This window comes from Temnothorax americanus, unplaced genomic scaffold (genome assembly GCF_048541705.1).
Source record: "Temnothorax americanus isolate GAGA-0224 unplaced genomic scaffold, ASM4854170v1 Scaffold12, whole genome shotgun sequence".
NCBI lineage: Eukaryota > Metazoa > Arthropoda > Insecta > Hymenoptera > Formicidae > Temnothorax > Temnothorax americanus.
Genome location: NW_027509253.1, coordinates 752,521 through 813,468, shown reverse-complemented (window position 1 = coordinate 813,468; position 60,948 = coordinate 752,521). Strand labels below are relative to the sequence as shown.

At 36.0% G+C, this 60,948-nt stretch overlaps 4 protein-coding genes, 3 long non-coding RNA genes and 1 pseudogene across 21 annotated transcripts in view; 4 read left to right on the top strand and 4 right to left on the bottom strand.

Annotated features, from left to right (window-relative positions):
* The first annotated feature begins 8,180 nt into the window (after positions 1-8,180).
* Positions 8,181-12,106, top strand: LOC143908918 (uncharacterized). Of its 4 annotated transcripts, none has more exons than XR_013260306.1 (4): positions 8,181-8,809; positions 11,157-11,272; positions 11,357-11,429; positions 11,825-12,106. It is a non-coding gene; the product is annotated as an uncharacterized LOC143908918 (long non-coding RNA). The 4 variants fall into 4 exon arrangements; XR_013260304.1 differs by lacking the exon at positions 8,181-8,809 and adding an exon at positions 10,345-10,838; XR_013260305.1 differs by lacking the exon at positions 8,181-8,809 and adding an exon at positions 10,849-11,069.
* Positions 12,107-12,228: 122 nt separating this feature from the next.
* LOC143908917 (uncharacterized) lies at positions 12,229-15,452 on the bottom strand. Of its 8 annotated transcripts, none has more exons than XR_013260302.1 (7): positions 14,584-15,452; positions 13,875-13,995; positions 13,680-13,792; positions 13,233-13,599; positions 13,010-13,140; positions 12,789-12,907; positions 12,229-12,440 (listed from the first exon to the last, which is right to left on the bottom strand). It is a non-coding gene; the product is annotated as an uncharacterized LOC143908917 (long non-coding RNA). The 8 variants fall into 8 exon arrangements; XR_013260296.1 differs by having other exon boundaries at positions 13,010-13,232; positions 13,293-13,599; positions 14,584-15,449; XR_013260301.1 differs by having other exon boundaries at positions 13,010-13,183; positions 13,293-13,599; positions 14,584-15,449.
* A 285-nt stretch (positions 15,453-15,737) lies between these two features.
* LOC143908914 (fatty acid synthase-like) lies at positions 15,738-28,493 on the top strand. Of its 3 annotated transcripts, XM_077426766.1 has the most exons (10): positions 15,738-16,187; positions 16,356-16,649; positions 17,001-17,208; positions 18,496-20,672; positions 20,873-20,962; positions 25,561-25,700; positions 26,305-26,623; positions 27,026-27,613; positions 27,716-27,834; positions 28,182-28,493. In XM_077426766.1, the coding sequence occupies exons 1-4, from the start codon at positions 15,825-15,827 to the stop codon at positions 18,660-18,662; spliced, it is 1,032 nt and encodes a 343-aa protein (XP_077282892.1). In that variant the 5' UTR covers positions 15,738-15,824; the 3' UTR covers positions 18,663-20,672; positions 20,873-20,962; positions 25,561-25,700; positions 26,305-26,623; positions 27,026-27,613; positions 27,716-27,834; positions 28,182-28,493. The 3 variants fall into 3 exon arrangements, with proteins under 3 accessions (XP_077282892.1, XP_077282895.1, XP_077282893.1); XM_077426769.1 differs by lacking the exon at positions 27,716-27,834 and having other exon boundaries at positions 27,026-27,332; XM_077426767.1 differs by lacking the exon at positions 27,716-27,834.
* Positions 20,810-23,741, bottom strand: LOC143908916 (fatty acid synthase-like). Of its 2 annotated transcripts, none has more exons than XM_077426770.1 (4): positions 23,638-23,741; positions 23,341-23,537; positions 21,306-21,550; positions 20,810-21,100 (listed from the first exon to the last, which is right to left on the bottom strand). In XM_077426770.1, exons 2-4 carry the CDS (start codon positions 23,498-23,500, stop codon positions 20,825-20,827), a joined length of 681 nt encoding a protein of 226 aa, XP_077282896.1. In that variant the 5' UTR covers positions 23,501-23,537; positions 23,638-23,741; the 3' UTR covers positions 20,810-20,824. The 2 variants fall into 2 exon arrangements, with proteins under 2 accessions (XP_077282896.1, XP_077282897.1); XM_077426771.1 differs by having other exon boundaries at positions 23,341-23,531; positions 23,638-23,721.
* A 131-nt stretch (positions 28,494-28,624) lies between the features above and the next one.
* LOC143908919 (uncharacterized) lies at positions 28,625-29,532 on the bottom strand. Its single transcript, XR_013260307.1, has 3 exons — positions 29,332-29,532; positions 29,175-29,247; positions 28,625-28,807 (listed from the first exon to the last, which is right to left on the bottom strand). It is a non-coding gene; the product is annotated as an uncharacterized LOC143908919 (long non-coding RNA).
* Positions 29,533-41,754: 12,222 nt separating this feature from the next.
* LOC143908915 (cytochrome P450 3A19-like) lies at positions 41,755-49,529 on the top strand (annotated as a pseudogene). The gene is made up of 7 exons (XR_013260294.1): positions 41,755-41,888; positions 42,024-42,211; positions 46,392-46,486; positions 46,554-46,622; positions 48,432-48,615; positions 48,946-49,122; positions 49,196-49,529. The product of XR_013260294.1 is annotated as a cytochrome P450 3A19-like (transcript).
* On the bottom strand, positions 42,249-44,843 carry LOC143908913 (leukotriene A-4 hydrolase-like). Its single transcript, XM_077426765.1, has 7 exons — positions 44,724-44,843; positions 44,208-44,320; positions 43,985-44,130; positions 43,780-43,891; positions 43,630-43,698; positions 43,076-43,376; positions 42,249-42,933 (listed from the first exon to the last, which is right to left on the bottom strand). The coding sequence occupies exons 1-7, from the start codon at positions 44,770-44,772 to the stop codon at positions 42,620-42,622; spliced, it is 1,104 nt and encodes a 367-aa protein (XP_077282891.1). The 5' UTR covers positions 44,773-44,843; the 3' UTR covers positions 42,249-42,619.
* Positions 49,530-51,400: 1,871 nt separating the features above from the next.
* LOC143893342 (uncharacterized) overlaps positions 51,401-60,948 on the top strand; it is an 11,570-nt gene continuing 2,022 nt past the window's right edge. Inside the window, exons 1-3 of the mRNA XM_077398602.1 lie at positions 51,401-51,942; positions 52,062-52,264; positions 53,187-60,948. The exon at positions 53,187-60,948 is cut by the window's right edge and continues 2,022 nt beyond it. Of these exons, the coding sequence (XP_077254728.1) occupies positions 57,790-60,948 (3,159 nt within the window). The 5' untranslated portion in view covers positions 51,401-51,942; positions 52,062-52,264; positions 53,187-57,789. The remainder of the gene's footprint in view (positions 51,943-52,061; positions 52,265-53,186) is intronic.

Sequence of the window (60,948 nt, the reverse complement as noted above, 5' to 3'; positions counted from 1 at the left end):
CAGCGCGCGTGGGATATTGTGTTAGATTTATGTTAGTTTACGCGTCGACGTACTTACTTGAACGCGATTTTCCGCGGTGGAAAACACCGCGATCGATGCGGTGGACGCCCGGCCGATGGACGAAAAGTAACGTCCGCGTGTGTAAACATCGTGTATCGTGCAAATTTATCGCGCCGATATTTTCATAATTCATCATTACCCCGCGGCAGACCATAATTTTATGGTAATGGTGCCGCATTAAATTTTCCCCGTGCAGAATCGACCGTGCGGCGTCGCGACCGCACGCAGTAGTGCAGCGGTGTGAGTTATTTCACGGTTGCCTGCTCCACATTGCGTTGCGTAACACACATATTCTTGTAATTATACACTTGTTTGAAGAAGAAAAACATTCTGGAAATAACAGGAATGTGAAAGATTGAGTCATCAATTTGAGAAATGTAACACGATACCAACGAATTTTAGTCTCCGTTTTCGCTCATCGAATTTTCCGCGAATTTTAGATAAATTCGAAACTTCTTTAGCGCAGTGGCTTGATTTTTTAATATCGCGGCATATCACAGCTCTAATACCGAATAAATAAATCAGTGCTATATTGCGCGAGACCGGAGGCTGGTCGCGACGTATTACGTGATTGATGTGAGTCTAACACACAGAGTGTAACATACAGGGTGTGTATGAGGCAAATATTTCTTTAGTCATACGTACTTCGACGCCCTTCAAAGTCGATTATCTCTTAAGAAAAATTGGAATGAGATTTTACCGCTCTGCAATTTCCAGCATTTCAATATCTCGATATATAATTAAGCGCGACATTATAAAATTCTATAATAAAAATTGCATCTCTGAAATGAAATAAAGAATAGAGAACATCGCGTGACTTACTACTAAAGAACGACTTGATTTGTCGATCTTTTAATATCAGAACGCTAGTTGGTAACAAATTGAACGTCGACAAAGAATCTACGGACACCCCGTATAGGTACACAATGTATCGCGGCAACTCGAAATTCGGGGATTATCCTGTTACGTCACGTGCATTAGCGTGGAGCCGATAATGGCCGTAGCAAAAGCCCACCCCCGCGAATTTGTAAAACTTTCCGCGCATCCGTCGCAGCCGCACGCGCCGCTATGAAAATTTCAGCCTCGCGTGTGAGCGTATCCGCGCGCGAGTACGCGCGCACGCATATTGCAAATTGCACGCGTGCGATCGTTGGGATGACTCCGACCGATGGACGCGGTGCGATTCGCCGCCGATCGGCTGTAAATATAAATAACGCGTTCGCGTTCGCTTCTCTCTCGCTCGCCAGCGAGTGGGCTTTGTTTGCCGCTCGTGTACGGACGGCATTTGCCGGAAAATAGCGGCACGCCTATCGCGAAAACGCGCACCGCGTTTCATAATGCGAATGTCACTGGAAAATATTTGATAACAGTTCCTACATGCTGAGTGGCCGGCTCGAACCGAAAACCTGAATTCATTGAAATTTTCACAAATTGAAAATACGTGACAATTCTGCCATAAGGCCGTTTTGATTTTATTTTGCGAACTTGCTCGATCCATTGAGATTACAGCGATTTAAATCGACTTGATGGATGGAAAAAAAATCTCGAAAATGAGAAGTTAATCTTTGAAAAAAATTGAAGTTGCTTCATGTTCTGAACATTTTTGGTTTGTTCTCTTAATAAAAGCCTTTTTTATCTTTTGACGAAAGAAGAGTAGACTATCAAAATAAATATTTTAAAAAATAATAGAGATTATAAATTACAAACATTACAATCTAGCTTACCGCACAATTTTTTCACACTTATTTCAAGTGGTACACTTTTTTTAATATTGTTCCAGATAATTTTTTCTAAATAAGTCTTCAAACAATTTCTGTTTTTACCATAAACGAGCTATCGATATCCGAATATCATCGAGGCACAACGATAATGTTCTCAAATAAATCCACATTTTTCCGATTGCCTGTCGCCGCGAAGTATATACTCGCGGGCCGTTCAAGGGCACTTCGTTCGGGCACGGGTACTTGAGGGTGTAACCGAGCGCGTGATCGAATGCGGTCGCGTCCGTGCCCTCGAGGACACGCTGCGGCCTGGCTGGAGAACACTCCTGCGGCGGCGGGCTCGAATACAAATCGGAAACAAATTCGGAGTCGAGTGGCCGCCGCCGCAGTGGTACGCGTAATGACATTCGGCCGTGCGTAAAGCATCGTCGGATTCAAAGTGTCTCCCCCTCTCCCCTCCTCTCTCTCTCTCTCTCTCTCTCTCTCTTTCTCCGGGAGAGTCCGTCTCGAGAGGGCGAGTCTCCAAGCCTCGGGCGTGCAGCCTGAATGTCGAATTTCCGCAAACACCCCAGTGTATTAAGACGTTTACGTGCCCGTGCCATCGCGCTTGGACCTCCGAAGGTGAACGATGGTAGATGATGACATGGTAAAACGATTTGACAAGAAATACGAGTGATTCGAATTTTTAAAGGAAAAATTTCAATCGATATTTAAACTTTAAATTTGCAGCTTCACCTGAAAAGTACTCGCTAATATAATGATAGGATAAAATTGTCTGAATTATCTGTTAGTTATATCTGAAATAGATATACTGAGACTGACTTAGAGATAGTCATAATCTAATAGAGATAATCATATTTTGCTCACAATGAGGTGTTAATTTCTGAAAATTCAGTTTCGCAATTTTTGCGAGACTGAACTTCTCGCGACTACCCTCGAAAACGGGTTCCCGGATGGCTTTCTCGGAAGTAATTAAAAAGAATTTGTGACGCGCGCGACGCAACGTGATGCGACGCTACGCTGGTAATCAACCGGCGCGGCGTGCCGTCCTCTTCTCTCCTCGAGACGTTTCGAAAAGCGAGCAAAAGGGACCAGCGAACGCTACTTATACAATATGTACGGCCGCGGCCTCTGTGTACGCCTCTACCTCGGCCGTTGTTTGCCGTGCGGCTCCCGGTAGCCGCGCGATCGAGGTGTCTTCGACGGTATTTCTTTACACACGCAACCGCGCACACGCTCTCCTCCTACCGGCGTGTACTTTTCCACGCGCGCGAGCGTAACCGCGTGCCCGGCTAATGGACGCGCACTCGAGACCACTTTGGCCGCGGCAAACATCGACGACGTTTCTGAAAACCCATCCGCGCGACCATCCGTCCGGCTACCTTGCACCGAAAACATTTTACGCTCCCCGAGAGATCCCGCGCGGCTCGCTGTTACGAGATGAGCAATGTAGAGTAGACGCGCTCAGGTATAGAGCACTCACCTGAATAATTTCCTGCGAACTCCTGTCATTTTCGAAGAGGAAGTAGACTGTAGAGAATTGGTTTGTGTGTGTGATTTAAAGTACATTTTAATTAAATAATAAATTGTTACATAGATATAATGTGCAATATTAGAGAAAAGGCAGATAATAATTAAATTCTACTTCTCAAATATAATAAACTACTCGTTTATTATATTCAACGCTATTCTGGCTTCTTAACTTTTGCAATTAAATATGTGTGGTTTAATGTTCGTTTATTTTGTATCGAGAGTAAACTAAACATTATATGATATTATTCATTTATAATAATTATTATTATTTAATAATTTAGTCACAAATTAAAGTGCTGACGATCATCGATGCTTCGGTCGTTTTTCTTATTATTAGCTCTAAATAGCGTCAGTCTTGGCGTTTCTTAGTGTTTCCCTCGTGCATGGCGAAACCGCCCGCGATCGCGAAAAAACCCGTCGGTTGTTCATTGGCCGGAGGTTACGAGATTAGTAATGGGAGCTTGAGGGGTATGTTATAGTTGTTGCCACAGACTCGGCTACAACGAAACTCGATCGCTCGACTCGGGATCGAGGTGCCGGCCGCGTCCCCCGGGAAGATGGTCGCCGAGCTCCCGGCAAAATTCTACCCTCCGCGCACCCTCGGGGCACCCCCCGTGGCAACGAGCGTTTAGCCTACTAATACGTGCATTACCTCGCGATTCATGCCACTCCGTTGTTAGACTTTCGTCCGGCTTCTTACGTCACGCGATGCATCGCGATTGCACTTGTCTTGTAATTATTAAGTTTCTCTGTTTATATGTCATATTTTTTTAACAACAATATTTATAACAACTAACGTATAAATATTTTACTAATGTTTATAGAGATTTATATAATATATTGTGTGTCAATTGCAATTTATAATTTGCGAGAAAAGAAATGAAGAGAATTCATTTATCTTCTCTCCCTCACTTTGAGCAATCGTGTATTTTATAATTATCTAAGTTTATATACTTATGTAAATTGACGTGACATACTCATTTTGATTAGCCCCATTGATTAATAATCGTCAGTTTTGTACAGTGCGACAAATAGGTGTCGTTTTTGATGACTGTTGTTTTTCATTTTTTTTCCCTTTCTCTTTTCTCAAGGGCGAAAGATGATTAACACAGTTTTAACGTCTTTACTGAATTTGTCAGCGTCACTACGGGTCGAAGCTCGCTGCACCTGCCGCAGATGCGACGAACTTTTTCTTTTTTTTTTTTTTTACGAACGGTTACACTCGTCGCAGCCTCGTCGTCAATTTTTTCCTCACGCGCGCGTTGACGATAATTAATACAAACGTATTCGGGGTGTATCCGCGCGACTCGTACCCTCTCGTCGCATCGCGCCGTTTCCGTCTGGGCACATGCGAAACGAGAAAAATCTAATGACTTTATTCAACGTCACTGGGCCTGTAATTACCCGCAGGCTGGTACGCGGGAGGAAACGGCAACCCCCTGGCGATTAGCAGCCCCTCGGTGATTACCAAGTTAGCCTAAATAGGGTATAGTGTTTAGGGAGAGCCTACGTGGATCCAATGCTAATCGACGGTACTTACATATGGACGTAATCGACGGCACGTGGAGCGGTATATCTTGAGGAAAATTTTTGCGAAAAGAAATTTAAGACACACGCGTAAGAGTTATGATAACTCGCTAGTTAAAGCATAGAGTTTCTCAAACCTTTTTTTATATTTTTGGGGATGTCTTTTGTTGCGATTTAAAATAATATAAAATTAGACAGTAATAAAAAAACTTCTTTTAAATCCGCATGTCGCAGAGATATATAACATATTTCATTTTAAGTAACCAAGAAAAGAAATAACCAGATATGTTCAATGCAACTTGAAAAATATCGAATTGAAAGTTACGATACTTCAATCGTTTTCAACGCTTAATTTAGTGTTAAAAGAATTGTATTTTTTTTATTAGAATTTTAAACATAAATTTGGAATAATTTTTTTACAATTTCCAAGTCACCTGGCCATTTAAGTAAGTCGGATTTCCACAAATTTCAGCTCATCAAAATCCGAACGCCAGTTATCAAACAATTTGTCAACGCGCCGAGATGCGCCGAGACGCGCCGAGGTTAACGTAGCGGGAATCGAGAAAGAGGAGACGTGGAAGCTGGGCGAGCTGGCAGGGGAGAGACAGAGAGCGTTCTCTCTGGCCGTTTGATATCCGTTCAGAAATTCCGCTCACGTGCAAGATGGCGGCTGCAGTTTGCCCTCGACATCTCCCGTTTCACTCTTTTACCCTGTCTCCGTCGCACCACCTCGGCCCAGCCACCTTCTCGCTTTCGTCTCGCCCTTGCCCTTTAACGGTGGGATAACTGCGACGACGGCGACGACGGCGACGTCGCCCGAGGGTTGCGTCGGCGACGGTCGGCGTCGGTTAGGCGTCCCAACAGTTTGACGACATGCCCATTACATCGCTGCACCCCGCTGCCACCCAGTTCGGCACGACGACGACGTCGGAAGAGCGCCCTGACAAAGTGGCGCGCACGTGAGGGCACGAGGCCTCTTTCCTCTCTGTCACCCTCCTCGCCATGCGCTCTTCCCTCAGAATCCTTCTCCTCCCCGAACGACGGGGGGGGGGGTGGAACGACGGCGGAGCTCTATTTGCCCGTCTTTGTAAAATAAACGCTCGCGGATACGCCCCTGAATACTAATTTCGCGCCGCAGACGCTGCAACCCTCATCCTTCAACGACCATCCCCCCGACCCCGCTGCTCTTCGGCCGATCACCGCTGAGTTACCGCGAACACTCGATTTTCACGGAGGAAACTTCTACCCGCCCGACCGCGGCGCTCTCCTTCTACCGACAGAGGGAAACAAAAGGGATCGAAGAGATAGAGATCAAGAACGGCGAATCAGCAGGTGTATGTTGAAGTTTGAGACGTTGGTGATTTGAAGAGTGATTTAGTTTCTTTATACTTATATATATCTTTCTCCACAAGTTGTGTAGATTGTTTCGAATCTGCTTGCAATATTAATCAAGAGACACGGTAGTGTCTCGCGCCAAGTACGCGCGAAGCGAGACGCACCGTGACTCTTTTACGCGAACGCATGAGTTGCGAGTATCCGAGATTTTGAGATCTCAATAACGAGTGAACGGATCAACTTCTAAGTAGGTTCGATCGATAGCTTGGGGTTTGATTTATAAATAAGAGTCTTTTTTTTTCGTTACGTGCCCTACGAGCGAAGATATTGCAATGCAAAGACCAAATGTGGAAAATTTTTTTTTAAGAAACGTCCACGTCGGACAAAAATGGCGGCTGGTGTGTCACTTTCCCATTTTTGACACGAGAGTGCACCCGTGCACTGTCGCAGTGCGTGACAGTTTTTTACAACCTAAGAAAAGGATAAGTGTAAGTGTGTGATAGTCGTGACCGTTGCCGCGTCGTGACAGATAGTGAAATATATATAAGTATTGACCGTAAAGAGCTGATGCCGAGAGATCTTTAAGAAGGAAGGTGTATCTACAAAATCGTACAAACACGTACGTATATGCTGCCTTGTAAAAGTTGTCAAACTGTATGTTTACGCGAGCGTTACTTCTGTAGTAACTTACGATAATTTATGCCGGGATTACGATGAATTTAACGTAACGGGACGCGACGGACGCGAAGTAACGTAACGTGAACTTAAGAAATTACGATCGCCGTAATTTAAAGATAACCTTAATCTTAACCTTCTATTCATACCAAGCCGTCAAATCACTTCTGAAATGCACGCTGCTTCACGTTACGGCGATCGTAATTTCTTAAGTTTACGTTACGTTACTTCGCGTCCGTCGCGTCCCGTTACGTTAAATTCATCGTAATCCCGGCATTACTCGTTTACGCGGGATGAATTATCATAAGTTGCTACAGAATCTCCATTTACGTGGAGGAATTATCGTATAAGTTACTACGGAAGTAAAACGCTCGCGTAAACATAGTATACGTGACAGATAGTGTGTGTGTGTGTGTGTGTGTGTGTGTGTGTGTGTGTGTGTGTACTACGTTTACGCGAGTGTTACTTCTGTAGTAACTTACGATAATTCACTCGTTTACGCGGAGTAAATTATCGTAAGTTACTACAAAATCCCGTTTACGCGAAGGAATTATCGTAAGTTACTACAGAAGTAACGTTCGCGTAAACGTAGTGTGTGTGTGTGTGTGTGTGTGTGTGTGTGTGTGTGTGTGTGTGTGTGTGTGTAATTAAAATTATTTATATTTATATTATACATGTATAATAATTTATTTAGTATTTATAGGATGATCTCTCTCGGCAGCAGGACGAGAAAAGCGGAAAAGCGACAACAATATTTCGACAGATTCGATAGATCGTATAGATGACATGCCATTTTTAGAAGAGGATGCGTAACACTACAAAACGCATGATATCAGTACAAAATTACCTTTTTCAAAAAAGGTAAAAAAAGGGCGCCAAGTACACGCGTGGTTGTAACCTCGAAAAAAAACCCAAGTGGTAGTATCATTAATTTTATTCAAAAATAAATAAAATCTATTCTAACCTAGGTGGTAGTAGCTTTATTAATTTTTAAACAAAATTATTAAATTATAAAATAAAAATATTTAATTAAAATAAAATAAATAAATTTTTCCTGTAAAAAACTTGGCGCTGCTTTTTTAAGGTTCTAAAAAAGCAGCGCCAAGTTTTTTACAAGAAAAATTTATTTATTTTATTTTAATTAAATATTTTTATTTTATAATTTAATAATTTTGTTTAAAAATTAATAAAGCTATTACCACCTAGGTTAGAATAGATTTTATTTATTTTTGAATAAAATTAATAATACTACCACTTGGGTTTTTTTTCGAGGTAACAACCACGCGTGTACTTGGCGCCCTTTTTTTACCTTTTTTGAAAAAGTACTCTTAACATAAAATTGTAAATCAAGAAATAATAAATCATCCATAAATCATTATTTTTGGACGATATTCAAGACTTACTCTAAAGAGACAGAGACTTAAAAAAATTACTCCGATTGTTATTAAACAAAACAACATTGCCTCAAATTTAGATACAATTAGTTCGGATAATCTTCAAACACAAATAAATGTTAAATATTATACGCGTTTTATATTCACATATACATATCTACATAAATACATATATTACACAAATACCAATCTCATTGCTTGCCGATGAATATCTACGGCATCAGTTATCCCTTTAAGTATCAAATCCTCGTTCTTTGAAGTAATATTTTGTAGTATATTGATCTTCATTGCACGTTCACGAGAGGAAACGAGCGAAAACAAGCGACTGCTCACGATTGCTTGGCTAGCGGAGTATCGGCTGAACGCACCCATTCAGATTTAAAGTTATTAATACACCTAGACACCAAAAACTATGAAGCGCACTATGTGGACCTCGTCATCGGCAACCTGGAACACGTAGACATTGAATTCGAGGTATTATTACACCTAGACACCGAAAACTACGGAGCGCGCTATCTGGACGTCGTCATCGGCAATCTGGGACACGTAGACATCGAATTCAAGGTATTAATACACTTAGACACCGAAAACTACGAAGCGCATTATCTGGACGTCGTAATCGGCGACCTGGGACACGTAGACATCGAATTCAAGCTGTGAGAACTGTTGACGCTACTTACACAATGCTGCCAATATTGTGGGATGAAAATCACCAGCTCCGGTATTAAAATTATGTCGCGACATCATAAAAATTGAGACATCATAAAAATTGAGACATAAAAATTCAGACATCATAAAAGTTCAGACATCATACAAATTTGGACATCATAAAAATTGAGACATCATAAAAATTGAATGAATTAAAATTATGTCGAGATGTCATAAAAATTGAAACATCATAAAAATTGAATAAATTAAAATTATGTCGAGACATCATAAAAATTGTATGAATTAAAATTATGTCGAGACATCATAAAAATTGAGACATCATAAAAATTGAGACATCATAAAAATTGAGACATAAAAATTCAGACATCATAAAAGTTCAGACATAATAAAAATTCGGACATCATAAAAATTGAATGAATTAAAATTATGTCGAGACATCATAAAAATTGAATGAATTAAAATTATGTCGAGATGTCATAAAAATTGAAAAACATCATAAAAATTGAATAAATTAAAATTATGTCAAGACATAAAAATTGTATGAATAAAAATTATGTCGACACATAAAAATTCGGAATTATTTTTACGTAGCGACATAATTTTAATTTATTCAATTTTTATGATGTTGACATAATTTTAATTCATACAATTTTTATGATGTCTCGACATAATTTTAATTCATACAATTTTTATTATGTCTCGACATAATTTTAATTCATTCAATTTTTATGATGTCGACATCATTTTAATTCATACAATTTTTATGATGTCTCGACATAATTTTAATTCATCTAATTTTTATGATGTCCAAACATAATTTTAATTCGTGAAATTAAAATTATGTTGGGACATAAAAATAATTCCGAATTTTTATTATGTCCCGACATAATTTTAATTTATGCAATTTTTATTATGTTTGACATAAATTTAATTCATTAGTAAAAATCGCTATTTTTCTCAAGACAATTATTTTTTGAAACTTTTATATTGTATAGATTATTATTTATGCTATTGAAAAGTAAAACGGTGTGCCATGCAATTTTTATTATGTATATCAAATTTTAATTCGATAAATTAAAATTATGTCGTGACATCATAAAAATTGGTTGAATTAAAATGATATCGACACGTAAAAATAATTTCGAATTTTTATGATGTCTTGACATAATTTTAATTCATTGTAATTTTTCTTAAGACTATTATTTTTTGATCTTTTATATTGAATGGAATATTTATTATGCTATTAAAAAGTAAAACGGCGTGCCATACTCTTCTCTCTCTTTCTCTCTCTCTCTCTCTCTCTCTCTCTCTCTCTCTCTCTCTCTCTCTCTCTCTCTCTCTCTCCACACTTTTTTGCAAAACCAGGTATTTTAGTTATTAAATTAGTTATTTAAACATTATTCATATAAAGTACGTTAAATTTATTTACTTATTTTTTCTTTAAAAAATGTAATAAAATAAAGAACAGAATTCATAAAGTTGTTTGAAAGACGAAACTACTGCACATATCCTTAGCTTTCCTAATAATTAAAAATTTACAGAATTGCATTATTTTCTCACAGTATTAATTAACTGACAACATAATGCGCATTATGTTGTCTTATTAAATGCATGAAATATATTGTATTTAGTATAAATAAAGTCTGAAAGTTGTTTGCATTTTACAAATGATATTACAAGCAATTACTATAATAATTTTAATTGCAATATATCTATCATTTTTTGTCGTGTATTTACTCATCACACTTAATTATCATTATTTATTGCTTACCTATATTTCTTATTTTTTTTCTTTCTAATTATAAGAATTGGCACGTGTAATACATACTCATTTAGAATTGATTGTAGATTTTAATCGAAAAGTTCTTAAAGGAACAGCGAGTTTGACTATTAAAAGTGCATCTTTAATTATAAAAATAAGATAGTGAGTATTATAGATATATTTTTATATCGAACAAAAAATTTGACTGGTTTTATTAATATGTAATATCGAATAAATAAATTTTAAATAACCTTGGACTTGTTATATCAAGTGTCACAGACATGTCTAATGGAACACATTTAAATTATTATAATAAAATTAATTATGCTTTTGGAAGTTCATTTTGCGTACAATTACCACAAACTGATGCGCTGGTGCTACTTATAACACTAAGTTAATATAAGATATTTTTAGAAAGATATAATTATTAAAAATGATTGATGTAAAAATTGAATATACTGATAATACGATACTTTTCAGATGTAGAATTCAAATTAAATATGAAACAACTCCATACTCTCCTGCATTACGTTGGCTAACACCTGCGCAAACTACTCTGATGGTGTTTATATCCCTTCCTATTGTCTAACAATAAGGTAAACTGGCTAAACAAAGATATTCTTTTGCATGATGAATGAATTTTTTCTACGTGAACAAAGTGTATAAAAGTACTTTTTTAGCTAATATATACACGCCAGAGCATAATTTCCTTGCCAGGACACTCTATCTGTCAAATTTACGTACTCAGCTACGGTAAGAATTTATATAAAAGCAATACCAGTTAGTATTTCTATGCATTCATTCATTTATTCATTTACATGAAATTAATGAAATTTGATTAATTTATTATTGATAAAAATAATAAAAATTTGGAGAAATAAGAATGGAATGCTCTTTAGTAAAAAAAATTTATATATATAAATATTTAATTTTTTTTACTAAAGCATTCCATTCTTATTTCTCCAAATTTTTATTATTTTTATCAATAATAATATATATATATATATATATATAAACGTGAATTCCTATATTAATTTTCTAGCTATATTAATTTTTTATCCTAATTTCCTATATTTTATAAATTACTTTAATAAAATTAAAATAAAATACATATTTAATTTTTATTGACAAATTTTTAACATTTTTAGATTTCAGTACCCAAAAATTTTAAAGTTGTTACGTCCGCACATTTAGAAAGTATATGCGAAGGCCCGGAGATAGCCGTATATACATTTCTTCAAAGTAGACCGGTACCATCTTATGCGGTGATTATTGCTGTGGGCTCACTAGAGAAAAGACGTCTTAATAATAGGACCGATGTATTTGCCGAAAACAAATTTATTGACACGTGTATGAATACGTTTCATTTTGCCACGATTGAAACCATATGTTGGAAATTGCCGAACGTTTGTGTGGACCTTATATATATGTGTGGGATAATAAAATATTAACTAAATATCTTGATATATATTATTTATTTAAATTAATTTAAATTTAAGTTGCTTTACATTTATTTTTTGATATGTTTATTTAAATTTATACATATAACAAATTTTTCTTTTGTGGATTGTCAATCTTCTTTGTTTATTACTTTTTTGTTATTACATTTAAAATGAAATCTCTAGGCAGATACGATATATGCGTGCTTCCACCAAGTGTGGCACATTTCGAAATAAAATGTCCCTGCGTGATATTTATTTCGCCGACACTACTTGGCGGAGATCGTTCTTCTATCAGGAAATTCGCTCGAAATGTTTCACAGAGCTGTGGGCAGGAAATTTAGTTACGTACGTGTTCGAATTATGAGCATTTGTTGTTGAATAAGAGTTTTAGCATTTTTATTAGCAGGAAAATTGAAAGCAAAATATGGTTCTGTGAAGACATAAAGTCTTTATCTCGAAAGGGAAGGATTAACGAATTTGAATGCTATAGTAAGATTTTAACTTTGAAAATAAAATAAGAAATAATGTTATCAAAAATAATAATATTCTATATTGTATAATACATAATAAACACACACAAATTTCTGCATTTTTATTGGATAATATTTTCTGAAATTGTATTATAGATCCAAAATCTTTCAAATATCGGCTTGCTAAAGATGTTTATTACCCAATTTGACGGGTTGGTCGCCTCACAGAGCTATTAAATATGTGCCTTACGAAGTGGGATATGTACTCTTAGATCATTTGGAAAATATGTTAGGAGGACCCTCAGTATTCGAACCATTTCTTAAATATTATTTTTGTAAATTAGCATTTAAAAGTATCAACACTACGGATTGGATAAACTACTTGAATGCATATTTTTTTGACAAGAAGATGGTAACGTACCTTTTATACAAATAAACTGCAGTTGCACTAGTATTCATATGCTTGGCATTAGAAATAATGATTTCAATGTTGTTCTCGGATATTAGATTGTGTTGAATGGAACTCGTGGTTCTATAATATTTCTTCTGCATCTATCTTGCCGAGAGTGACCGCACGTGAAACAAAGTGTTTCGACTTAGCGAGAGAATGGGTCAAATGGGATAATAACACCCATAGTATATACCTTCAATGACATATGGAGATCTTGACGACGCCGAGAAAATAATATTCTTAAACTACCTACTTTTTTATTTTCATACTGATTTGTGCACGGAAAAACTGGAATCAATTTCATGTTGTTACTCTCTTGATTCCAGAAATGGTGAAATACGGTAAATATGCATATTTTCATTTAGACTGATTCACTGCAATTACTCAATGTAAATCGTACGTATTTCACAGGTTTGTTTGGCTGCTATTGTGCATTAAAATTTGATGGGCTGAAAAAGTTGAATCAGCTTTGAAGTTTGCCACTGAATATTGTTCGCCAAATTATGCATGTCCTATATTTCAACATTTGTACGAATGGACAAAAATGCGTCGATTAAAACCTATAAAAAAAATAAAGAGAAAATGTTACATAAGACCCAAGAAGAATTAGATACAATTTTACACCTAAATTTATAATTACTTTTTTAATAATTAACGAAATTAATAATTAATTAACCCCAAATTTTTGTTTTTACGTAAAGGTGCCTTTTGCACATTGATACTCGACCCGCTCATTTTTCAGTGAACAAATATCTTCAAAAATATTTTTTATTTTATATATATCCGTAAAATATTACTATTTGAAGATATTACTTGAAAATAATTAATATTTTACATATTTTGAAGTCTATTTTTGATTGTACTTGACGATCAACGACGATTCAGCGTCAACGCTGGATGTTGAATAACTTCAATTTCATTTTTTAACACTAGCGTCAAAGCGAAACCACGTGACCCTAGAAATAATATTTTTTATATTCATTTATATTATATAAATAAATTTATATATATACATATATATATATATATAACGTATTACATATTATTTGTTAAGAATACATCCAAACGAATCAAGAGACACGGTAGTGTCTCGCTCCAAGTACACGCGAAGCGAGACCGCACCGTGACTCTTTTACGCGATGCGACGAGTTGCAAATACTCGAGATGTTAAGATCTCAATAACTAGTGAACGGATCAAGTTCTAAGTAATCTTGATCGATAGCTTGGGGTCGATTTATGTAATAAAAGTGTTTTTACTTTTCCCTTTCGTGCTCTACAAGCGGAGATATTTCGACCCAAAGTCCAAATGTGAAATTTTTTTTATTAAGATACTATACGTCGTCGTCTCTCAATCAGAGAAACGTAACTTTTATTACTTTTAACGGTAGATAGCTCTTGATTTCCGATAAGTCGCGCGCGCATTATTATCGATCTAGTAGGTAAATTAGGTCAATATATAGACTTATCGGTATGTATAACGACAGAATTAAAGCAATGTGAAAGAATCGAATTATTTAAACGTATGTTAAAAGAATATATTGTACCTCATGTAGAAGAATTGAGAATTGATGTAAAGACATTTGATATAAAAAATAGCTAAGAGAAGGCTAATAAAGCTCAATCTCCCACTCCCTCTTCCTTTCTCTTTCCCATTTTTCCTCTTCGTCCACGCTCTCTGGTTTGTCTTGCCAGCGTCATCAGAAATTATTACGTATATATTGTATGCATATCAATGTTTACTTACATTGCATAATTTTAATAATATAGTACACATTCTAAAAACCTTTTGAGGGACAAAATCACTGAATGTGTTAGTATGAGTAAAATTGAAAATAGAACGCAAAAAATATCACTTTTTACGTAATCAAAATCTCGGAATTGACTGTACCGATTTTATTCGGACTGGTTAAACAGCTCGCAATCGACAGCTTATATCGATTATGTCAGAAAAATGCCCTCAAATTATCAGAAAGCTGGTTAAAAGTTTCAGAGATATTTTACTCAAAAGCTTGACGGAAAGTTCCAGACAAACTTGGCATACATAGCACCTTGACATTTATGCATTGACGTAGTTAGTTTTTTTTCCGTTTACTTGACATCGCTTGACATTTGAAAATGATTTTACATATGCATCAGATATTAAAGTTTAGCGGATATTATTTCTATTGTGAATGCGTAAATGCGTGAATACATTATGCAAATAAATTAGATATGACAATGTCTAGACAGTAAAAAATGTAATGTCCCAGAACAATATATAAATTTCAATTAATGATATAGGATATTGCATTAAACGTATATTGAATTGTAAGAACGCTACTAAATTACGAATTGAATTACATTGTAATTAGTTGTTTCATACGTACAATTAATTTAATCATTGTCGCTTGCCCTGAGAATAAAAAAGTGATTGTGTTAAAAGTATTTTTATTTGAAATGTATTAGTTCGTTTTAAAATTAAATTAAATTAAATAATATTATATTATATATATATTATATTATTATATTATTATATTATATTATATTTAATTATTAAATTAAATTATATTAAGATTATGTTATTATTTTACGTTTTTGTTTATCCAATAACGTGCTCTGTGAAACAATCGCACTCTTTGTCTATAACGTTTTATAAGCAAGCCCGCATGCTTCCTTTTTATCCTTACATTTAGATATTGAATCGAAGCTTGAAGAACTTTATTTAATAACATGAATTAATTTCCTTCTAGGGGTTCTATCTTCTGATGGTTATTGTAAACCCTTTGACGAGGAAGGCACCGGATATATGCGTGGCGATACGGTCGCGGTAGTATATCTGCAAAAGGCAAAAAATGCAAGAAGAATATATGCAACCCTCGTACATGGTAAAGTAAATTGCGATGGTTTTAAAGAAGAAGGTATTACTTTTCCATCGGTCGAAAAGCAAAAAATATTGTTGAATACATTTTACGAGGAATGTGAGATCATGCCCAGTGAGTTATCTTACATGGAGGCCCATGCAACTGGTACTCTTGCTGGTGATCCCGTAGAAGTTATGTCTATTGACCAAACTATATGCTCTAAAAGAAACACTCCTTTATTGATGGGCTCGGTAAAATCGAATATTGGACATTCCGAACCCGCCAGTGGCCTTTGTCAAATCGCAAAGGTACATTCGTAATAAAATAATTTAATTAGCACTGACTTTGCTTAAAATGTGATTATAGCAATTTATATTTTTTTATATTGTTACAATTATAATACATATGTATATAATACATTTATATAAAATAATTACTATATAATTACTGTTATTAAAAAGATGTGATTTTTTAAGGTATTATTAGCGATGGAAACTGGTATAATTACGCCTACTATACACTTCAAGCGTCCGCGAAAAGAGTTAACTGCTATTATCGAAGGAAGAATAAAGATCGTCACTGAACCAACAGAATGGGAGGGTGGTTATGTAGCTATCAATTCTTTTGGGTTTGGAGGGGCTAATAGCCACATATTATTAAAATCAAATCCTAAACAAAAAATCAACAATGGAGCTTCGAATGATGACTTACCTAGGCTTGTAGCTGTATCTGGTCGTATGGAGGAAGCAGTTAAAATTATCTTAAATGATGTAAGCAAATATTATAATGGCATTTATTTCAGAAATAATTTTTTACATTAGTTTTTTGTATTATTATATAAATATAACAAACATAACAATTAAATATACACACGTGTATTTATATAGTGTCTAAAAAGATATTTGCGTACACAATCACTTTTGAAATTATTTCAAATTTGCACAAAAAAGAAAAGTCAATGTATTAAATATATATTTATTTAATATATTAAGTAATAATATATATAATGCATTTAATAATTTCTAAAGTAAAACACTGCAGAATAAGATAATATTATCGTCTTTTTTTGTGTAAAATTATTCCAAGAATTATAGGATGTACATTCTTGTTACTGAATGCAGGTGCGAAATCGACCAATAGATGCTGAGTTTATATCTCTGCTACATCATATTCATAATGATGATATAGAAGGTCATCCTTACAGAGGATACATGATAACTGGGTCTAAAATATCTCATAATACAATTAATAAAATAAAACATACTCCATATGTCAGAAGACCGATTTGTTTTATATTTTCTGGATTAGGATCTCAATGGTTTGGGATGAGTAAGTAAATATATAGTATTATAAAATATTTTAAATGTACATTCATCAAAGAAGAATTTTAAGTCACAGAATATATAAGTATACAGAATGTACAAATATAGAGTGTACAAATCATGATCATAATTTAACATATTCTTATCTAGTATGTTATCAAACTTATAATGATATATACGTAAAAGTTTGATTTATTGTATACCATTTATTAAGAACTTAAATTATTACAGTTAACGAATAAAATTAAATTTTATCCTAAAACAAATACTACAATATGGGAAGAGGCTACAGTTTCTTACGTATTCTTACCAATAACAAAAAAAATATAAATATCTAAATACTCGGATGGATGTAGGGGAGACCGGGGCTAAGCCGACAACGGGGCTAACTTGACACTAAACTTTTTGCCAATTTAAATCTATCGTAGAAACTTGCCATTCCTACTGTAAATGCGTCTTTATGTGCCAGTATTATCAACGGAATTTGGTAACATTCTGAGTTATAGTGTAATTTTTAACGCGACATAAGCGTTTTTGATAGTAAAAAGTAATTTTTCTGATCTCTCGAAAATGTCTACTTTTTCATCGAGCTTTACTCTTGCGAATCTGCCGGTAAGTGATTTTGATGGGAAGTTCGATGCTTTATACGAATCCGATAATAATTTTTGCATATTTTCAAAATTTTTATATTTTTGGAGTAACAAAAGTAAAAAACGACGTTCGGGGCTAAGTCGACACGCTGCTTTATTGGTTCCCAATAATAAACGATGCTTGTAATGCAGCATATGGCAAATGTGTGCGCAAGTGTATCGCGAATTTACTTGCATAAATTGTTTTTCAGACATGAGTTCAGATGAAAATAATTGAAATTGTTGAACAATTTTTGTTCTTATTATTTCCAATAATTGTTTTACTTAATTCCAAATTTTTGTACTTTCTAAATACACGATAAACAAATGTATATTTAGTTTCAGACGATAAAAAATAAGTTCCAGATCAAATTGTGTCGATCAGGCAAAGTGTCGAGTTCACCCCGGCATTTTTCAATTTGAAAATTTGTTTTCGCGTCACTTTTCCTTTCCTGGCGGCAAAACAAAGCGACGTACAGCAAAACTTCCTGAATCAATTTTGTACCTGAAGAAACACTCTTTAAATATATACCATTGAAAATTTGCCTAAAAATTTTAATTAAATATAAAAAATTGCCTTTGAAAAAATAGTGTTGGCTTAGCCCCGGTCTTCTCTACATATCTATATATTGAAACTTAGAAAATTTATTAAAATTTTAATATAGGTCGCGCTCTAATGAAATTCCCAGTGTTTGCCAAGGCAATCCAGAAATGTGATATTGTTTTGAGATCTTACGGCATATCACTTACAGATATTTTAACAAGTGATAATAAAAATATTTTTGATAATATTTTAAATTTTTTATTGAGTCTTATTGGACTACAGGTATGAGAAAAAAACTTTTTATTTGGCCTTCATAAATTATACTATATATGTATATATGTATATACTGTGACGTTGCGGCTCGCCGCCTCGTCGCGGCGCCCCGCCGCCGTCACAAGACGCGGAATTTCGCGCCCAGGGACGGACGAGGGAGGCAACGGCGAGATCTCCAGGGGTCGTATTTAATCGCGTTTCCGCATTCTGATTACTTTCTTTTTTTTTTGCAATGTAATACGCGCGGCACCTCACCCACACCACGGCAAGCCTTCGAGGGAGTACTTGGCGAAGGAAATCAAGGACGATCGATAACCCGGGAGGGGTGGCAAACGCGGAAGCAGCAGAGATCGCGGGCTGTCGAGAGCAGCGCGGCAGGCGGGCGGCACGTGCGGCAGCGACGGACGAGGCCGCCGATAGCGGGGCCCCAAGCGCTTGGGTAAACACCCGGCTTCAGCAAATGATCTCCACAAAACATCGACCTACGGGGTGACTGATCACCGCCCCAGGGTCAAACCGGAGGCACACCGGCGAGAACCGAATTCCGTCCGCTGCTAAGGACAGAATTGAGGAGTCGCACGCCGCCGAGGGACCGTTGCACGCCCCCGAAGGATCTCGTATCGACAGCACTGCGCCGGGACACCGCGGGCTTGCAAGCTCGCGCCCGATTGGCTCGCGCGCCCCTCAGGAAGGGGTACCGTATCGATTCCGCAATCGAGCGGGTCTAGCGTTTTCACTCTCTGGTCGTCCGTCGGCGAGATACGTTTCGTAAGATACGCGATAGCCACCCCGAGTCGGGTATTTCGATATTTGTCTGGAGGATCGAGGATCGTGGTGGAAGGCGACGGCGAGGAGCCCAGGAGGAGGCGTATCCCCGGTGAGGTTGCCCGTAAATCGCGATATGTAAAGCCACGACACCGCCCTCCGGTACACGCTCTCGCTCGGGATAACGTATGTTAAGATTGAGTGTAATTTCGCGATCGATAACGAGAGCGAAGGGCCTCGGGATGGTATCGTGGCCGCGGAACCGTGGTACAAGCGTTGTGGCGAATTCCTGGAGATCGCGATAGGCGTTAATGAGTTCGATATCGCGAGTATATTGCGTTGTCCTCGTGACCTGGGTGTACGGCCGTATACGGGCCGGTAGTTCGTCATTTGCGTTACCGTTTCTTCGCGTCGGGAACTTCTGGTGTTCGAGCGTCGGTGTTAGCGTATCGATTTGTGTTCGGATCTCGTTATTACGGGTTGATAATTGTGCTCTCGCGTTGAGAAACTTTGCGTCCGGTATTACTTGCGTTGCGTCCTATACTCGCGTTAAGAAATTACCGGCGTTCACACGCTTCGTGCGTTTAGATGTTACTTGCGTAGTTCTTCCTGGCGTTCCGTGGTTATTAGACGCGTATTCCGAGTCAAAGGTGGTGTGGCCTTCTCCACACCTGGCGCCCAACATTATTAGCGATATCGCGACTTGCTTGGTTAAATGACTCGGCGCCTCCCCGTTGCGCCCGAGCCGAATATCTCGCGTTAAGTTAAGATATCATTGCGACAGAGTTCTCGTACGGTTCCGGACGTGGTTTTCACGCAATCCAAGCGTGACGTACCATTATTTCGCGACATTTTGCGTTGAACCTCACGCTCATGAGTGATGTTAAGTGTAGTATTCTTGCGTGTTATAATTTCCGACTCAAATTATTAATTGTTTGAGAATAGAACCTTCAGCGTGTTTATTAGAGACCCAATTAATACTCCGGGGGTGTCTCGCGTCCGCAGTAATATTATTTCTGTTAAATGAATCTCGACACCCCGCCACCGGTTATTCTTGATTTATTTATCGAATTTATCTTGTGTTTGATCGAAACCGGATGGATAAACGTTGTTATTTTCTCGACAACCAGTACTCAATAAATGTTATATTTTGCTTGCTTGCACGAGTTTTACCATCGCATGCCGAACGAGACCCACGGAGCGGCCAAGTCAGGGGACAGGACGAGGATTGACGAAATCACGGGGACGACGGCCGACACGGTGAGTCGCTTCGCTTAATATTTCGTAGCATGCGTTTCTGCTTCCGCGTTAAACATTTGATAGTCGTGAGGGGAACCCCCCTTTGGTCTTTCGAGTATCGCAAATCTTGCCTCCGGGGCGAAACTATCCCCGTTCAACAATATTAATAATTTTTATGACGTAACATACAATATAATAAGATATAATAAATACATTCCTAGATTGTAAAATTGAATTTGGACATGAGAATGGAGACATAAATTGGCGGAAGCGATAATGGCAGCATTGCAACTTCCGGACCGAATTTGCTCGTAAGCTTTCACTATAGCAAAGTTACTTGAACTACATGCAGTGTCAATATTATGCGATTGTCCAGTAACGCCAAGCCAGTAAGAAATTCTATTTGCCACGAAAGAAACGTTGCATCCAGTCATAGATAATCTAGCAAACTAATTACAATACATGTTTGTAATAAATAAAAAGTCAAATTTATTTGTAAAATTATTAAAAACTACTTATTGTATAATTTTTTTAAACTTTACATACTAAGGAAACAAATTTCCATATTTGCAACAAGAATTTTACACATAGTTATCATTTTCATAAATAAATTTATATTAATTATGTTGAATATATTAATCAAATATATCTTACCTGAGGTTCAAAAGTAAAATATGATCGAGTCTCTGACACAGAAATTGCTGTAAAAACACTCGTTCTTGTTCCCCGTAATTCTTTTGGGTTTACACCCGCATCGATAATTGCTTCGTAAGTATGCTCGAGTAACATTCTAGTCATAGGATCCATTATATGAGCTTCTGTTACGGATATATTGAAAAATTCTGAATCAAATTTGTTGATATTGTTGACTTTACCAATTCGATGAGGCATATTATAAGCTATATAAGAAATAAATATATTAAAAAGTATAATAACAAGTAAAAGAAGGCTTTGACAGTACAATGCGGTTGACAAAGCATACGTTAACGTAAGTTAACGTTATAATAACTAATATATAATTATATAATACATCGGACATTTCGGTTTTGTTTTAAATAGTCAGATCTTCAGCGGTGACAACTGAATCAAAATAATCTCACACTCTCCAACGAGAAATAATTTCAAAATTTGGTGGTCTACAAGTAGTATAATCTGCGAGAAAATTCAAGTAAAATTTAGATCCTCCGCACAAGACTCTCGTATTGTAACGTACCTATAGGATAACGTAACGTGGATCAACGCACAAGAAACGTATCGGCTATATACGGCGTTGTACGTTTCTTGTGCATTGACTCACGTTATGTTACGTTACGTTACCAGATGAAAGTCTTGTGCGACGGCTCTTAGCCTATCTATATAACATCATAGTTTATAATATAATCGAAATAGAAATAACAGTCAGAACTTCAACGACAAGAGAAGTAAATTAAATCACCCATCAATTCATAAAATGCGAAAATAAGGTCATATTTTATAAGAAATACTTATATAACACTGGGGAACACGGATTTTTTGTCGGGCCAATATATAGCAACTGATTCTGATAGATTTTTTTGCCGTAGAATCCGAATCTGAAAACAAAAATAATGAATTGGCTCTATTTTTTAAGAAATACGGTGCTCCCGTTGTTTTTATACAGATGTTCAAAAATGACTAAAAACACGTTTTTTGGCACTTCTGACACCGTTTATTTAAAAAACCAGAGCCAATTTAGTATTTTCAAGGCCAGCTTCTTGTTCAGCGAAACCAAATTAGTAAAAAATACCTATTCCCTTAAAAACAATCTAAAAACGATAAGATTTTGTTGACCAGTGTAATATACTTATTTCTACATAAAAAATAATAATGTTTTTAAGGATTTATAATATGCATCTGGATCGTTTTCAATTATGATATTAGAAATAACAAAGCCATAAAAATGTTTGAATTAATAAAAGATAATTTTTAATTTTTAACATAAATTACGAAAATTGTTTTATATGTATATATATTGTGTACGTGTTTGGATTCTGATATCGTTTTTAAAAATGATTGGATTAGATATTGCAAATCTTTAATTACGATTAATATATATAATAATATAAAACGAATATTTTTCCTAATAATTAAGTTTTGAAAATATAAGGAGGTTGGTTGCTGTCACATTGCAGGGCAGGCGGCGAGAGGGGACCATTGCGAGAGAAAACTCTAAATAATCAAATTTTTCGACGCATGAAATAAACGAGTTTTAGCAAATAAATATGTGGAATGCATTTAATTAGCTGTTTCTTAAGGTTTTAAATTAAGGTTCTTAAAGTTTTAAATTAAAATTTTAAAGTTGTTTGTACAAATTAAAATCAAAATGCGTTGCAATATGCAATATGCAATATGCAATATGCTGTTTTATTTTTACAATTTTTTGATAACTATCAATCTTCGTAAAAGTCTTTCCTAAATATATAAAAAATTATTTGCATCTATTCTCATTAAATTCTTGTCATTTTTAATAGGCTTTCGAGAGTTACATTACAGGTGTCGTAATATTTTTGCGTAATTAATTAATTACTCGACAACCATGCAGACAATTGTCTTCAACTTTGGCATGGACGACAGATTCCCATATAGACGAATATCCTCCATAAATTTGAACTAATTCTTATCATATTGATTTGAACAACCAACCTCCTTAATGTTAAAAAAAAATTATTACAATTATTCCACCGTCCATGATCGCTCGAACCAAGATCCGCCTTGTTAAAAAGATTTTCTTGAAATTCTTTTAAATTGTCGCTGTTAGGAAATCGGCCAGCAATACCAGAGATTACAATTTCTTCTTCAGCATCGACGCTATACAAGTTCGGTCGATTCATAGTATCTTTATTTTTTCGAAACAGACAAGTTCTACAACTAAATGTCATTATTTATTTTTTGAAAAAAAAAACAGACATAAATGCGTAAAATAAAGAAAATAATCAAATACAATTTAATATTATATACATATACGTACCAATAAAAAGTGGAAGCACCGTGGCAATTGAAACACTCAAGAGTGAAGTCGAAACTAAATCATATCTCCTCTATATTTATAGTTTCTGTGTTATGTATTATATTTCTACATACATGATAATGACGCAGCCGATTAAAATTGTGAACGTTTGAATAGCTGATGCTTCCGTTACGATATATTTACCACACAATCGTGGAAATTACTGAGGAGTTTGCCAATGCGTATAATAACAGAATGAATTCAGAAAGAGAATATACAAAAATTACTATGTGTTATTATTTTATGCTTGTGAGTATTATTATTGTGTGAGTTTTAGATATGTTGTAAAATAATTTAATTAAAAAGGTAAAACAATTGTTATTTTAATATCTGATATGTAAAATATAATTATTATTTATATTATATATTATACAATATATCTTCACGTAAGTATATATGAACTAACATAGTTAGAACATTCTAAGTTTATTGAAAAAAAAAATGTTCCTTATATATTTTACATCAATTATTTTCAATTTAAATAGAGATATACAAGCTAGAATATATGCTGGCAAGCGTAAATCTACTTATTGTACGAAACTTGCACGCATACACGCACGCATTGTATTTGCTCTAATTTTGATTTTATTCGGATTCTTTTCACTAATTGAATATTCAATATATTAACACTCACAAGTTATAGCTTAAATAAAATAAACTAAACTTTAAAACTAATTTGAAGATACAAAGTTACGAATATACGTTTCTTATTCTCGCGTTCTCTGAACTCTGGTGAGTGTGTGACTTTACTTTCTTTGTCCTGACTGTTATTTCTGTTTCAATCATATCACAAACTATGATTATTATTAATCAAATGTCACTTTTTCGTGGAAAGTTTCACTGCTGATTATTCTTTGATTTTGACTGTTAGCACATCGCTGAAGACGACTCAAAACACAAGCGAACCGTCCGATGTATTACAATTATGTATCTTATTAGTTATTAAAGGTTGATATAACGTTAACTTACGCACTGTTGAACGATCAACCCAAATCTTTTTACTTGCTACTTGTTAATTTCATTATCAAGTTTTTAATTACTTACCCATTTATTTTAATATAAATATATTATAATTATTTTGCATTGTATTTTACGCATGCTATCGTGTACTGACTTAACACATTAGAATATCCTTGTTCAGATTTTATTTAGACACATATACATATACATATACATAATTCACGCGTGCAATATATGCGTATAAATGAGTATTGATTTTAATTTTACACTGTAAAAAATTTAATGTCCCAGAAAGTCCACTCTAAATTTTGTGTTAAAATAACACGATGAATGAGTTATTTTAACACAAAATTTAAAGTGGACTTTCTGAAACATTAAATTTTTTACTGTCTAGACATTGTCATATCTACTTTATTTGCATAATGTATTCACGCATTTACGCATTCACAATAGGAATAATATCCGCTAAACTTTAATATCTGACGCATATGTAAAATCATTTTCAAATGTCAAGCGATGTCAAGTAAACGGAAAAAGAACTAACTACGTCAATGCATAAATGTCAAGGTGCTATGTATGCCAAGTTTGTCTGGAACTTTCCGTCAAGCTTTTGAGTAAAATATCTCTGAAACTTTTAACCAGCTTTCTTGAGGGCATTTTTCTGACATAATCGATATAAGCTGTCGATTGCGAGCTGTTTAACCAGTCCGAATAAAATCGGTACAGTCAATTCCGAGATTTTGATTACGTAAAAAGTGATATTTTTTGCGTTCTATTTTCAATTTTACTCATACTAACACATTCAGTGATTTTGTCCCTCAAAAGGTTTTTAGAATGTGTACTATATTATTAAAATTATGCAATGTAAGTAAACATTGATATGCATACAATATATACGTAATAATTTCTGATGACGCTGGCAAGACAAACCAGAGAGCGTGGACGAAGAGGAAAAAAGGGAAAAAGAAAGGAAAAGGGAGAGGGAGATTGAGCTTTATTAGCCTTCTCTTAGCTATTTTTTATATCAAATGTCTTTACATCAATTCTCAATTCTTCTACATGAGGTACAATATATTCTTTTAACATACGTTTAAATAGTTCGATTCTTTCACATTGCTTTAATTCTGTCGTTATACATACCGATAAGTCTATATATTGACCTAATTTACCTACTAGATCGATAATAATGCGCGCGCGACTTATCGGAAATCAAGAGCTATCTACCGTTAAAAGTAATAAAAGTTACGTTTCTCTGATTGAGAGACGACGACGTATAGTATCTTAATAAAAAAATTTTCACATTTGGACTTTGGGTCGAAATATCTCCGCTCGTAGAGCACGTAAGGGAAAAGTAAAAACACTTTTATTACATAAATCGACCCCAAGCTATCGATCAAGACTACTTAGAACTTGATCCGTTCACTAGTTATTGAGATCTTAACATCTCGAGTATTTGCAACTCGTCGCATCGCGTAAAAGAGTCACGGTGCGGTCTCGCTTCGCGTGTACTTGGAGCGAGACACTACCGTGTCTCTTGATTCGTTTGGATGTATTCTTAACAAATAATATGTAATACGTTATATATATATATATATATATATATATATGTATATATATATATAAATTTATTTATATAATATAAATGAATATAAAAAATATTATTTCTAGGGTCACGTGGTTTCGCTTTGACGCTAGTGTCAAAAAATGAAATTGAATTTATTCAACATCCAGCGTTGACGCTGAATCGTCGTTGATCGTCAAGTACAAGCAAAAATAGACTTCAAAATACGTAAAATATTAATTATTTTCAAGTAATATCTTCAAATAGTAATATTTTACGGATATATATAAAATAAAAAATATTATTTTTGAAGATATTTGTTCACTGAAAAATGAGCGGGTCGAGTATCAATGTGCAAAAGGCACCTTTACGTAAAAACAAAAATTTGGGGTTAATTAATTATTAATTTCGTTAATTATTAAAAAAGTAATTATAAATTTAGGTGTAAAATTGTATCTAAAGGCCGGTTTTCACACGCAATGATTGGTGGCGCCAACTGACTGGCATTCATTGGCGCCAGAACCAACTGGCAAACTCACAAGTGTTTACACAGTGATTGGCGTATAATATGAAAAATATTTAACATTTATTAAACACACAGTAAATGACAACAACCATATAACCTCAAATTTTGAGGTTATATGCTTTGGCCAATAACCGCCAGTAAACGCCACATTACTAGCGCCAGTTTGCATCAAGTGTTTACACTTGCATTTTTACTGGCATTAGTCGACTGGCGCGGCCTGGCGCCACCAATCATTGCGTGTGAAAACCGGCCTTAATTCTTCTTGGGTCTTATGTAACACTTTCTCTTTATTTTTTTTATAGGTTTTAATCGACGCATTTTTGTCCATTTGTACAAATGTTGAAATATAGGACATGCATAATTTGGCGAACAATATTCAGTGGCAAACTTCAAAGCTGATTCAACTTTTTCAGCCCATCGAATTTTAATGCACAATAGCAGCCAAACAAACCTGTGAAATACGTACGATTTACATTGAGTAATTGCAGTGAATCAGTCTAAATGAAAATATGCATATTTACCGTATTTCACCATTTCTGGAATCAAGAGAGTAACAACATGAAATTGATTCCAGTTTTTCCGTGCACAAATCAGTATAAAAATAAAAAAGTAGGTAGTTTAAGAATATTATTTTCTCGGCGTCGTCAAGATCTCCATATGTCATTGAAGGTATACTATGGGTGTTATTATCCCATTTGACCCATTCTCTCGCTAAGTCGAAACACTTTGTTTCACGTGCGGTCACTCTCGGCAAGATAGATGCAGAAGGAATATTATAGAACCACGAGTTCCATTCAACACAATCTAATATCTGAGAACAACATTAAAATCATTATTTCTAATGCCAAGCATATGAATACTAGTGCAACTGTAGTTTATTTGTATAAAAGGTACGTTACCATCTTCTTGTCAAAAAAATATGCATTCAAGTAGTTTATCCAATCCGTAGTGTTGATACTTTTAAATGCTAATTTACAAAAATAATATTTAAGAAATGGTTCGAATACTGAGGGTCCTCCTAACATATTTTCCAAATGATCTAAGAGTACATATCCCACTTCGTAAGGCACATATTTAATAGCTCTGTGAGGCGACCAACCCGTCAAATTGGGTAATAAACATCTTAGCAAGCCGATATTTGAAAGATTTTGGATCTATAATACAATTTCAGAAAATATTATCCAATAAGAATGCAGGAATTTGTGTGTGTTTATTATGTATTATACAATATAGAATATTATTATTTTTGATAACATTATTTCTTATTTTATTTTCAAAGTTAAAATCTTACTATAGCATTCAAATTCGTTAATCCTTCCCTTTCGAGATAAAGACTTTATGTCTTCACATAACCATATTTTGCTTTCAATTTTCCTGCTAATAAAAATGCTAAAACTCTTATTCAACCACAAATGCTCATAATTCAAACACGTACGTAACTAAATTTTCTGCCCACAGCTCTGTGAAACATTTCGAGCGAATTTCCTGATAGAAGAACAATCTCCGCCAAGTAGTGTCGGCGAAATAAATATCACGCAGGGACATTTTATTTCGAAATGTGCCACACTTGGTGGAAGCACGCATATATCGTATCTGCCTAGAGATTTCATTTTAAATGTAATAACAAAAAAGTAATTACAATAAACAAAGAAGATTGACAATCCACAAAAGAAAAATTTGTTATATGTATAAATTTAAATAAACATATCAAAAAATAAATGTAAAGCAACTTAAATTTAAATTAATTTAAATAAATAATATATATCAAGATATTTAGTTAATATTTTATTATCCCACACACACATATATATAAGGTCCACACAAACGTTCGGCAATTTCCAACATATGGTTTCAATCGTGGCAAAATGAAACGTATTCATACACGTGTCAATAAATTTGTTTTCGGCAAATACATCGGTCCTATTATTAAGACGTCTTTTCTCTAGTGAGCCCACAGCAATAATCACCGCATAAGATGGTACCGGTCTACTTTGAAGAAATGTATATACGGCTATCTCCGGGCCTTCGCATATACTTTCTAAATGTGCGGACGTAACAACTTTAAAATTTTTGGGTACTGAAATCTAAAAATGTTAAAAATTTGTCAATAAAAATTAAATATATATTTTATTTTAATTTTATTAAAGTAATTTATAAAATATAGGAAATTAGGATAGAAAATTAATATAGCTAGAAAATTAATATAGGAATTCACGTTTATATATAAAAATAATAAAAATTTGGAGAAATAAGAATGGAATGCTTTAGTAAAAAAAATTAAATATTTATATATATAAATTTTTTTTACTAAAGCATTCCATTCTTATTTCTCCAAATTTTTATTATTTTTATCAATAATAAATTAATCAAATATCATTAATTTCATGTAAATAAATAAATGAATGAATGCATAGAAATACTAACTGGTATTGCTTTTATATAAATTCTTACCGTAGCTGAGTACGTAAATTTGACAGATAGAGTGTCCTGGCAAGGAAATTATGCTCTGGCGTGTATATATTAGCTAAAAAAGTACTTTTATACACTTTGTTCACGTAGAAAAAATTCATTCATCATGCAAAAGAATATCTTTGTTTAGCCAGTTTACCTTATTGTTAGACAATAGGAAGGGATATAAACACCATCAGAGTAGTTTGCGCAGGTGTTAGCCAACGTAATGCAGGAGAGTATGGAGTTGTTTCATATTTAATTTGAATTCTACATCTGAAAAGTATCGTATTATCAGTATATTCAATTCTTACATCAATCATTTTTAGTAATTATATCTTTCTAAAAATATCTTATATTAACTTAGTGTTATAAGTAGCACCAGCATCAGTTTGTGGTAATAGGGAATTTGCATGATTTTTTTTTTAAATTGCATTAAATAATTTGTATGTTCTTTTAATTGTATTTTTTTTTCGTAATTTTTTAACGCAAAATAACCGAGAAAATAAATAATAAAATATTGCATTATTTGAAATGCCGAAAACGGTCCGGAAACGACCGAGTCTTCCCGAACGCCGTGTGACGTCACACCGCAGTAAAGTAATACCTTTAACCATTGAAACAATCATTTATTTTAAAAAATGAGTAAAGCAAAAACACATAAAGCGTGTTTTGTACCTTTATGTAAAAGTACTGTTATTAAAACACCAGGTAAACTGTTCTTTTATGTACCTCAAGATAAAAACGTTAGAATACAAATAGAATCTTCCCGTTTGACGCTGACATAACCTATAACTCGCTGAGATAGAAAGAGAAGGGAGTATACTCGTGTGCACTCGGGTGACGTTTCCAAACGCAGCTTAGCAGACGGAGAGTTGAGACTATTGCAATGTGACGTCATGCACTTGTCAGCCAATCAAAATCGTTTTCTCACAGCACAAAAAAGTTCAAATATTATTAAAATTTCATTTCATTTTTGACTACCTATTTATTGATTAAAATTTAAAATTTTGTTGTAAATAAATTTATAAAATTGTATATTTAAATTACAAACAAAAAATATGCAATATTTTTTTTATGCAAATTCCCTATTGTACGCAAAGTGAACTTCCAAAAGCATAATTAATTTTATTATAATAATTTAAATGTGTTCCATTAGACATGTCTGTGACACTTGATATAACAAGTCCAAGGTTATCTAAAATCTATTTATTCGATATTACATATTAATAAAACCAGTCGGACTTCCGTTTCCGGTTGGTTAGGTGTGAGTTGGCGATTTGTGCGAGCGAAAAGCGAGGTGCGAGTGTGAGAGATAGAGCGAGTGAGAGAGCGTGGAGAGTGAGAGGTGAGCTCGGTGAGGGAAAGGGAAGGTAGGAAAGTGGAGGCAGCGCGGAGGATAAGGGAGGAGAGTCCGTGGAGGCGAAGGAGAATTGGGAAGGTTGAGGTTAAAGAGACGAGCGTAGAAGGGGAAGGATAGAGAGCGCGAGAGTTAAAGGCTAGGGAATTCTGGGGACATCGGGATAACGCCGGGAAGTAGTACGGCCGTAGAGTAGAGGATAGATGGCGCATTTTGCGGATAGGTTGGGGAAAGAGAGACGCGGAAGTACGGGGAATATAGATGAGCTTTCCAAGAGGAAAGGAAGTATAGAGGAGATGTTTAAGAGAAAGAGGGATAAAATAGAGAAGGAAGAGGGCGCGGGGGGGGAAGAGGACGAAGACTTCTCGAAGAGAAGCAACAAAACGGTGAGAACGCCACCAGGGGGGGGGCAGGGGGGGAGGATATGGATGTGAAGGGGTTGTTGAGAGGAATAAGGGAGGAGATGAGGGAGGGGTTAAGAGGAGTGAGAGAGGAGATTAGAGAGGTGGCGAAGGAGCAAAAGGAGGCAATGATGGAAGAAGTAAAGAAGATAAAAAGCAAATTGAAAGAGAGAGAGGAGATGTGGAGAAGGGAGAGAGGAGAGCTCCAGAAAAAAATAGAGGACATGGAACGAAAGCTGGAGGGGATGCAGATGGAAGTAAAAGGAGGAGGTCTCGGGGGAGGAAGAGGTAGAGAGGAAAGCGGAGGAGGGCCGAGGGAGGAGGGGAGGGGAGAGGCTGATTGGAAGGAGAGGGTGGAAAGGCTGGAAAGGAGGTACGAAGTAAAGGAGAGGGGAGAAAGGAGAAGAAACATTCTGATAAAAGGAGTGAAGGAAGATGCGGGAGGAATAAAGGGGGGAGTGGCGGAGGTGATGAAAAAGTTAGGCGTGGAGGTGAAGATAGAGGAGATTAGAAAAATAGAGGCGGGGAGAAGAGAGAAGGGGGGTATGGCAGTGGTGAAAGTGGGAAGTGAAGAAGAGAAGGCGAAAATAATGAGAAATAAGTGGAAACTGAGAGGCGAAAATACGTGGATAGACGAAGACTTGACATGGGAGGAAAGAAGGATAAAATGGAAGATAAACCAAGTGGCATGGAAGGCAAGAGGAGAGGGTAAAAAGGTACGGATAGGGATGGGAAGAGTATGGATAGAGAGGGAATGGTAGGTGTGGGATGAGGTTAGAGGTATGCTTAGGAATGGCAGAGAGAGGTGCTGGGAGGAAGGGCAAGGAAAAGGAAAAGAAAATGAAAGAGAGGAAGAGCAAAGGCAGGGGGAATAGAGGAGGGAGAGGGAACGGGTAGGGGGGAAGAAAGAGGAGCAGAAATTGAGATGGATAAGAGAGAGGAACTGGGTGGAAGTGGGGAAGAAGAAGAGGGAGAGGAGGGAGAGAGGAGAGGGAGAGGGGGGGAAGTAGTATTTATAAGGTGGCCTTTTGGATGGTGGCGGGGCTAACAAATAAAGATAAAGAGTTTTGGAAAAGGCTGGAGGATTGGGACGTAATGGTGTTATGCGAAACGTCGGGTGGACGGTAAGGGGTGGGAAAAGATAAAAGAAAAAATGCCAAGAGGTTACGTATGGGAAGTGCAGAAAGCAGGGAGGAAGAGCCGGAAAGGAAGGGCGATAGAAGAAAAGATAGTAGGGGTGAGGGTAGGGATCAAAATGGAAAGAGAGAAGACGAAAAAAGATAAAGAAGGGATAGTATCGATAAAAGTAAAACTTGGAAAAAAGTGGTGAAGGGTAGTGGGAGTATATATAAATAAGGATATGGACCGGAAGTTGGAAGACCAGAAAGAATGGGTGGAGGAGATTGAGAGGGGAGTGAGAGTGCTGATAGGAGGGGATTTTAACGCAAGGACCGGAAAGGAAGGGGGGTTCGTGGAAAAGGGAGAAGAGAGGGGGGAAGGAGAAAAGGGATCAAAGGATGGCAAGGTAAATGAGGAAAGAAAAAAATTGTGTAGATTCTTGGAAGAACATGGGTGGGCGATTTTTAACGGGAGAATTAGAGGGACGTATACAGGGGGAAAAGGGGAGTCGGTGATTGACTACGTGTTAGGGGACAGGAAGACAAAGGAAAGGGTAGAACGGGTGGTGGTAGAAGAGAAGGTCGATTCAGACCATCAGCCAGTGACGGCGTGGGTGGAAGGGTGGGAGGAAGGTATGGATAAGGGGAAGGGGGGAAGGAGCGGAAGTGGGAGAGGGGACTGGTCAGAAGAGGGCAGGAAAAAATTTAGAGAGTTAATGGGGGACAGGCAAGCTCGAGGAGGAGGAGTGGAGGAAGAGTGGCAGAGGTTGAAGGGGAGGATAAGGGAGGTATTAAGGGAAGTGAATGGAAGGGGCAAAAAAAGCGGAGGAAAGGGCTGGTGGGATGAGGAATGTAGGGAGGGAAAAAAGAGAGTTAGCAACATGTTAAGGAAATGGAGAAGGGAAGGAGGAGAGGGGGACAGTTACAGGGAGGAAAAACAGCGATACAAGAAGCTATGTGAAAAGAAGAAAAAAAGAGAAGTGGAAAAATGGGAGGAAGAAGTAAAGGAGGTCAGGACGGAGGGGCAGGTATGGAAGGTGGTAAACAGGGAGAGAAAGAGGAGAAAGAGGGTGAATGAGGGAATTAGTATGCAGGAATGGGATGGGTACTTTAAAGAGTTGTTGGGAGGAGTGAATGGGAGGGTGGTGATGGGAACAAGAAGAGGGGAGAGGAGGGAGGAGAAAGAGGAGATAAGGAGAGAAGAGGTGTGGGAGGTAGTGAGGAAGCTTAGAGAGAGAAAAGCGTTGGGAAGTGATGGAATTCCGAATGAGGTTTGGAAGTTTGGAGGGGAGGTAGTAAAAGAATGGCTATGGGAAGTGTGCAATAGAGTGTGGAAAGGAGAGGGGTGGCCGGAAAATTGGAGGGAGGGAATTATAGTGCCTATAGGAAAAAAGGGGGAGGGGGAAAGAGTGGGGGACTACAGAGGGGTGACGTTAGCACAAACGGCATACAAAGTGTATGCTGCCGTACTGGCGGAAAGGTTGAGGAAAGAGGTTGAAGAGAAGGGCTTGCTGCCACCGAGTCAGACAGGGTTTAGAAGAGGGGTTGGGACCACGGACAACATTTACGTATTGAATCACCTGATAAACAGGCAAGTAAATGGAAAGAAAGGGAAAATGGTGGTGATGTTCGTAGACTTAAAAGCAGCTTTTGACTCGGTGGACAGGAGGATTCTAGTGGAAGCCATGAGAAAAAGGGGAGTAAGAGAGGGCTTGGTGGAGAGGTGTAAAGAACTGCTAGGGGAGACGATATGCAGAGTAAGGGTGGGGGAGGAAATGGGAGAGAGATTTTGGACAGGAAGAGGAGTCAGACAAAGGTGTCCGTTAAGTCCGATTCTGTTCACCTTGCTGCTGGCGGACATTGACGATGAACTGAAAAAAGGGGGCTGGGGTGGAATAAAGCTGGGAGGAAGAAAGATATATACACTGGCTTATGCAGACGATATAGCGATGTTAGCGGAGAATGAGGAAGATATGAAAGGAATGATAGGAAAACTGGAGGGGTATTTGGACAGAAAGGGATTGGTATTGAACAGTGAAAAAACGAAGATAATGAAATGCAGAAAAGGGGGAGGAAGATGGAAAAAGGTGAGTTGGAGGTGGAAGGGTAGGATAATAGAGGAGGTGAGAAAATTCTGCTACTTGGGATATGTAGTAAAATGTAATAGGAGGCAGGATGAACATGTAAAAGAGAGGACGAGGAGAGGGGCGGCGTTGCTGGGACAAGTATGGGGGATCGGAAAGAGGAGGTTTGGGGGGGATTGGGGTAGGAGAATATGGTTGTTTGATAAGTTGATATGGACGGTGATAAGTTACGGAGTAGAAATAAGGGAGTGGAGGGAAAGAGGGGAGATAGAGAGATTACAGGAAAGATATTTAAGGTGGGTGTTGGGAGTGGAAAGATGTATACCGGGATATATGATTAGGGAGGAGTTACAAAGGGAGAAACTAAGAGGAAGGGCGGTTATGAGAGCATGGGGGTATGAGAAAAATTGGAGGAAGGAAAGGGAGGGGAGCTGGCAAGGGAATGCTGGGAGGAGGTAAAGAGGAGGGCGAAAAGAGGGGTGAGCAGGGGGGGATGGGAGGAGGAGAGAAAAGAAGCGGCGGAGAGCAGGGGCTGGAAGATAGAGGAGGTGGAGGAGCTGAGGGAGGATGGGATGTGGAGGGGGGAGGACGTGCTTGAGAGAGAAAAGAGAATGCAAAGAGAAGAGAGGTGGAAGGAGATAGGAGAGGCAAAATTTAACAAGTGGTATGGCATGATAAAAGGGGAGGGGATACCGGAGTACTTAAAAAAGAACTGGGGAGAAAATAGGTGGCAGAGGGTGGCTAGATACAGGCTGGGAGGTGGTATGAGGGGGGTGAAACATTGGATGGCAGAGGAGAGAAGAGTGTGCAGGGTGTGTGGAGGGGGGGAGGAGACGTGGGAACACGTGTGGGAAGACTGTGCAGATTGGGGAGGAGGGAGATCATGGCAGGAAGCGGTGGGGGAGGTATTGGGGGAAGAAGGGGAGGGGGAGAGATAACTGAGGAAATTAGAGAGAGTAAGGGAGGGAGAGGGTGATGGAGGGGACTGGGAGGTAAGGGAGGGAAGGAGTGAATGAGAGAAAGAGGAGGAGTGAGGAGTTTGTAAACGGAAACGGAAGTCCACAGAGATAGGGAACTTGCGAGCGTGTGTGTGTGTGTGTAAAAATAGGTAGGGCGAATAGTTTGTAAGGTTAAATGTGAAATAGGCTAAGGTAAGTTAAGTGAATGTAAAGGGTTGGGAACGTCCCTACAAAACGCCTTGCAACCCTGAGGGGAGCCAATAAATATATCTATCTATCTTTATATATGAAGCAGTACGATATATTCCATTCATACTCGTATATTTATACATGATATAGTGTTATACATATCTTATAATTATTTTCAATAAAATAATTGATTTTATATACACAAAAGTTAACTAACTTTGGTCCTTTCGTGAGAACCAAGTATTAGATAAGTACCTAAATTTGATATATGTTAAATATACAGTAATAAGGGACATGTGTACAAAAAATCAAGTGAGGTTACCGACACTTGACAAGAAATAAGTCATTCTAAATGTGCGTTCGCGGAGCGTGCCATTGTCATTCTATCCTTGTTCACATCTAATGAACGAAAAAAATAGAACGATGCAAATTGCCACGGCCGAGGTTTTCAACAAATAATACATGTGTACTTAGCGATCAGATGAATACATTATTCATGTCTTAAAATATTCCCTGAAGTTTCCGAATTTTGTACATACCTTGAAAAGAAGGGCTTGCCGAATGTTTTGCTCTGATATATGAGGTTAAATAAGTAGTGGATCCACGCGCATATTGCTTTACTCGTACTGTCATGCCTGACCTAACCTAAATCGAGTCCAACCGCACTACTATTGTGATATTTTTTTAATTAGTAAATAATTAAATACGGTTAAATCGTGCGTGCAAAATTATGTTTTATTATTATAATTATTGGAATGCTGTGTAATGTTTGTTTTTAATTACCTCATGACGGACTGTTACTTGACTAGCTGGGTCCGCGAAAGGACCACCTTAAATACAAACAAAAGCATTACATCTTATTCGATAATCTTATAAAAACGTTAATTAAACGCGATAAAATTGAACATTTGTTTTCATGCTTATCTATTTAACTCTAATAGTATTATTAATCTAATAGAGTATTAGTAATATATATCTTCACGTCATTGCTGTGTAGAATATATGACGGTGACGTAAGATATCGATGCACTTATTAACTGCAATGAATTACGTTCTTTGTTATTATATGCTGTACATTTTATATATGATACATTCTATATATTTTATAATAAAAATCAAGTAATTTCTTTTTAAATCGACCGTGACTGGCAATAAATAACGTCTTTTTAATATAAACATTGAAAAACTGTGAGCCAACTTGGTTTGTCAGATTCACACAGCACTTTTTTTTGGATCAATCATCGAGGCATTATTAATTTCGACCATGGGTTTTGGTCAGTTGATGTAATTTCTAAATTAAATAATTTTAAATTTTTATTGCAAAAAATATTACCCCAGCCAGGGTTTGAACCTGGAACCTCCCGTATACCGTGCGGGTGTCGTGCCAATTCGACCACTGGGGCTGTGGTGATATTTATCGCAATAACAACTTTTTTTGCAATAAATATTTAAAACTATTTAATTTAGAAATTACATCAACTGACCAAAACCCATGGTCAAAATTAATAATGCCTCGATGATGATCTGAAAATGTGCTGTGTGAATCTGACAAACCAAATTGGCTCACAGTTTTTCAATGTTCATATCGAAAAGACGTTATTTATTGCCAGTCACGGTCAATTTAAAGAAATTACTTGATTGTTATTCTATACTGGCGAAAGAAATTTACTATTCTAATTTTTATAATAAATAATATATTTTTTACTGAGGCGAAGCAATTTAGAGATGCTACAAACAATCTGCCCACATTCAGGCCGAAAGATTTACTGCCCATTTTTAACAGAAATAATATCAGCTTTTGTATATGTGTAACGGTGCTCTATACCAACGAACATTATATCTACAAACAATTAAATATGACGAGACAAGTTGATGACTAGAGAAGTGTAGAAAAATATAGCATATCTCAATCTTAAACTTATAAACTTTTTAAGCTATATAAGTCTCCATTTCCACTAGCAGGAGTATATAAGGAGACATTTTTCATGCTGGGGTCTTTAGACCCCTCATGTCATTTACGAGATTCTTGAGAAGTGTGGCATTTAAGGGTTAATAGCATATCTCATTAGGTATTAATCGACAATATTAATAAGGATCGAGAATATTAATAAGAATTGATTACAATAATTTTTTAGTTATATGCGATCAAAGTTGGTTAAACAACTACACACTATATTAGGAAGCTTATCATTCGGAATTGATTTTCACAGATCATATGATATATTGAATCCAAATATTATATATATATTATATATTATATATTATATATATATATATATATATATATATATAAATAACAAATATTATTTTTGAAGATTTTTGGTCGCTGAAAAGGAGTGTCGAGCGTAAACGTGAAATGGCACCTTTAGGATAAGTCATTAATAACTGTAATATAAGTATAACAGTAATTGTGCAGAGATATGGACCATCTCCCGATTTCAATAATTTTGAAGTAGGTTGTCAAAAGATCTCAGGCTTGTAAAAGGATTCAGGCAATCGTTGTCTATTAAAAAGTTAGCTCTGCATAAATACTCATTTTTTATTTTTTGTAAACAAATTTTTTTCTTGAATATAAAACATCAACGGACGTACAATGTAGTTTGAATTTTTTATACTATCGTGACGAGATGTGTACTATGTCAAGAATGCAAAATGAACGGAATGGACTATATATACGACTGTTGCAAAAATATGTGATTAATTCCATATATATGTAACACAAAGATAATAAATAAATAATAAAATATTCACAAACTATATGTTACTTTTGCTGTTGTCCGATACCTCACTGACTTCTTCCCGTTTCTCTTTCTCTCTCAGTCTCTCTCTTTATCTCTTTTCTTTCTTTCTTTCTTCTCTTTTTTTTACGTACCTTTATTATTATTTCTTTTCTTTATAACTTTTTACATAAATTCTCATTTACGATCACGTATATCTTAATTCCAAAAAAAATATCCGATGGATAAATATCCTTTAGTGGTATATTTTTACGATGTTGAAACTATAATTAAGATCCAATATCTCTCGCGCAAATATTATACAGATTATATTTATATATGAAATAAACATTAGATATAAAATAAACATAGCATATTATTTTTAATTAAAAAAAGTAATTAAAAAAAGAGCTTTAGCTTTTGTTATCCTGCATATACAAATATGTATGTAAATTTTATTCTTATTCTTACTGTTTTTTAATTAGAAAAACATTATATCAGATTATATTAGAATATCTTACTTGTACTTTTTCTCAAATATTAGTTGCATTCTCTGTCATAAAGGCATATACATATATATTGGTGTAAATATGATGTGTAAACGACACGTACATGTTTGTGAGTATCCGCAGTGTAATATATGCTTGGATTCGCTAAACCCAAAAATGGCCTGTGCGGATCAGTCATTTTTGCAAAAGCAAACGAAATAAAATGTTCATCACATATGGTCAAATATTCTGTCTCTGAATTATCTTGCAAACAGAAAGAAGCCTGAGAATGGACCTGCACGTTTTTAGATAGAACCTCTGCACATGACATGACATGACACATTGTGTTCACTGTTCTCTCTTGTGTGCATGCGTTGTATGTAATCGTGGATATTAGTGTGACGTGTAACAGAGTCTAATAATAAGTTCACGATTGTATTTCATGTTACATGATACGATTGTTTGGCTTTATTCCGTACTATGTCCAAATGTAACGTTAATGTTACTAATAAAATGACTCTTGCAAGGTATTTATATATATGTGCAAAAAATTTTGCTTATGACTTTCCACAAAAATATTGATATAAAATTTCCAAAATGTATATTTCTTTATATACCCGAATATATTACTCTTTAACATTGTCTTAAGTCACGATTTCAATTAATTTATTTTCTATTATTCTATATTGTTTTTTTTTGTTTGAAACGTTCTTTTACACGAATTTTACACAAAGCGAATAATTTCGCAGACATTTTATCAGCAATTGAAATCCAGCAAACATAAATAGGATCATCAAAATCATAGGTAATTTAAATTATAAATAATATGAATAAAAAACTGAACATATTAATATCAGCAACATACATTATAAATTTCCCTCAAATTGAGAATATGAGGTAATTATTATTTTTTATAATAATTATTTTTTATCGAATGGACAAAATGCGAGCTATGCTAACGCGATTGACAAAGAGGTAGCATTGAGAATACATTTACATATATCTACGATTCGATCTCTTTGTCAAAATCTGATATTTTGATTAATACGTTAACAGTTTATTATAAGGAAAATAAAATTTATATTAAGGTTTATATTGAAAAATATCTATGTTTCATACATTAAATTACGTTACGATAATTTACATAGTATTATTGGTATGTGTATATTGGTTACATATAGCACTTTGTATATAAAACATATATTTTTTTTTTTCACGAAGGACTATGCCCCAGTTTCTTAGGAAGTTGGGCTTCCGATGAACAGCATTGAGACATGGGTTGTATTATAAGACATAAAAGGCGAGGGTTAAAAAGTTCCATGGTTAAACTTGTAAAATGAGTCACCTGAGTAGTAGATCTGTCCATACCACACATACCACACTAGTTTTGTCTGATTTTTCGGAGAACACCTCCCCGCGGTAACGACGGTAACGGATTGAACGAAAGACATTACAATAATATGTATGAAATGTATATCGTACAGTTTATTAACACGGCTAACAAAAGAGTGTTTGGAACTCAACGGTCTTCCACCGATTTTGATACTCTACAACATATCTTTAGACATATCTTACAACATATCTTAGTAGCAAAAAATAACAAACAGGTATCTTTTTTATTGGCTTTGAAGCATGTTTAAGAGTTGAAATAATTTCTCAAAAGAAATTCCATACATTTAATTACGAGTGAATATCTCTGAAACCGTGAGATATATGAATAAATGTTTTAGACATAAAGGTTACGGTATTAGTGATCTCTGTAATCAGTATTTACATATATTTCTTTAATATCATATTTTTCTACACATACCCTTTTTAATATTATTTTTGCAAAAATATAACATTTAAAAAAATTTAAATACACAATTATCATATTTTTTTCATACTTCTACACTTCAATGTTATTTTTGCAAAAATGTAACATTAAAAAAAATATATAACTACATGATTATCATATTTTTTATATATTATTTTTCTACTCTTTATATATATATATATAACGTTGCAAAAATATATAATAAAAAAATTTATAAATATATGATTACGAAGATCACTTAATACACACAGTAACTGTCCAACCTTTTTCATATAATATCTCACGGTTTCGGAGATTTTTGCTTGTTATCAAATATATGAAATTTGAAATTTCTTTCGAGGGGTTTCTTTAATCCCTAAATATGTTTGGTAACCGATAAAACCCATGTCTGTTATTTTTCGCATCCTATAACATGTCGGAAGCCCATCAAAATCAGTGAAGGACAGCTTCAAATGTTCTCAGTAAAGGTCCAATCCAGACAAACTTGCATAAGTTTATAAGCATATGCATAAAGAAATGGATTGGTCTATTTCCTTATGCACATGTATATGGACCAATCAATTTTCTTATGCTTATGTTTATGGGCTATGCAAGTTTTTCTGGATAGACCTTAAGTCCCTGAACGCAATCTATGCCATCATGTCAAAGAAATTCGGATTTGTATGTCGTACGGTTGGGTGTTGTGCGCGTGGGACGGCAGTAATATATATGGTATCTAAAATATGCCCAATATCTTGACAAAGACATCCATGTGCCAGTAACAGCAGCAAATAATATTTGTGTACAGTTAGAGAGGTTCAATGAGAAAAACTTGAAGAGAGATAAAATCCGTACGCTCGTCAGACTTCCATTAGGAATTTAAAACCTTCTGTTTTGTACTTCATGATGAGTACCCTCTCTTAACGATTAATATATGATCCATGACTATTTACTCATAGCGCCCAGACAGAGCACAGTTCTTATTTAAATGTCTTTTGACTATCCAACAAAAATTGTCGTTATGTATCACTGCGAATCGAGTTGCCGTCTATCGTTGAGTCTGTAAATAAAACAAACAATTTCTTTTTTTATTAAAATTGTCTTACAACAAATGCGTGGTACAAAAATTTGTATCTATCGCATTTGTTCCATAAACATTTCAATCTTTTAATATTGTTTTTTTTTATATTAAATAAATTATTTTATATAACAGTTATTAACGACTTACCTATTAAGGAATAAAATTAGCTTAATTATATTAACAAAATAATTAAGTAGTCAGATGTAGAATTCTGTCTAATTCTTTCTGGGTTTCATATAACATTTTTTCCTTATTTTTCATATACGTTTCGATCACTACTGGACGCATTTCTGTCCATTCGTACAAAGATTGAAATATAACACATACACAATTTGGAAAACAGAATTTAATGGCAAATTTCAAAGCTGATTCAACTTTCTCAGCCCATCGAACTTTAATACATAATAGCAGCCAAACAAACCTGCGAAATACGTGCGTTTTGTGTTAAGCAATTGTGAATTAAACTGAATAAAGATATGCATATTTACCGTATTTCAACGTTTCGTATATTGAAAGCGAAGCCAGGTATAATTAATTCTAGTTCTTCTTTGGTCAGATGCGTATTAAGAGTATGTTGAAAGTTTAAGAATATTATTCTTTTAACGTCACAAAATTCGCTTAATTGAATATTTATGTTATTGACTATATCACTGTTTTCAGGTTCCCAGTCTGCTGCTAAACGGAAACACTGTACTTCCAATATGGACACTCTTGGCACGATAAGTGAAGGTGTGATATTAAAGAACCACGAGTACCATTTAACACGATCTAATATCTGAGAAGAACATAGGAATCTTGATTTTTAATGCTAAACGTGTGACTACTGATGATGAAACTCTATAGATTAGGTATTTATATTAGTATAAAAAGTATGTTACCCTCTTTTTGTGAGGAAAATATCGATACAAGCAATTTATCCAATCTGTAGTGTTGATACTTCTGTACGCAAAGCGTCGAAAATAATATTTAAGAAATTTTTCAAATACTACAGGTCCTCCTAACATACTCTCCAGATGATCCAATAGCGCACATCCCCATTCGTAAGGCACACATTTAGTGGCTTTGTGAGGTGACATACCCGTCAAATTGGGTATTAAGCATTTTACCAAGCCCGTATTTTCAAATTTATCGACCTGTAATATAATATTTTGGAAAATAGTATAAATAAAATAAATTATGTATGTATTTATCTTGTATAAAATGTAAAATGTTGTCAATTGGTAACATTATTTGTTACTTCATTTCTATTGCCTAAGTTAATATCTTACCATACTACTTAGGTTCTTTAATCCTTCTCTTTGAAAAAATGTATACAAATCTTCACAATTCGAATACATTGTGCATCTAATTTTCCTGCAAATAAAAATGCTGAAACTCTTATTTAACCACAAATGTTGATAATTTGAACATGTGACTAAATTTCCTGCCCAGCTCTGTGAGATGTTCCGAGCAAGAGAACTCAAATAAGAAATATCTCCGCCAAGTAGAGTCGGCGAAATAAATGTCACGCATGGGCATTCTATTTCAAAATGGGCGATACTTGGTGGAAGCACGCATATATCGTATTTATCTAGAGATACAATTTAAAATAAATTAAAAGAACTAATAATAAGAATAAACAAAAGAGAAAAATTAATTATTTACAAAGGTAAAATTTATTATATGTATAAATTTAAATAAACTAATAGCAAAAAATCTAGCCAATATTTTACCCCACAAATAAGGCCCACACAGATTTTCGGCAGCCATCAGCATCAATTGGGCTGGACGACGAAGTTTAAGTATATTTCTCGCAAATCTTAAACTTCTTTCCGTAAATATTAAATTCCTTTCGGCAAATATATTGATTCTTGCATCAAGTTTGATTGTTAGTAGTGAGCCTACAGCAATAATCACCGCATAAGACGGTACAGGTTTCTTTTGATGAAATTCATATATGGCTAACTCCGGACCCACGTTTATTTTTTGCAAAAGTGCGGACATCAGAACGCTGAAACTCTTTTGTACAGAAATCTAAAAAATGAAATAAACGTATATTAAAAATATGCATTTTATTTTAGTTTAACTGAAGCAATTTGTAAGAAAAAATATAGGCATTTATATTATATGAATAAAAATATTTTCTTTCTACTAACGCGTTCCATTCTTCCGCATATTTTTATTACTTTTATTAATAATATTAACAATAATCAATTAAATGTTATTGTAAATTTTCTTGTAAATAAATAAATGCGAAATACAATACTCCTTGTGTTTGAATTCTTACTTTAGCATAGTACTTAAATTTGACAGATGGAGTGTCCTGGCAAGGAAACCATGCTCTAGCGTAAATTAGCTGGAAAAATTCAGAATTTTATATAATTTGTTTAATCTGTTTATATAGAGAGAGAAAAATATCCTTATTTAGCCGGTTTACCTTGTTGTTAGACAGTAGAAAGGGATGTCTACCATCGGCAGTTTGCTCAGGTGTTAGCCAATATAATGCAGGAGAGGCTGGACTTGTTTTATATTCAATTTGAATATTACATCTAAAAGTATCGTATTGTGGGTATATTAGTCATTTCTTACATGAAAATTTTTTTTAATATAATTGTATTTTTTTTTAAATATTTTATATTTACATAGAGTTATATGTAGTATCAACAGTTTGTGGTAACTGTACACAAAATGAACTGCCAAGAGCATGACTATTTCGAACATGATATTTTAAAGGTGTCCCATCGGTGTCTGTGACATGTGATACAACAAGTCCGAGGTTATCTAAAATCTAATTATTTGATGTTACATATTAATAACCAGTCAAATCTTTTGCTCGGTATAAAAAAATTACCTATATCTACTCACTATTTCATTAGTTGAAGATTTTCTTTCTATCGTCAAAATTGCTCTTCCTTTGAGAACTTTTTGATTAAAATCCACAATCAATTCCAAATCGGTATAAATTACTGTTGCCAACTCTTATAATTAGAAAAATAGAAATATATAAGTAAAAAGTAATTTTATATTTATGTAATGAGTAAATACATAATAATAAATAACATATTGTAATGAAAAATATTATTGTAATTGTTTACGATGTTATTTGTAAAAAGCAAACAATATCCAGACTTTTATATAATGCAATATATTTTGTGCACTTAAAAAGATGCATAGTATATTGTCAGTTACTTAATATTGTCAGAGTAATTCAATTTTAAATACTATACATTACTATAGAACTAAGTAGCAGTTTTGATTTCAAATGTCTATGAATTCCGCAACTTATTTTATTGCATTTTCTTCAGGAAGAAAGTAAATAAGTAAATTTAAAGTATTTTTATTATACTTACGTCTAGCTAATTAAGTAATTAAATAAAATACCTGGTATCGCAAAAGAGTGTGGATCTTCAGTAGATCTTGAAATATCCATTTTAAGACAGTCACGTTGTAGCCTTTTCAAATAACTTACGATAAATGCGACAACAGATTTTTATGTCTAAACTGGCCGCACAAAGGCACAGTATTGCTTTTAACTTTTATCACTTTCTTCTGTTTGGTAACATATTTTGTTTATTAGAACGTCAAAGTGACTGTGACTTTCGCTCATAAACATGTTTGAACTAGGGAAATTTAGTAAAAAAAACTGTTATACACTGCCGGACGGTTTACTTTAATTGAATTTACATTTTAAGTTCCTATAAAGAGAAATATTTATAATTTTTACTCGTAATTTCTGTTCATAAAGCATATAATAACATAAAACCATTATTTTTTCTATCGAATGTTAGTAGAGTTAATTAATTGAATGTACTAATCGAGTTAATTATTCTTATCCATTGAAACTGATCGTGTTACGCTGTGCTACAGAACGGCATGTATCAGCAGTACCAGCTCGAGTCGCTCGACTAATTGCAATGTACTTTTAATCTATCCACTTGTTTGACGGAAAAACAAAACTAAAAGGTTAAGTACTGCATTTTGTGGACTTCATTTGACACTTCGAGCTTAGAATTTTAACTTAATCGGCGAATTATAGTTAAAGGACCAAAAGAAGGATGCAATACTAGATAAATTCTCGGATAAATTCTAATTAAAATACGCGTAAAAACTTAATAATTGCACGTTTTAAATATTTCGTAATTTTTGTATATATTTCGCGTTTAACAAAAGTGTAAAGTAGACATCGCGATATCATTATAAATAATTAATTAATTAATTAATTGAGCCGACTTGCCAAATCGTAATTGTGTGCTTATTGCTTGCACTAATCGTGTTCCAATTATCTACGAAACGAGGAGTGGCGTGCTGCCTGTCGGCACCATATAATTTTTTTGAAATAAATATACTACTGCTTAGGTTTTTTCGAGATTTTTTGAGATACAAAGAGTCTACTACTTGTTACTTAGGTTTTTTCGAGGTATTAAAATACTACGTTTTATTATACACACTTCTAGGAAATTGTTTATTTGCAAATTAACTTTCAATTTTTATATAAAGAGCATACAGTTTAATTGTAAGATTAAAGTTTACTAGCACAAGATTAACCCTCCTAGGCCACACCTCCTTATTTAATACGCCCCGGCCACACTGGGGTTCGCCACCCACTGGGTGGTCGCCACCCAAAAACGGATTCAAAATCTCATAATTCTAATTAATACACGTAAAAATTCATGAAACATCTTAAGAGTGTTATTCAAAAATATGTATGGTGCAGAAATGTGCTTGATGAACAAAAATATTGCAATTTTTTATCGCGATGAGAAATATACACTGAGGTCACACCTGGATGGTCGTACCCCTATAATAATTTTCAAATGTTTACCAAACATATCCGACATGGTTTAAAGCCTTTCTGCACGGATCTTCGAGAGAGGGACCTAACTGGGGATCCCCTGGGTGGAGGGGACACTGATTATAAAGCTTATCTAAAAAATATCGCGCCTTGAATTTTTGTCGGGGTGGCCGCCACCCAGTGTAGCCTTGAAGGCCCGGGTTATATACGTAATTGACAATTTAATTTATATACATACTTTTCGTTATATAATATAGATAGAACGTTTTTCGACATCCTGATGGAAGCATCCCGCAAAGAAAATTTCACGCAAGAGAAAATTCACGATCATGTAGTAACGATGCTAATATCGGTACGTACAATATATTTCATAATATTTATAAATAAATAAGTATTAAAATATATATTTCTGTACATAGGGCAGCGACACAATTAGTGTTGCGATGAATTTTGTTGTCTTCATGTTGGCAAATTTCCTAAAAATACAAGTACGTATATGTTGTATATTAATTCCAAGACAGTTAAAGTTACTGTAAGTTAAACGAACAAAGCGTTGTAGATAACTTAATTTAAAAATATAAAAGGCAATTATTTAATAATCAAAAGGACATATTTTTTTCTATAATAACTCATCACTTATTACTTATTATTTGTTATAGGGGAGACTGGGGTAACTGATGCAAACAAGGGATAAACGCAAATGATAGGTACAATTATATTTATAATATATTAGAGTAGTGATATTGCCCACTTCTCGTACTCGTATCACTGATCGTATATTTGACTATCGCTGGGTGTGAGAAGTGGGAGAATATCGCTACTTTAAGAGAAAATTTATAGAGAAAAAGGGTCAAATGTGGAAGCCACTTAAGAATAAAGTCAAAAAAGTACATTAAAAATATCATATATTTATTTCAACTTAAGCGAATCTTGAACTATAATTAGCTTATTCTTGATAGTATTCATAAAAACTGTAAATCGGATATAAGTAGATTTATAATTTGGAAAAAAGTAGCTTAACTCTCATTACCCAGGATACGGGGAACACGGGATAATTAGAACCATCACTAAATAAATATGAAATACAGAAATATATTATTTTCTGCTATATTAGGGCACAAAACAATATACTTTTATTTATAGTAGCTGCAATTATTATAAGAACATGACACAAAATTAAAAAAAAATCGCCATCTTAATGCGGACGACAAAATCGCGCACGTTTAGCTGAATCACATCCAAAGCATTCAGCATGTGTTCATTTGCCAGAGAATCTGCATCGGTACCATAATTCGTTTGATTTCCCTGTATCGGCACAAACGATGCAGGTATTTTCTTTATTATCATCGTTACTTTTATAAGAGCCATTTGACTATCATTACTCCAAAAACTGACTATTATTAATTTAAATATAGGTTGATTAAAAAACGGGTGATTATTTCAAGGCACAAACAGTTGTTTACATACATTACGTCTACTCCAATAATAAAATATAATGAATTAATTGTAGTATTTTTAATACTCATATTTCATCATCAAAGCTCGACGAAAATTACAAAAACAGAGCGCAAAAACCACTTCAAGTCTTTTCAGACGCAAAACAACAACTGAGCGGCGATGTAGCGCATTAGTTGTCCCCTTCTCGCGTCTTTCTAATCCAAGGCTAAACAAAATACGCTTAAACTCACTTGGATACACCTATCACTGCATGTCTCTCATTACCCCGTGCCCACCATTACCCCTACTACAATAGTAATTATTCGTGTTTACCCCGTATTCGCAGTGTTACCCCATTCTCCCTTACCATTTAGTATATCACTAGTTTTTGTTGTGATAAAGTGTGGCATTGTTTTGATTAAACCATTGTATTATTATGGATTTGTTATTTTAACGTAATTCAGATTTAGTTCGTATAAATATTTACAAAAATATTTAAGCTTGTAATAAGTTAATTAACGTTAATAGCTTTATACAAAACATACATTTAAAAATTTTTTGTGTGTGCAATATAATTGTGGAAATATTTAGATTGACATATATGTAGGCTGTTCTTCCGAAAACGCCCTTGCGTCTAATGTCGATTAGGTCAAAGTTCTTAAATAAGTTTTTTTTACATAAAAAAAAATTATCTAAAATTTTACTACAATTATCTAAATTAACACATATTAATAACAAAGCTTCTATTATAATTGGAATAAAATTAAATTTTAATTGCAACTAATTGCAACTAAAATTTTATTAAATATTATTTTACATTTATATATATATGAATAAATACTTCATTTAACATTATAAAGGAAAAAGTACACGAAGAATTATTGGAAATTTATGGTACGGAAACTATAAAATCTCTCTCTGCACCAATTACATATGACGATTTACAACATATGCATTATTTGGATCGAATTATCAAGGAAACGATGAGACTTTTCCCTCCTGGCTCTCTAATTGCACGACAAGTAACAGAAGATTTAAAAATAAGTTCGTTTACTTCTTATAAACAAGTAGATTTATTAATTCTTATTAGAATTACTTTTCTTCATAAATAGAACAAAAATTGAGAGATGTAGATATAAAAAGTATTTAATATCGATATTTTAAATTTACAAAAAAATGGCATTATTCTTTGTAAGATTTAATAAAGAATAATGAAACAAAATTATTTTAATTTCCTGTATGCAATATCACTTTGTCAGTTGTATGTATGTACATATCAATTTTATAATAAATTTTGAGTTTTATTATTTAATGTTGTTATGTTTTATTATGTTATTATAATAATATTTCGGTAATAAAAAGTACATATTTTAGGAGAAGTCACCTTACCAAAAAGCACAAATAGTATCATAGGAATTTTTAAGATGCACCGAAACGAAAAATATTGGCCGAATCCATTAACATTTGACCCGGACAGATTTCTTCCAGAAAATATAAAAAGTCAATCGAATTATTACATGCCTTTTAGTAGCGGACTAAGGAGTTGCATAGGTATGTAGACATAAATATATTACAAAGTATTATGTCAAAATTGATTTACATATATATAATTACAAATTTACAGGTATGAAATTCGGAATGATGTGCATAAAAGTTATCTAAGCAACGTTGGTACGAACATTTGTATTCAAAGTAAATAAAAGCGTTGAAATAGATAAAATAAAATTGAAGTTTAACTCGCTATTATATCTACTAAGAAACCTTTGAAAGTGAAAATTGAGAAACGGTATAATGTGTGTGTGGTCCAATAAAAAATAATGTAAATATATATTAAATATAAGAGATTCTCGTATATTATTCTGCATATATTATGTTGTTACATATATTATTAGGTTAGCTTTAGTTTAATATTCTTACTTTGTAACATTGTAGGAGGTAGAATGTAACAATAAAATGTTTTGAAGTAAATCTCCCCGAAAATTTTTTTATTCATTTTTAGTGCGTTTAATTCTTAGAAAAACAATTAATCATCTAACGACGAAGATCGTTGATTTTTCAACATGTTTTTGAACCTTATTTTCATGCCTGTAACAGAAGAATAAATGGATTAACGTTAGTGTTCCTTATATTTTCGGATATGCTCTAACAGAATTTGGGCTCAGAATAGAGAATTTCCAACTCCAAAATTAAATATGGCGGCCTCTGTACAAAGAAATGAGAAAAAATTGTTCATCTTTAATGTTTATGATTTTTCTTCGGACTGAAATCGCGCAGAAATCTGGAATATCGCTCAACCATCGGTGCACAAAATTGTTGAAGTTCAACAGGAATTTTTTTGATATTCATGTTGATGACTTTTTTTACCTATAATTTCTACCTATAAGATGTTCATAGAAATAAAAAATTTGTCGAAAAATACAAGAAATAACTGAGTCTTAAAGGGCTTTTTCATGCTGACGCTTGACGCTTTTGATTTGAGCGTCAAAACTGGTCACGTGACCAAAACTTCATCGGTAGAAGGCAAAATAGCATTGCGAGCGTCAAAACACGTCTAATTACTTTTTAACGATATACATACACACTTTATTTACAGTCAACGATTTGCAATTATGACAAGCAATTGACTGAAACGAGCGTCAAGCGTCAAAGCTGAACACAGTTGTATTGAGCTTTTGCCATTTAACGCTAGAATTAAAAAGACCATCACGTGACCTATCACGTAATCAATTTTGAATTTTGACGCCCAAATCGAGCGTCGAGCGTCAGCATGAAAAAGCACCTTTAAGGTGCCTTTTCACAGGCGTCAGTTGACGCTCATTTTAGCGTCAAAGTGGGTCACGTGACTAAAGTTGACGCTACATTGTGAAAGACTCATGAAAAGTGTCTGACTCTGAAATTATAGCATCAGTACTATATATAACTACCGTAATCACCGTATGAATTAATCATGTCATTTAGAAAGAAATATGATATGTGGTTACACGAGTGTGCAAAAAAAATATCAGAACAAAATCAACGCAAGAAACAGCTTTTAGCAACAGTTTTGATAAACGAATTACACAAACAGAAAAGAAAAAATTATCGCAGGAAACGTTATTGGGTAAATCCAATATTCATAGAACGATACAATCATGGATTTTACCACGCAAATTATTTTGGAAGAAGCACGATTCAGGAATTATTTTCGGATGACTCCTACACAATTTGAAGAGTTACTAATTTTAATAGCACCATTTATTATGAAGCAAAGAGTGATTCGTGAGCCTATATCTGCAGCAGAACGACTATGTTTGACATTAAGGTTAGTAATAATTATAAGGAACATTTTAAAACTAAAACCAATTTGCTATGTGTATTTTAACTGGTATTTTACTCTTGTACGTAACTCTTGTACGTATGGGCTGCTCACGTTCGGGTCGGTGGAAGGGGATGAGCACGAAAATTTCATTGTGCATATTTCGAGAACACATTAATCAAGAAACATTTTAAAACAAAAATTATTTAGCTTACTGTATTTTAACTAATACTTTACTCTTATATCAGTAGTATATAATCATTTTTTGTGTATATCTTTTAAATTATTATAGATAGACTAATTTTGTTTGAGGCATTTAAAAGCACATAAAAAGCACATAATTGTAGCATATTGAGTTTTTTATTTTATATGTAATTTTAATGAGTGGGGGTGTCAGCTTACGTTAAGCCAGCACCTCCACTTTCAATTGCGTTTTCCTGCGAAACTGCTCGAGCACAAAAATCGTGAATAGAGCACATAATTAGCACATAAAGAGCACTTAATTTCTGTATATGTGTTATTCCGATTTTTTGTGGGGGGGGGGTGCTACTTAACAGACATTATCAGATTTCACCGAAGATTTCATGGTGATTTCATGGTGATTCCACATGATTTCCAGTGATAACACGGAGATTCAAAATAATTTCTGCTGATTTCATATATGATTTCTAGTGATTTTATGTGATTTTGATGTCTAGTGATTTTATATGATTTCTGATGATTTCATAATGATTTCGGAGACATTGTTTCACGATTACATTTAGTGGTTACCCCCTCGATATAACCGGGTATCTCTCTTTTTTTTATTTTTATTTTTTATTAAACCAAAGAAAAAGTATACATAGGCCAACCTAAGAACGCAGCCTATTGGTCGACCGGGTATCTCTATTTCTTCGTGACAGGTGCTGCTATCCTCGGTTAAATTGAGTTATTAATTGTGTTAATGCCCACGTGCGCACGATATTTTTCTTTGGGAGAAGTGCAAAGTTGTCGAACCAGAAAATCGATATCGGGGCAATAATAAAACGAGCCGTCGTAAACTCTTTCTACACAGAGCATATGTATAAAACAATTCGGTAAGTGCAGCACTGCATTCTGTATATACGTATTAGAGAGTGTATCGCACTAATTTTCATCTTTACTTTGTACGGCGAAATGTACAACCGCCGTGTTTATTATTCTTTTCGTGTTGAAGCAAAACCGAGTAGAGAAGACCGGGGCTAGAGGACACACGGGTAAGTGGTCACACAAAGTTTATATCTCGCTTAATAGATGAAGTGTGGCATATTCTTCTCTACAGTATAGATAGCTCCTATCGTGCTAGTCGGGTGTACAAAATAGCTCGTTTCAAAAATATTGCACGTGATGTTTACGAGCATTTTCTAAAAATTGGACGTGGTAAGTAAACTATGTCAGTACTTTCCCTGTGATACGTGGCTAATATATTTTTTAGCATTATAAGTTCATACAAGATTTAATACTATTTTTCTTATTTTTATGAAAAAATACAAGTCGTATAAAGTTATAATAAATCGTAAGAAATGTTCACTATTTTCTACATTTTACAAAAATTATGTTGTAAATTTACGTATTTTTTTTAATACTCATCTTCACTTCTGGAAGTGTTTTACTATAACGTAAAGAAAATAAACAACTTGCAAGTTGATTTAAATGTTTTATTTACTTCAAAATACTCTAAAAATTAATTACAAAATATAGTTCATTTATTAATCGTGTAAATAACCATAAGGAGATTTACTTACATATTAATAATTATCTACTTACATAAATATATACATAGCCTAATAAGATATAAAATTTAATAATCTTTATAATTTTATAATGTAATATTAAATATAAAATATAAAAATTAAATATAAAAAAACAAAAAAAATAAAAATAGTTTTATCTTATAAAATATATTTTTTTTGTGTTAGATGCAATAAATTACACACAAAAATAACTAAATAAGATATGCAACTACTTATAAATAATTTTTTTTTTGAAAAATGTTGAACATATTGCGTATTTACATCTAAAAAATTGTATTTGCACAAAAACTTTCTACGTGAATTTATGAAAAACTATAAATATGGTACAAATCATATAGTTTAATGTAAAAATTACGTAAAAATAATCTAAAAAGTTGTAATTACATCATATGAAATTGTAGTTTTCACACAATTTTTGCGAAAATTATAAAAATATTTCTACTAGATTATTTATTCTTACAATAATTGGACAAAAATATTTTTAAAAATATCATTTATTTTATGTGATTTTGACATATAATATTTTATTTTATTTATTCTTTATTTAGATATAAAAATGGCACGAAATTACAAAAGAACTGAACACTGGAAATGGTCTAAGGAAAGCATGGTTGCAGCAACGGAAGATGTTATGAAGGGAATAAGCTGCAGAGAAGCTGCTGAAACCCATAAAGTTCCTTTTTCTATTTTAAGATATAGGATACAAAAAGCTGAAAGGGAAGGTTTGTCTCCTGCCCCGAAAAAGAAGAACTGCTGGTCTAAGGAAAGAATGGCTGCAGCAATCGAAGATGTTAATAAGGGAAAAATGAACACACCAAAAGCTGCTGCTTTCCATAAGGTTCCTTATCGTACTTTGATTCGTAGAATAAACGAAGTTGAAAGGGAAGGTCTTTCTCTTTTAGAAGCTGCCTCGAAAAGGGTAGGCCGTAAAACTTTCTCAGAGGCTCAGGAAGAGGAACTTGTGCAACACATATTGCATTTTAAAAAAAGTTTATTTGGCCTCACTTCAACAGATATAGGGAAACTCGCATTTGAATTTGCTGAAGAGAACAACATTCCACATATGTTCAACAAGGAAGAAAAAAACCAGGGAAACATTGGATCTACCGTTTTCTCAGCAGGCATAAGCAATTATCGCAACAGAATTTTGAAGAAACATCTCCTGCAAGCGCGAAAGACTCTAACCGTACAGCAGTTCAATCATTTTTTGATTTATTAGAGTCCATTTATAATGAATACCACTTTTCATGTAATGACATTTATATTGTCAATGAAACGGGCATTATAATAGTACCAAACAAATCGTCAAAAGTACTAGCTCTGCGTAGAGGAAAGCAAGACTCTTTATCTTCCAGTAAAGAAGTTCTCGTTACAGCTGAGACTTGTATGAATGCTGCTGGTGATTATATGCCCACAATGTTTATTTTTCCTAGAAAAAAAGTAGACCTTGATTTGATATGTAATGCTCCTCGCGACTCATGTGCCGTCTATCACGAGAGTGGATTGATTCAGAAAGTCAGTTTTATTGCTTGGTTCAAGAAATTCATTGAGTTTTCTCGTCCCCAACCTAAAAAGCCGGTGCTTTTGCTTTTAGATGGACACGCTTCTCATACCAAAAGTGTGAAGTTTATCAAACTTGCACAATAAAACAACGTCATCATCTTGTCCTTCCCTCCGCATTGCACACATTGGTTGCAGCCACTTGACGTATCATTCATACCTCCTTTGATGACATATTATGAAAAAGAGGTGCAAGAATGGCTAACTGATCACCCGGGACGACATGTAACAATATGTAAAGTGGCGTACCTATACGGAAAAGCTTTTTTTAGAGCAGCTGAAAGACAAACTGCTATAGATGGTTTTAAAAAGTCGGGAATATACCCATTGAATAAAAACGTGTTGGCTGATCTTAACGTTTCATCAAAAACCACTGAAAAACCTATGCAGCAGGAAATCCAAGATGATGAAACCCAATCGGTGATATCTGGAAATGATCAAATCTACCCGTCAACATCGGCAATGCAGTCCTTGACTATTCCTTTCCAAGAAGAAACAAATATTCAGAAGAGAAACCAGAAAAAAGAAAAAACTGCCATCCTGACTTCGTCTCCCTACAAAAAGCAGGAAATGGAGACTGCCACTCGGAGCACTCGGAAAAAGAAGTCAGAAATAGAATCTCCTAAAGTTAAAAAATTAAATAAAAAAAAAAGCAGAAAGACAGCTCATCCTCAGATTAGGAAGAAGCTGTGAAGCCTGCATTTCTTGCAATGATTTGTCAACAATAATCGAGCGCTGGATACAGTGTATTAAATGCAAGGGTGGGCTTATGAGTCCGGCACAATGTAGATCAAGAGGATATCTTTGTTTGTAATTCTTGTTTTTAAAGTTCATTTTTTTATTGTACACTGAGGAAAAAAATTTCTGCATTTTAGTAAATATTAGTTTGCAAACAACTTTGATTCCATTTACTAAAATGAAAAAAAGTTATTAGCATATACGTGTGTTAGCATTCACTAACAAAAATGCAGATAATTTTTTTTCTCATTGTCAGTGTAATTTGACTGATAAAACAAAACCTCGTAATTGTACTTTGGAATTGTGACTTCGGTGTTTCACATGCTTTCAACCGATTTTACTCTACCGGTGGAGCAAATTTTAATGTCTTAAATAAATCCTGTTATCCTTGTTAATTAAATCTTTTTTCACATAACTAGCCTTGTTTTCTCATAGTTCAAGGTTCACTAAAGACACTAACGGCTCAGCAAAATCTTATTGCCCTCAGATTTCTTGTAGAAAGACAAATCCAAAAAAGCATTCAGATTTGCTCCACTTTTAGGTATAAAATTTAAATAGCCATCTAGCCTGCCTGTTTTTTATTTGCTAAAAATTCACGACAACTTCGAATATTCTTTCGATCGTATTATGCATATTAGGAAACTAGTAATTCCGTTCTATTAGTGCTTCTGTTTCTTTTTCCAAGTATGTTTGAGTGTAACAAACACTCGGGTCGAACAAACACGACTTTTTGTTTTTTTTATATGTTTTATATCTTGTAGACAATAGCGATATTTATATGTCGCAGGCAATTATGCGTGACACCATTTATACGATAAAAAGTGTCGCTTGTTCGGGGCAATTCAGATTGTATTGTACAGATATTGGTAATACACACAAGCATTATATACGAGTTGCATGCGTTCTTTCAAATCTTCTCTGATTATCTAAATCCATAGCATTTCTAACCGCAAAGTGATTATTTTCGCAACCACGCCGTGATATCAGAAATTGCAAACATTTCGGCGCTACTAATTGTATATCGCCATTGTCCTCTCTAAATAGCAATCCGCCTCTCATAACGTAACCGTCGTGTTGTCCTTTGTCCGCTAGCGAATGAGTATAATTTATGAGTTCGCATCCTCTCGTTGAACATTCTTTCTTTTATTTCATCTATTAATATATTACACGGCAGTGGATATCAGTGAACAAACGCATCAACATGTATATTTTTACCTCATATATTTACTATAAAATATATATAATCGAATTTTTCAAGTAGCAAAGCTCATCTAACACGCAGATCTTTTTTATTCATTGTCAACGAAAACACATGGCAATTAGTAACAATTTCAAAGATAATTTTTAAATAAATTCTAAATTTTCGTAGCTATTATTATATTATTCCAAGAGTTCCGCATAGTATATGTATATCTGATGTAGCACATAGTCGTCGAGGCATCTCCATGTGTAATTTCGTTTCATTTCCTGTTTATACAATTTCAATACCGGGTTAGTACTTAACGCAAATTTTAATCGATCAAAAGCTTCTGTTTTTTTTGCACCAAACTCAAATTTTGTATCTGCTTTTAGTAAATTACTCAGAGAATTAATTTTTAACAAAAAATTTTTAATATCCAGTTAAACCCCAAAAAACTTTACACTATGCTTGCTTCACGTTTTCCGGCTGCGGAAATTTCATTACGGCTTTGATTTTACTCTCACTAGACATCACAAACGCGCGCTATTTAGCTTTAATATAATATTTTACTCTGTTACTATTACACTATTAACCACATAACTGTCCAAATATGCCATAACAGCCGCTCATAAAGTAAGTGCAACGAGAGAACCAATCGGCATCACGGAAAAGCGACATAAATACTTCGATAGATTCGAGTATCGATAACATGCCCTTTTTAGACGAGGAGGAGGAGATGATACATTCATCAATATCATCGATATAATCGTTAATTTAAATGTACTAATTTAGAGAGAGATGGACTCTTTTTTATATTTGATTTTTTGTTACAATCTTCTTGTTGCAATGTTCTTTTCCGAAAATTTGGAGAACATCAAATACACAACGTAGCTGTTCGCGATCGAACCGTAATCCCCCGTGAATAATCGCGAGGAGAATTATCGCTTAAGCCCAGCATTGTTTCGGGAACAACCGCCGTTATTCCAAGACCTTCGAGAAGCCGAGAAACGAACGCGGGTTTTTCCTCGCGTGCTCGCTCTATCCCCTTTGTCTCATTCGGCGACGTAAACATTGGAGACGGAGCTCCTGACCTCGGCGAGAACAGCTGATCGGTTGCCGACTCCGAAATTCGAGACGTTCAAACCGAAAGACAAGTCGACGGGTCGGCTACCGATTGGCTCGGCTAATTGTTCGGCTCATTACCGGGGATACGTGATGCGTGGGGATAGGGAGCTCGTACCTCCGAGTGCGCCGGAGGCTCGGGCAGATACGTCTTCGGAGACGTAACGAGCATCTCTTCCGTTTCGAAAAGCGAATTGTCACTTGCTTGGAGTCTCGACGACGGCTCGATCCGTGGCTCGCGGAATAGATCGTGCGACGAGAACCGTAGTTCGCGGAATAAGCGCCGATTTTCCAGGAATCAGAACCGCGTTTCGTGGAACCCTAATCTCCGTGTAAATAAATGTATATACTCTGTGTAAATATATTCTGTAAATAGACATACGAGAGTTAACTGGAAATAAGTCCCATTCCCGCGCCTCTAACTCGATCTTCCTTCTGCTCACGCACATTCATTGGTCCTTCGAGCCGGATTTCGCGACCGATATCCGCGCCGCGAGTGAGTGGTCAAGGGTGAGCTTCTCGTGCTACGAGTGACCGCCTGGAAGACGAAGATGAGCAACCCTGAGATGGAGGGACTTATCCGTTCGCAGAACGAACTGCACGGGCGCATCGCACGCGCCTATGAAAACTTGAAGAAAGCGGGAGGCGCAAGATTGACAATGGGACTGGTGAATGCTCGCCTCCAAGCCTTGGAGTCGAACTGGAACAAGTTCGAGGAACAACACGGCAAACTGCTATTAATGCCTCCAGACGTCCTTGCCGCCACTGACTATAAGGAACAGGACCTCCCGGCTTTGGTGGAGGAGACCTTCTTAACGCAGAAGGGAATGTTCCTGGACGTCCTCCTGTCGCACAAGGCGAGGGAGGAGGCTGCAACTAAGAATGAGACTTCGGAGACGGCGACAACGACGAATCGCACCACGTTACCGCGGATTCAGCTGCCGGAATTCTCAGGCAAATACGAGGACTGGCCGTCATTCCGCGACCTCTTCCAGTCTCTCATAGGCCGGGACGCTAACACGACGCCGGTGGAAAAGCTGCACTACCTCAAAACTTCCTTGAAAGGTGAGGCTGAGTTATTAGTCCGGAATATCGCGACGACGGCCGAAAATTATAACAGTGCGTGGGACGTATTGAATGCGTATTATGAGAACAAGCGACTTCTCACCCGCGCGTATCTGTCCAATTTCCTTGCGCTAACTAAAATGAAGAGTGAATCGGCGGTCGAGCTTCGAAAGATTTTCCACGGCGTCAAAGCAACGGTCAGCTCGTTGGCGAGTATCGGTCGGCCTATAAACCGTAGCGAGGACTTATTCGTTTATCTGGCGGTCGAGCTACTGGATCCGCGTTCGCGACGCGAGTGGGAAACGTCAATCGGCGACACGACCGAGCCTCCGACGTATGCGACTCTCGAGCAATTCCTGGATCGGCAGCTGCATACGCTCGAGTCGATGCAGCCTGCTAAGGTCGACGGAGCCGCCGGTAAGGCCGCGAGCGGAGCCGCCAAATCCGCGCGGAGCCACCTCGCTCGGAAGCAGGAGGGAAATCCGGACGCCAAGCGAGGTCGTTGCCACTGCTGCCAAAAGGACCATATCCTCATGTTCTGCGAGGACTACAAGAGGAAAACAGCCCAGGAACGGAAGCAGCTCGTCGACAACAAGAACCTGTGCCTGAACTGCCTCGGTTCTCACAAGGTCAGTGAGTGCGCGTCGAAGAAGGGGTGTGCAGCGTGTGGCGCGCGACACCATACTTCCGTCCACGATGCGTGTCGCGAGGTCGAGGTCGCGAAGACGGTTCACGCGGCTCAAAGACTTGCCGTAAAGCCGAGCGCGGTGCTCCTCGCCACCGCTCGCGTTCGCGTAGCCGATCGGTTCGGAACCTTGCATCACGCTCGCGCGCTGGTCGACCAGGGATCGGAGTCGTCCCTTGTGACCGAGCGCCTCGCGCAAAGATTAAAGTTACCGCGTTCTCGCACGTCGGTTTCGATATTCGGCGTCGGCGGACAGAAAACGGCCGTCGCAAAAGGACGCGTATCGCTGACTCTCGCGCCGCGAACCGACGGCCCCGCGATGTCGGTCTCCGCGCTCGTACTCCCCCGGCTCACAATATACGCCGGCGGTATCGAGGCCGGCGCTGAAGCGTGGTCTCATCTTCGGGGTCTGGAGCTGGCGGACCCCGAGTTCAGCGCGTCCGACTCGGTGGACATTCTCCTCGGTGCCGACGTTTACGCGGAAATATTGCAAGAGGGACTTCGCAAGGGGGGTAGTCGCGAACCCGTCGCGCAAAACACGACTCTTGGCTGGATTCTGTCTGGCGCTATCGGTGAGGGTGCTTCGAGTCACTTCGCGCAATCCTACCAGTGCCGTGTCGAGGACGAACTGTCGCAACTAGTGAGGCGATTTTGGGAGCAGGAGGAGGTTCCGTCGGCTGCCGGACCGCTCTCGAAAGCCGATCAGGAGTGTGAGGAACATTTCGCGCGCACACATTCGCGTAAGCCCGACGGGCGCTACGTGGTGCGACTCCCCGTCGTCGAGTCGATGCCGAATCTCTGTGGTACGCGCCGCGCGGCCGTTCGCGTGATGAAGGCCATGGAAGCGAAGTTCGCGCGGGATGCTTCCTTCCATGCGCTGTATACAGATTTCATGCGTCAATACGTCGAGCTCGGGCATATGACGCCGGTCGATCCTCCGGCCGATCCGGCGAAAATGGCCGTCTGCTATCTGCCTCACCATGGAGTGATGAAGGAAACCAGCACGACGACGAAATTGCGAGTCGTCTTCAACGGTTCTTCCGCGCTGCCGACGGGGGCGGCGCTAAATAAGTATCTGCAGACCGGGCCGAACTTGCTGCCGGCTTTGGCAGAGATCTTACTCCGTTGGCGGCGTCACCGGTACGTTTTCGCGGCGGACATAGAGAAAATGTACCGGCAGATCGAAGTCCACCCGGAAGACAGGGATCTGCAGCGCATAGTCTGGCGTGAGAGCCCTAGCAATGTGTTGCTGGAATTTCTCCTAATCACCCTCACGTACGGGCTTGCTTGTTCCGCGTTCCTAGCGATTCGCACGCTCCATCAGCTGGCCAAGGACGAGGGAGTTGAGTTCCCGCTAGGAGCTATCGCCCTCCTACTGGAGACCTACATGGACGACGTATTGTCTGGCGCGGACACGATCTCGAGAGCCAAAGAGATCCGTCGTCAGCTGGACCGAATCTGCATGGCGGGCGGCTTCCCGCTCAAGAAGTGGTCGGCGAACGAGGCGTCGATACTCGATGAGGTCCCTCCTGAGGATCGCCTTCAACGCGAGCTCCGGTGGTGGCTCCCGGGAGAGAGCCACTTGACCCTCGGGCTGCGTTGGCATCCACGCGAAGATCAGTTCGCCTACTCGACGCAACTGACCCAACTGGAGGCTATTACGAAGCGGTCGGTCTTATCTTTAGCCGCTCGGCTATTCGATCCGCTGGGGTGGCTCGCCCCCACTACCGTATTAGCTAAAATTTTGTTTCAGTCCACCTGGTTGCTGGGATTGGATTGGGACACGCAGCTCCCTGACACCGACGTCCGACGATGGCTAGAATTCCAGGCCGGACTTCCTTTACTCGCAACGATCCGAGTGCCCCGATGGCTGGAGAGCGATCAAGAAGGTGTTAAGCGCGAACTGCACGGATTCGCCGACGCCTCGGAAAAGGCGTACGCAGCGGTGGTCTACCTGCGG

What these genes read in the sequence shown, in the direction of transcription:
- LOC143908913 (XM_077426765.1), bottom strand. Translation starts at nt 44,772, where the DNA reads ATGGATATTTCAAGATCTACTGAAGATCCACACTCTTTTGCGATACCA. An exon ending in TTCTACTGTCTAACAACAAG is followed by an intron (nt 43,699 to 43,779) that starts GTAAACCGGCTA and finishes GAATTTTTCCAG; the next exon opens with CTAATTTACGCTAGAGCATG. An exon ending in GTGTGGGCCTTATTTGTGGG is followed by an intron (nt 42,934 to 43,075) that starts GTAAAATATTGG and finishes TTGTATCTCTAG; the next exon opens with ATAAATACGATATATGCGTG.
- LOC143908914 (XM_077426769.1), top strand. Translation starts at nt 15,825, where the DNA reads ATGCGTGGCGATACGGTCGCGGTAGTATATCTGCAAAAGGCAAAAAAT. An exon ending in GCCTTTGTCAAATCGCAAAG is followed by an intron (nt 16,188 to 16,355) that starts GTACATTCGTAA and finishes TGATTTTTTAAG; the next exon opens with GTATTATTAGCGATGGAAAC. An exon ending in ATCTCAATGGTTTGGGATGA is followed by an intron (nt 17,209 to 18,495) that starts GTAAGTAAATAT and finishes ATTTTAATATAG; the next exon opens with GTCGCGCTCTAATGAAATTC.
- LOC143908916 (XM_077426770.1), bottom strand. Translation starts at nt 23,500, where the DNA reads ATGAATCGACCGAACTTGTATAGCGTCGATGCTGAAGAAGAAATTGTA. An exon ending in TCATGGACGGTGGAATAATT is followed by an intron (nt 21,551 to 23,340) that starts GTAATAATTTTT and finishes TTTCTTATATAG; the next exon opens with CTTATAATATGCCTCATCGA. An exon ending in ATTTTACTTTTGAACCTCAG is followed by an intron (nt 21,101 to 21,305) that starts GTAAGATATATT and finishes TATTGTAATTAG; the next exon opens with TTTGCTAGATTATCTATGAC.